A 72,089-nucleotide genomic window follows, 5' to 3' on the forward strand; every position below is an offset into this window, starting at 1 on the left:
GAGGCGAGGGTGGGTTTTTTTTTTTTTTTTTTAAGTCGTACAGATGAAGGTTATTTTAGTATAAGGTAATTAAGTCGGGATTCAATTTTTAATCCGGGGTACGAGGCCGGATTCATTTCTACCGGATTAGCCCATTCTCATTCCGGAATGAAAACGGAATCAGAATGGAATTACGGCGTACCAAACGTCTAGAATCGAAATGGATCATTCCGATTCTGATTCCGGGGTTAATATTTAGCGATCCAAACACGCCCTTAGAGTAATACTTCTATATATATATTTTTTTGGTTACCGTTCATTCACGCCTATTCAACGGCTCAGATTTAGTTTTTTTAAAATTGTGACCTGCAATAGCAGGTCACTTTGGGAGAGGTACCGGTTACCAGGTACCTCAAAAAAGAATATTTTTATCTTTTAATACATGGGCAATTTAGTCATTTTACATCTACTATATTTTCAAAATTTTTATTTTTTCTTTGTTTCCTTTTTCTCTCTCTATCTTTCCTTTCATAATTTGGTATTTCATATAAGGAAAGTTTCAAATGATTTGACAATATGATCATTGAATTTAAATTTTAAATAGTAATATGAAATTCCTCTAATTTAAATTTTACTTTTAAATTTAAAATTTAATATTATATTCAAATTTATATTTTAAAAATTTAAGTTTCATATAAATACTTTGAAATATGGTAAACAGAAATAATTGTTTGAATTCTAGTCTTCTGGTTTAGATTTGTTTTGGGTTTCGCGAAATTGGTCAGTTTGAATTTGGATATGGATTTTTGAAATCCGTGAGTTCGGAAATAAGTTTTGTGATTGTTAGTCAGATTCGAATTCAAATTCCTAACTATTTTTTTATCACCAATAATTCTAATCTTTTAATTTATATGTTTAAAATTATATTTAAAATATTTATTAGCTCTAACAGTTAAATAATCATTTTGTTTAAAATATTATTATCTTTATCAGTTTGGGTTCAAAATAGGTTAAAATCAGATTCTTGAATAGAATAGTAAAATCTGATCAGTCAAATCAATCGCTCAATCTAGTTTTTAAATCATTGAATTTAAACTTTAAATAGTAATATAAAATTTTCTAGAGAAATCTAGTGTAGAAATCTTACTCTCTAAGTTTTTTATGCATTACGTTTTAAAACTGGTGTAAAAACTATATTTTAAATCTTGGTAGAAATTTAGTTTTTAAATAGTAAATATGAAATTCCTCTAATTTAAATTTCACTTTTAAATTTTAAGTATTTAATTTTTTCTAAATTAATGCCTAATAATTGCATAAATTTGGTTAATCAATTAATTTTCTAAAGTAGTGGCTAATTAATGCATAAATTTAGGACCTCAATTAATTAAAAGTTTCTTTAAATATTGTATTATTTAATTACCAAACTAATCTTGAATAAAATAATTCTTTTACTGCTAAATATTAAAAGTTATATTTTTACGCCTATATTAATCAACGGTTAAGATTTTTTTTATTAATTTTTTAAAAAGTACCGAATCATTTCTCATAATCTTATATCTCATTCATTCAATAGCCATCTTCTCCTACTCATTTTACCACGTTTTTTTTTTTTTTTTTAAATTACTTAGCTTTTAAAAAGCCGGTAAATCCTACAAACCTTTTGGGATAGGGATATTATTAAATTTAATTTAATAAGAGGCCCGTAAAAATAATCTATAAAAATATCTAGCTTGTCTAACATCCTTTTATTTAGAGTTATATTTGACCAACTATTTCTATTATTATCAACTCAGTGTCATATTAGACGAGAATAAAAAGATTCACAAATAAAAAAGACTGTGTAGAAATCTGTGAAAAAATTCACAAATGAGAAAAAAAGGATGGTAAAGAAAAGCGGTGAATCATTCCCATTTTTAACTAATTATTGTTGTTTATAGATTCTTTTTGTATTGATTGTGAAGATCTTATCATTTCCAATTTCAAATTATTATTGTTTGTTTATAGATTATTTTGTATTGATTGTGAGGATTTTTGTAATATTGTTTAGATATTTTATATTCGGCGATGAGGATTTTTATAAGGTTGTTAGAACTTAGAAGTGTATGTAGATTATAAAATTTTTATTTGTTTTGATTATTAAGATTGTATAAATATATTTGTTGGGATATTTTAGATAGTTAAGATTGTGCATGATTTATTACATTTTTACATGGATTTAAAATTTTCTAAAAAATTAGAAGAAATAATAAATTATTTAGTTTTTTTTAAAAAATAGTAAATAATTTGTTGTCTTTTAAATTATTATTTATTGTACAGCTGGTCTGATCAAATAAACTTTGTATACGGATCTATTTGAAAAAAAAAAAAAAAAAAAAAATACTGGAGATTAGGATTTCGCAAAAATTAATCGAACAGCTTTCCTCACCCTAGCGCAGTTACCGTTTCATTCGCCCCCTTCCTCTCCGCTTCCCACTCGTCCCCACCTGCTCGTTCTTTTCTTCTCTCGCCTTCTCTCTCCCACCTCCTCTCCGACGAACTCCGCCGCCGCAACCGCAATCGCCGCCGCAGCTGCAGTCGCGTCGGCCTCCGCGGCGTTTAGGAGGAGCAGGGCGAGTGGCCGAAACCCTATTGACGAAATCCCTTCCCTTATTTTCTTCCTATTATAAAGTAACGACTTCTTTCTCTCTTTGGTGGCGTATGTGCTTGTTTATTGCGTACTTTTGTTACATGCGCTTTGTGATCAATTAACCGTATCTCTGGGGCCGTTTGGTTGGATGTTGTAGATACAATGCAGTTGGTAGACGGCAACGCACCCTGCAGTGAAAAAACTATAATCGGGTGGTGAGATTAACCCGGGCTCGTTTTGTTCAAAACAAGAATCAAAATCTGAATAGAAATATAAATGAGCCGAAATAAAAAACGGAATGATGAAAACTTCTAATTTGTTTGGTTCATAATAGGAATCGAAATCAGAATCGAAATCATATTCAAAGTGGAATTCAAAATTCAAAATTTTAGAACTAAATTCAAATATCAAACTTATAATAGATTCAAATTTGAACTTACAGAATTAAAATTAAAATTTAAATCCATAATTTTAAATTAAAATTTAAAATTATAATTTACTCAACAATTAAATATAGATTAATATTTGAATTTAAATAATTGGTAGTGAAAATAAAGATTTCTTTTCTCAATCCCTTCCGGAATCAAAGTCGATTCCTATCTCCACGGTGGAAATCATTTTAGGGGGATTCCATTCCCCGGAATGGAAATCAGAATGTCATTCCATCAAACCAAACACCAATAATAGGAATGGATCATTTCGATTTTCATTTCAAGTCTCAAATATTTTAGACTGAACATGTCTCCAATGTAGAAAAAAATATTTTCTATTTAAAAGTTACTTATGGAGGTACTTTTGTTTTGCTTCAAGTAATTCTCTACTGCAGATATAATTACGGCCAATTTGGCTGTAGTTCTATTACTGTAGTTGAGCCTTTTTGTGTAGTTCGAGCTGTAATTGTTAGATTCAAATGTATCAAACCAAATACTGTATCTTAATCAATATGTAGTTATAACTATAGTGCGGTTGCAACTATATGCAACCACACAGCTCAAATTTTTTGGCCTCTTTTGTTGTTTGCCCTGGCTTTTACCCATTGGAACACAATTTAACTATCCTGATATTGCATGTTGGCCTATGTACTTCTCACTTCAAAACAGTTTAATACCTATCCAAACTTTTGTCAATGTTTTGCTTATGATTATTTTGTTTGGTTGTGAAATGATATTTCTAGCCCTCTTATTTGAAATCAAAGATGTGTCCTTTTGGGGAAGAGAAGAAGATGAGGTTTCTCAGGGTAGGTGAGAGATGGAGTAAAGAGGAAAGAGGAAGAAGCAACGGCTTGTGGAAGAGAAAAAGACCAGGCAGAGGTAGGTAAGAGGATGGAGTAAAGAGGGATCAGAGGACAAATACGATGCAACTTCTTGGGAAAGAGATGTAGTGTACTGAAACTCAGTGTAATATACAGAACATTGACCAAATAGGCAAAGTGAGGATAAAGATCCTGTTAGCTATGATAAGAATGAATTTGGAAGAGCTTTGGATGTATTAGAATTAATTCGGATTGAAATCGGTGTGAAATCAAAGTTTCAGAAGCAAGACTTAGAAAAAGGCATCCATGTGTGAAGTTTCGACTTGTGGAGGAGTAATGGAACTTGTATGTGGAAGAGTAACAGAACTTGTATTTTGAAAGGTGTAAAATCTTTTTATTTTTGAGGAACATATGGAGGAGTAGGAGTATTGGAACTGAGATGGAGTACTATTATTGGAATTTGAGTAGTGGAACTTCCAGCAGCGAAAATAGTGTGGAAAACCTTCTATTTTTGAGGTACTTGTGGAGGAGTACTGAAACTAAGGAGTACTGGTATTTGGTTACGAATATTGGAACCAGTTCTGCTTTGGGTTTAGATTGCACAGTTTTGTAATTTCTCATTTTGAAGGGTTTAGGTGCAATTATGCACCTTCTATAAGTATTCCTCCACAGCCGTAAACTCCTTTCTCCTTTATTTTAACCCCCAAATTCCTCTCTCCCTTTCTTTCTCCTCCAAACCCTAAGAGCATCACTGTTGCTTCTTCTCCCAAGCTTGGAGATTGGCCAAATCACCTAGGAAGGAGTTCCCCAAAGCTATTCCAACCACTCTTGCTAAGCTAGGTTGGATTTAGGTCAAATCTTTAGATATTGAATGGGATTTTTGTAGTTTTGTCAAGTAGAGGGTTTTAAGAGTTCTAACTTGGTTAGAACTTCTCTTTTAGGGTTGATTCAAGGCTTCGACAAGTAAGAAGTACTTTATGACTAGGTTTCACTAGCCACGATAGGTTTCAAGTGCGGGGAATCACCCACGACAATTTTCCCTCACTTGCTCGGACTCCCTGTCCTTGATCATCAAGGACTAGGTAACTACTACCTTCTCCCAAACATGATTTGGTGGTGTTGTAGTGTGATTCTTGGACACTTAGTCCTCTTAGGCTTTGGGAACCCCAAATGAGGGTTTTCTACATTGATCTCTTGTTGAGGGGTCTTTGAGATGTTGAAGCTTAAATGTTAAGTATCCGGATTTTATCTAGGATTGTGGTAAACTTAATGAATTTTTTGAGTACCTTAATCCATAGAAGCAATTAGTGGGGTTGTTTGACCCTAGTATGTGTTGTTTTACTAATTAATCACTCTCCTTAGGTGTTGAGGAGGATTGAGGTGTTGCACGTGAGCTGTGATCCTCGAGAGTATGTATTGAGGTGGGTTATGCCTTCTGGCAGTGGTTGGATCACTTCCTATATCTAAAGAATTTTCTTTCTAGCATTCTAATCCTTGTTTGGCATAGTGTTTTTTATGAACACAATGTTGATTCTTGTACTTGTTTAAGATGCATGAGTAATAGTTGTTGATACCATTTTAGATCTTTGGAAATTCTTATGGTAGCATGCCATGTTGCAATTCTATGATTCTTTCCTTATCATAAGTTAAGCATGATTATAAATAATGGTTATGCCTAATTAGTAGTGGTCGATAGCTGCTATTTGTCCTTTGAAAACCTGGATTTGACTCGTCATATTGGTTGACGCACGCATGGTAAATAAAGGGAAGCTCTTATCTATCTTTGGAGAATGTTCATCTAACATGCCTTGTTAGTTAGTTAATGCCTTCCAATCACCCCCAGTAAGCATGCTAGGATTGTTGAGTGTAATTTGCATGGCCTATGGAAGTCATAAAGTTATGGGCTTTCTACATAATAAGGCATTGTTCTTGAGTAGATTAGTCTTTGGAATCAAAGATTAAAGTGTCGTGACACGGGGGCCTGCCGATTATTTCTTGGCACGACACGGCACGGTTATGCCTTTGTGTCGACACGTGGTACGCTTGTGTACTGATGGATACGCATGACCTTCTAGTAGCACGCTTTGGCACAATCTTATTTTAGCTTTTTGGGCCCCAATTAGTTTTTATAATGTTATTTTATAATATTTAGTATAAAAATTATGAATATTGGCTTTATATTGCTTACTGTAGTCACCAATTAATAAATAAAATTATAAATTTTTTTTTTTCTCAAAATTTATATGAAAATTTGCAAGATCCGTATATTAATTCAACGAGGGATCATATAATAACTAGAACAATCAAAATAGGACCGCAATTACATTGATAATTCCTTTTTATTTTTGATTATTTTAAAAAATAGTTATTAACAATTTGAAGAAAATTTTTTTTTTCAAAATTTGGAGAATTGATTAACTTTTAAAATATTTTTGATTTTATCTTTCTTTTCTCGGAAGCCAGCAAGAAAAAAAAACCCATAAAAAAAAAACAATCAACCATCGGTGCCGGGAGGGGAGGGGAGGGGAGGGGAGGGGCGGCACAGTGGGGATGGAAGAAGAAAATAACTACAAAAAAAAAAAAAAATCCTCGGCATTGTGTCACGATACCAACTTGGGTATCGCACTGTCTCGCGCGATACCCAAGTGGGTATCGCAACACTAGGGGGTTCTGCGAGACCCCCCCGTACCGTGCCCCTACGTTAGTTTCACGATACGTGCTGCCCCGTACGGCACGGGACGACACTTTAAACCTTGCTTGGAATATTATTGTTAGTGAGGAGATAATCCTTGAGTATGGGCTAGATGTTGATAGTTGCCTTATTTTCTTAGAAATCTTTGTAATTGCCTACTAGGGTGGTAAGTTATTTTTCTTTCATTCTCATAGGGTAGGCATACTTGGAAAGGGCACTATATGTATTGATATTGTCGATTCTTGCATTTTGAGAATAGGGAAATGGACTAAATGAGTCTTTGGGACAACCATCATGTCGTATGACGTATTCTTGAGTAGAAGCATGCGATCAAGTTTGTGGGAAACCAAGTGAGAGCTCAATGAGCGTTATTCGTGGAGGTCGCGAGTCCATGAGCTATAGCTCTTCGGAGGTGTATGCAAGTGAGGGGATGGTCTTTTGACTCACCTATGCTATTGTATGCCAATGTGGGCAAGGGTCTAACTTATCCATACAACGGCCTTGCGATGGTCCGATCTTTCGACTCGCATGTGCTGGTAAGTGCCAAAATGGTAGAGGGTTTGATCTTTCGACTCCCCATTAGGCTACCGAAGTAGTGGAAGTTCCGATCTTTCGATTCCCCATAGTGCCGAGATTGGTAAGTTAGGACCGGGCCAAGGTCAGTTGTGTAAATTGGGTGAAATGGCATTTGATGCCATATGCTAGTTTCATTGCTCATGTTGGTAGTGATATCTAGCACTTTCATGGAAAGTCGATGTGTACATTAGTCGTGTTGGACATATTCTTAGAGATATTGTCCTATCATAGGTGTTATTATGAGGACCTGACGCATGTGTGGGCTAAGTTGTTGTATGTGCTAATTGAGTTAGAAATATGGTAGTGATTGGTGGTAGTCTGATAAAAACTTGATGCATATGCCGTTATGTTGGACATATTGACATGTACACCAGTCTGGGATGAGAAGTGCAAAGCTCGATGCTTTGAGCTTGGGCTTCAATCAGGAATCTATACTCGTTGGCACGGGTCATATCCATCGTGCTGTACCCTGCCAATAAGATACTGGCACGATATAGACCTTGTGCCGATGGCACAGCTCAAAACCCTCTATTCTTTAAATTATTAAATAATTTCCTCAATAAAGTTCAAAAGATGTGATAAAAAGACATAATAAATAGTTAGAATATTTTGTTGCTAAAGAAAATAAATATTTCATATTTCATACTATTATGTGTCGGCACACAAGAATTTTTTTGACCGACATGCATCGGCACGGCTTGGCATGCACCGTGCCGTACCATGCCGGCAAGTTTCCGACACGACCTTGTGCCATGGCACTTAAATCCTTGCCTCAATCTACACACATTACGAAAATTTATGGTTTAGGCGCTCTTAGTGGAGCCGGGGGAGACCATGATACGGGAAGAATGAGAAGCCCTTGAGAAGGGTACGGAGGAGAAGTGACTATCGAAAGGCTTGGGTGGCCAATTAAGTTGGAGGAGATCTCCAAAACAATTGTGCTCGAGATGTGTGATTGGTTGCAGGCTCCACTATCCCCAACAATGTCATCAGCGCAAAGAAAAGTGTTATAATTGCGGCTAACCGGGCCATCTAAAGTCTAATTGCCCTGAAGGATTAGCACAACTACTGAGCAGTCGGATGTATGCGAGTCAAGTAGAGGAAGTACCGGCAGCAGACGATGTCATTGTAGGTATAATCCCAATTAATACCATTAGAACCAAAGCATTGTTGGTACGGACACATTACATTTGTTTGTATATCGATTATTCGCGGTTACATATCTGTTGAGGTGTTGTTAATTGATGATAAAAGAAAAATTGCAAACTTTCGTGAGCCTGAAATTGGGGGAGTTTGTCTGTAGTCGAATCCTAGTTGATTCATATTTACAACTAAGTTTATTTCTAAATGAAATAAACGAAGTGGGTTGCGTACTATCTCCCACTCGAACATGACGGGATCGATGCCATCGTAACCACTTCCTCAACATCACACCACTATTAATTCTATTCATACAGGAAAATGAACAGTGCGACCGTCGAGTCAACCTGCATTTTGAGAGCTCTATACTAGAAACCACATCCAGCCAGCATAGAGACATCAACCCTCAGAAAGGAAAAAATATTAGACTCGTGATGCCCTAGACCATTGAATTACATCAGGTTAAGCATCTCTAATCCCTCAAAGAGCCATGCTAACCGCAATTGCGCACATTATGACACTATACTCATGATTGTTTCGCTATACTGAAGCGATACAACCTGTCGACAATGAGTCAAAGTGTCTTAATGTAATTCAACTAGTCTTCCTTGAGCCCTCATGCCACTGAGTTGAGAACTGATTGCTTTCCCAGCAATGCCCCGTAAAGCCGCATCACTCATAGCCGTAGGTAACATGCCAAAGTAGCAACATCAATTCTTTCACTTAATGACATAGTCAAAAGTCACTAAGGGCATCTAACATATATAGGACAGTCTCAAAATAATGTCCGTAAGAACTCACACAATGAGGAAGCAGGGATCCATTCACTCATCTTCTCTATTTAGTCGCTCAGCACATGTAGTATGAAATACATGCTATGACAGAGAATCCCAATAAGCGTATGTCTTTCTCAATATCATACGGATCTTAGCTCAGTCACTCCCGGAGTGTCTAGCCTGAGTTCTCCAATTGCTTGCTATCTCAAGCGCCAAACGGTGAACTCACATCCGGCTCTTAATATACAGGCCATACGAATCGTGGGACTATTCGTATACGGTCTCATTAATGACCTCATCTTGGTGCCAACCAAGAAGGCTTCCATTAATGCCTCAATTTTCGCTCGCTCTCTACAGTGCCGAAAAGAATGATTACCCGTATGAGAGGGCCAATCAGCCTGTGACATACTATCAATCAGTTTAATAACAATGCACGTGTACTAATTTTACCAAATATCTTTTCCAAAATAATAAATTGTAATTAAATAACCAAGAAATTACAAAAAAATAATCGACTGTCTACACAATCAAATCCTATCGAGTCCAAGAGCTTTAACATGAGCCAAAAAAAATTCTCTAATAACAGGCTTTAGTTAGAGAATCTGCAACCACGTGACTCGTAGGTATGTGTTCCAGGATTATTTTCTTCTGCGCCACTGCCTTCGAGTGGTCTAATCCTAGATTGGACGGAAAATGGCTAATCCAGGCCCACGGCATAGCATATATCAGGCCGAGTACACATCATAGCATACATCAGGCTTCCGACCGCATTAGCATATGGGATCCGATTCATCTTATTCTTCTCTTCAGAAGTTTTAGGGCACTGTTTAAGGTTCAAACTCTCACCTTTAGCAATAGGAGTGTCAATGGGTTTGCAATTGTGCATCTGAAATCGTTCTAAAACTTTTCTTAGGTAAGTCTCTTGAGACAGACCTAAAAGTTTCTTTGAACGATCTCGTAAGATCTTAACTCCGAGCACATAATTCGCTTCACCCATGTCCTTCATTTCAAAATTAGAGGACTGCCACGTCTGAGTGGCAACAATCGTCTCCTTATTATTCCTGGCCAATAGGATGTCATCAACATATAAGGAAAGGATTAGAAAAAATCCTTTGGATCGTTTAACATACACACAGTGATCTTCTTCAATCATCGTAAACCCATATTCAGTGATGGCTCGATGAAATCGAATATACCACTGTTTGGAGGACTGCTTCAATCCATAAATGGATCGTCGGAGCTTACAAACTTTATGCTCCTCACCCTTTACAGAGAAGCCAGCAGGCTGATTCATATAGATCTCCTCATCCAGTTCTCCATTGAGAAATGCAGTTTTAACGTCCATTTGGTAAAGTTCCAAATCCAAATATGCGACAATGGCCAAGATCAGACGGATCGAAGCAAACCTTACAACAGGAGAAAAAGTTTCTTCGTAATCAACGCCTTCTCGTTGGGTAAAACCCTTTGCTACTAGGCGAGCCTTGTACCTATCGATAGAACCGTCTGCCTTGTGCTTAATCTTGAGAACCCATTTATTCCCGATTGTTTTGCGCCCTGGTGGCAAGTCAACCAAGTCCTAGACATGATTTGACTTCATCGATTCTATTTCCTCTATTATTGCATTCAACCATTCCTTATGAGTAGGTAATGAGAGCCTCTTGGAAAGATCTAGGCTCATCATCATCATGTGCAGCAACCATGAAGGCCTCCCCCTCAATCTCAAAACGACGACAGGGAACGCCCACACGTGCGCTCCTACGAAGTTGAGGCTCCTTATCTAAAGGCAAGTCGCTCCCACTATCCCCAGGAGGTATCGGAGTCGCCTCCTCTCCCTCGACTGAACGAATAGAAACGCCAATGTCAGAGTCATCCATCTCATGGAACTCAATTTCATTTCGAACCTCACTTCTATAAGGAAAGTCCTTCTCGAGGAATTCAACATTTCGTGACTCAATCTTAGTCAAACTTCCATCTGGCTGCTGTTCGATGAACACGTATCCCTTAGAGTGTTTAAGGTATCTTATAAAGATACACTTCTTTCCTCTAAGATCCAACTTCCCATACTTGTGAGAAGTGTTGTGTACATAAGCTGCCGAACCCCAAAGGCGCAGGTGCTCCAAATTTGGTTTCCTGCCTGTCCATAATTCATAAGGAGTGGAAGATATTGTTTTGGAGGATACACGATTAAGAATGTAGGCAGCAGTTAACAATGCGTCTCCCCAAAAGGAGATAGGCAAATTTGCTTGCGCCATCATTGACCTAACCATGTCAAGCAAGGTGCGATTTCTTCTCTCCGCTACACCATTTTGCTGCGGAGTGCCAGGAATTGTCAGCTGTCTGATTATTCCCTTTTCATCACACAATTCTTTGAATTGTTCAGATAGATACTCGCGGCCTCGATCAGTTCTTAAGCATTTAATTTTCATATTTAACTGATTCTCAACTTCATTTATATAACGTCTAAAACAATCCAATGCTTCAGACTTATGGGAGATCAGATAAACATGACCGAAGCGCGTATGGTCATCTATAAATGTGATGAAGTAAAAAGCACCATGTCTTGCCCTCACACTCATTGGGCCACAAATGTCGGAATGGATCAATTGTAAAGAAAATTCTGCCCTAGAAGCTTTATTAAATGGTTTTCGGGTCGCTTTTCCCGCTAAACAATGTTCTCATGTGGGCAGATCGACTTTAGTGATCGAGCTCAAACACCCGTCTCTAACTAATCTAATCATTCTATCCTGCCCAATATGACTAAGACGTGCATGCCATTTGATTGAAACATTGTGATCATTCTCAACAGAAGATAGCAGGGAAAAAGAATCACTATTATTAATATTATAATCAATGTCCAAAACCATAAAACCATTTGACATAAAACCTAGTTGCAAGATGAATCTCAACTAACATCACTCTCAAAACGAAAAGAAAAGCCTAACTGTAGCATAGCAAGAATAGAAAACAAGTTCCGCCGAATTCCTGGAGCATAGAGTACATCATGTAGGTATAAAGTTCGACCACCTAGCATGATCAACTTGTATGTGCCAACGCCTAACACATCGACACTTGAATCGTTCCCCATGTATACTCTCCTGCTCCCAGCAGGCACACGACGGCACTCGACGAATCCCATCCGATCCCTCGCTACGTGGTCTGTTGCTCCTGAGTCTTCTTCGGCTCAGTGCAATCACAAGCGAAGTGTCCCAGCTGATTACAGTTGAAACAAGTCATCTTTGACTTGTCCTTCTTGCCACCTCGTTTGCTTCTTTTTCTTTTAGTGCTCTTCGCGTTCTTAGGCGCGGATCCGCTACGATTTTAAGCCCCAGTAGTCCTCTTTCGCTTGAACCCAGATGTCCTGCGAAATTTTGACTCAGCAGCATTGGCAATTGGAGTTTTAACAGCCTCAAGGCGCTCCTCCTCCAACTCCAAATGCCGCGCAACATCCTCAAAAGTTTTGATATTATCATTATGGGTCAAATTTACTCGCATATGTTCCCACGAATTGGGAAGAGAGTGAATCGTAGCTTGGATCTGCTGCTCATCAGTCAAGGTGCCGCCTGCCGACTTTAACTCGCGAATCATGTTTGACATGATTCTAATGTGCTGTTTCATAGTCTGATCAGCACGCTTCTTATAACTGTCAAACCTCATAGTCAGACTGCGCAACCTTGTAGCCGAAGTTGCACCAAACTTTGCTTTGAGAGCCTCCCACATGTCATACGCAGTCGGATACTGCTCACATTCGCACAAGAGATCATTCTGCATACTGCTCAGCAACGTGATGCGAGCAATGCGATCCTTTTTAAGCCAATTATTATAGGCTTCCATATCTCGGCGAGCCTGGGCACTGGTGCCCTCTGCGGGTAGGTCTATTTTATTACTCAAGTTTTCCAGGACCTCTTGCTCAGCGAGAACATATTGAATTTTACGGTGCCAAATATCATAATTGTCACCATCCAATTTCTCACCCTTGTTTAAATCCGCAACAATTTGTTTGGAAGCCACTAAATCTCACTTTGCTCATGCAATGCGCAGAAAAGGATATTTTAAAATCAGTACACGATACATATATTCAATTTTGCCGCATCTCTAATTAAATAAATTAAAAAATAGATCATACATGCGTAAAGGAAAATTTTGCTATGCTCGTAATCACATCAGACACCATATGTCATAATTTTTAATTTATTTAATTAAGAGGCACAAAAAATTGGGAGTAAAAAGCATATAATTTCCTTATCAAAGTCAAAAGACTCCCTCTAGATAAGGCATGCATAAAATATATGCCTAAAGTTACATCTATTCATCATAAAAAGGCATTATAAAATTTTAAATGCATGCTATATTTCATTAAAGCATATTTAGCCATCAAAAATGCATATTAAAAATTTATTAAAAAAAATGGTGCAGAAAACCAAAAAAAAAATTAGCAGGTCCGAGCGACTGCGGGCCTGTTCGCGGGTCAACCTGCGCGGTCGGCAAGCGCTGGGCCGCGTGGCCCGCGCAGGGCCTGTTAGCCCGCTCAGTCCGCGCGCGGCCTTGAAGGGCCCTGCGGTCCACAAGCTCGCGGCCTGCGCGCAGCCCGTGTGGCCCGCATGGCTCACGCAGGCTGCGTGAGGCCAGCGTGGCCAGCGCACGGCCCGCGCGCACGTGCAGCCAGCGTGGCCCGCGCGGCGCACGGGCTGCGGGTGGCCCGCGTGCACGCGCGGCCCGCGTGGCCCGCGCTGCGCACGGGCTGCGCGTGGCCAGCGCGCGGCCCGCGCGCATGCGCGGCCTGCGTGGCCCGCGTGGCCAGCGCGCGGCCTGCGCACAAGCGTGGCCTGCGTGGCCCGTGTGGCCAGCGCGCGGCCCGCGCACAAGCGCGGCTTGCGTGGCCCGTGCTGCGACGGGCTGCGCGCGGCCCGCATGGCCCGCGCGGCCTGCGTGGCCCGCACGGCGCACGGGCTGCGCGCGGCCCGCGCACAAGTGCGGCCTGCGTGGTCCGCGCTGCGTCGAGTGCGCGCGGCCTGCATGGCCCGCGCGGCCTGCATGGCCCGCGCGGCCTGCGTGGCCCGCACGGCGCACGGGCTGCGCGTGGCCCGCGTGGCCAGCGCGCGGCCCGCACACAAGTGCGGCCTGCGTGGCCCGCACGACTCGCGGCCTGCGTGCGCCCCGCGTGGGCCGCGCGGCCTGCGTGGCCCACGGCTCGCGGCCTGCCTGGCCAGCGCGGGCAGCGGCCTGCGTGATGTCCGCCTGCGCGCCTACGCACCGGAACAGTATTTTTCAATTTTTTTTTTTATTTTAAAGATAGCTAATCTTTAAAAAATCATAACATGAGATTTAGAAATCCGATTTATGCAAGAAATATGTCGGTAGAAAGCTTGTGACGAGCTCTTTCAAATCATGCAAGTTTCACAATGGGATATGCATCACACATCAAACAAGCCACCCCCAAAGTTCCAANGTTTTCCAGGACTTCTTGCTCAGCGAGAACATATTGAATTTTACGGTGCCAAATATCATAATTGTCACCATCCAATTTCTCACCCTTGTTTAAATCCGCAACAATTTGTTTGGAAGCCACTAAATCTCACTTTGCTCATGCAATGCGCAGAAAAGGATATTTTAAAATCAGTACACGATACATATATTCAATTTTGCCGCATCTCTAATTAAATAAATTAAAAAATAGATCATACATGCGTAAAGGAAAATTTTGCTATGCTCGTAATCACATCAGACACCATATGTCATAATTTTTAATTTATTTAATTAAGAGGCACAAAAAATTGGGAGTAAAAAGCATATAATTTCCTTATCAAAGTCAAAAGACTCCCTCTAGATAAGGCATGCATAAAATATATGCCTAAAGTTACATCTATTCATCATAAAAAGGCATTATAAAATTTTAAATGCATGCTATATTTCATTAAAGCATATTTAGCCATCAAAAATGCATATTAAAAATTTATTAAAAAAAATGGTGCAGAAAACCAAAAAAAAAATTAGCAGGTCCGAGCGACTGCGGGCCTGTTCGCGGGTCAACCTGCGCGGTCGGCAAGCGCTGGGCCGCGTGGCCCGCGCAGGGCCTGTTAGCCCGCTCAGTCCGCGCGCGGCCTTGAAGGGCCCTGCGGTCCACAAGCTCGCGGCCTGCGCGCAGCCCGTGTGGCCCGCATGGCTCACGCAGGCTGCGTGAGGCCAGCGTGGCCAGCGCACGGCCCGCACGCACGCGCAGCCCGTGCATGCGCGGCCCGCGTGGCCTGCGCTCACGCGCGGCCTGCCTGGCCCGCGCTGCGCACGGGCTGCGTGCGGCCCGCGTGGCCCGCGCGGCGGCCTGCGTGCCCGCACGGCTCACGGGCTGCGCGCGGCCTGCGCACAAGTGCGGCCTGCGTGGTGTCCGCGTGCGCGCCAACGCACCGGAACACTATTTTTCAATTTTTTTATTTTTTTATTTATTTTATTTTTTTAAAGATAGCTAATCTTTAAAAAATCATAACATGAGATTTAGAAAACCGATTTAGACAAGAAATATGTCGATAGAAAGCTTGTGACGAGCTCTTGCAAGTTTCACAATGGGATATGCATCACACATCAAATAAGCCACCAAAAGTTCCGATTTAGGGTTTCGTTTTTCTCATAAAATACAAAACCAAATCAAATCGNTTTTTAACTTTTTATGACAAGGCCACGCATCCGCGCGTCCGCCTGTAGTGCGTCCGGCGACGGGCGCGACCGGTCCGTCCGGCGCTCGGCACCCGGTGCGTCCGGCGCGCCGGGTGCGCCCCGCGTGCGTCCGGCGCTCAGCACGCCCGGTGCGTCCGGCGTGAACACACGCCCGGCGCGCGACCGGTGCGCCCGGTGCGCGTCGGGCACGCGGCACGCCCGGTGCGTCCGGCGCGCCCGGTACGTCCGGCGCGCCCGGTACGTCCGGCGCGCGTGAGCTGCGTCGCGCCTGGTGCGTCCGGCGTGAACACGCGCCCGGCGCGCGTCGGGCACGCGGCACGCCCGGTGCGTCCGGCGCGCCCGGTACGCCCGGCGCGCGTCGGGCAGCGTCGTGCCCGGTGCGTTCGGCGCGAACACGCGCCCGGCGCGCGACCGGTGTGCCCGGTGCGTCCGGTGCGAACACGCGTCCGGCGCGCGACCGGTGCGCCCGGTGCGTCCGGCGCGTACGCGCGCCCGGCGCGCGACCGGTGCGCGTCGGGCACGCGTCGCGCCCGTTTTTTATTTTAAAGATAGCTAATCTTTAAAAAATCATAACATGAGATTTAGAAATCCGATTTATGCAAGAAATATGTCGGTAGAAAGCTTGTGACGAGCTCTTTCAAATCATGCAAGTTTCACAATGGGATATGCATCACACATCAAACAAGCCACCCCCAAAGTTCCAATTTAGGGTTTCGTTTTTCTCGTAAAATACAAAACCAAATTAGATCAAACTTTGTAGTTTTAATCTACAACATAGAAGCTTTAAGATGTGAGAAAATCAAGCAAACTTATCCACTTTTGAAAAAACCGCCATAAACGACCTCAAGCATGCAAGAAAAAATCCAAACAATGATAGATTTAATATTATACATGCAATCCCTTTAAAGGATGTAAAAAGACCACGAAATCAACCAAAAAAGGATCTGATACCAATGTAGAACGCAATGGAAGTATTGGTTTGTACCTTTTTTGCGGAAGCGTTTCGCGTTACAACTCGATGAGCCCGGATCGTCGAGGTTGATTCACGTGTCCTTTGATCGTCCTTGATTAAATCTTCTCACGTTCCAAACTCGCGATGGATCGAACTACAAACGAGCACGATCACAAATCCACCGTTCAAGTCCCTCTTAGAATAATAGGTTGATGGAAGATGTGGTTTCTCTCTCTTTCGTTTTCTTATTCTCTTTTATTTTTCCGTTATTTCCGTACTTTCCGTTATGTGGGATCGACCGCATTTTTATAAGGGATTTCAAAATCCTAATAGCGTTAGAGATAAGGCCAAATCGGTTATTAATTGTTATCTTAATATGACTAGGATTTATCTCTAACTAACTTTCCTATTTGAAAGCGAGATTAATTCCAATCCAATTAGATAGCATAACATCCGTCGGATCGAACCCGCTTATGGGCGTACCCGATTCGATTTAACCGAATGCCAACAGACTACGGTAGTACAAGAGCATAGAGTGCATTGAGAACTATTAGAGGAACATTGCGGGGTGAAGAGCTCTTCGGAGCTAGAGTTCATGTGCAAAAATGATTTCCGCAATTGTTTAAGTGATGAAACGTAAGGTGTGACTTTAAGTTCTGTGGTTGAAACTATTTTTAAAGGGAAAATAATGTAGTATATTGAAACTCAGTGTAGTATTCCGAACTTTGACCAAGCAGGCATAGAGGATAAAAATCTAATTAGACATGGTTAGAATGAATTTGGAAGAGTTTTGGATGTATTAGAACAAATTCGAATTGAAAATGGCGTGAAATTAGAGTTTTGGAAGCAAGACTGCAAAGAGGGCAACTGTGTGTAAGGTTTCAGAACTTGTGGAGGAGTGATGGAACTTGCATTATGAGAGGTGTTAAATTTCTGTTTTTGTGAAACTTGTGGAGGAGTACAGGAATTGAGGGTTCGATAAATCCACTGTGATATCTTATGAGTTCGAATCCTCTTTTTTCGAACTTATCTCGTTGCTACTACGAGAAACCCAAACCTCCTCTTTCTTTCTCTTTCTCCCTAGAGTCCTAGTTTGTAACCCTCTTTCCTCAAATCCAGACACCTCTCCATGAATGTCTCCCACGTATCAACGTGGATTTGGGAGGTTTTTACTCTTTAATGTTTTGACAGGTTAGAGCTGGGCTTCGTCTTGATCAAAGCTATGAACTTTGGTTCATGGTTATGGTTATGAGGTGGAATCAAGACCATGAGGAGGTATTCAACGAGTTTTTGTCTTACAAAAGGTGTAATAAAGCGATGACCCTCATGGTCATGAGTTTTGGATTATGGTCATGAGGTGGAGTTAAGNGTTAATGCCTTCCCAATCAGGCAATCACCCTTAGTAAGCATGCTTGGATTGTTGAGTGTACTTTGCATGGTATATAAAATATATTTATACGTCTGATACACAAAATAATTTCGAACCCCCCGATCTCGCCACATATCTCGATGCTCTAACTTATCGCTGCCACATCCCGTCCTGGGAGCACAGAACTTGCCGATCGTGGGATTTGCCTGTTTCCTTTTTCTCTCTTTCTTCTCCTCTTACCGCCTCATGATTTTGAGTTTTGCACTTTTATTCTTATATTTTTACTGTAGGAGTTACTGCTGCTTGATCTTCATTTTCTTTTACTTTTTTTAATTTATTTGCATTATTATAATGATTTTTTTCTAATTTTTTTTCACATATACCCTTAGAAAATAATTTTAATTACTAACAACTCTTATATTTTTCTTATATTCTTTTTCTTCTTCTATTTTTTTAGCCAACTTTGTTTACATTTTTAAAATTTTGTTATTATTTATTTTTATATTTATAGTCCTATAAAATTATCTAAATATTAATTAGTCCTTACAAACTTTTCTTTATAGTTATACATATATGTAGTGTTTTAATATATATATATATATATATATATATATATTTTGGGCATACCTATTGTACTGTAAACCGACTCTAAAATATGCATCAAAGATAAATTTCTGTGGTACAATAAATTATTTAATATTTTATATTACATATATTATATCATATTTTATTTTATAGTAGTAATTATCAAATACTGTATCAATCATCTAATTTTCTGTGCGGTGTATGGAGCATTAGTATGTAGCAGGTATATGAAAATATTTCTCCTCTCTTGAATTATAAGTGCATCCTATTAAACATTCTCTGCATGGCGGGTGTATATGTGTGCATACACCACATGCTTAAAATATTTTAATAGAGATTTTAAAATTAATTCATTAAACATAATTTAAATTGTCAGACTTTGTAGATCAGATATACTAATTAAATTTTGATATTTAAGCATTAGCCATCTAATATAAGTTACAATGTATAGAGTATTAATATACCACCACGTGCATGTAATAATTTTTTTTTTTTGCCAATCAATTTTAATAAGATAAAGACACCCTCACCTATTCTTCAATTTGAAATAACTCATCCAACTTTTTAACTTAGTTAAAAAAAATTATTTATAGAATAGTTATCAAAAAACTATTAAGTTTAATTGAATTTTTAAATAAAGTTAGTAGAATAATTTAACTCTAAAAATATTGAAAGTTACAAAAATAATAATAAAAAGTTATTTTTTATAATGTACGGAAGACTACTTTATACATTTTTTTTCTTTTTTTTTTTTTTTTTGCAATTTCTTTAGCTATATTTTTTCAATCTTAAAATTTTAATATATATATATATATAGAGTTGAGCTAGAATGCTCTCAAAAGTACCAAGGGGTTGGTGCTTTTGAGTTTTTAGTCATTGGATGAAGAGATGTAGGGTTGAAATGATGGTGGTAGGTGGAATAGTGTTTGATCAAAAGGTTATTAGTAATCAAGGAGTACATCCAAGGGCTAGAAACTCAAAAGCACCAAGGGGTTGGTGCTTTTGAGAGTATTCTAGCTCAATTATATATATATATATATATATATATTTTAATTGGCTAAAATATTACCTACCCGCCGCGAAGCGTGGGCTCTACATTAGTTTCTCATGGTATCAGAGTAGGAAGTCCTGAGTTGGAGTCCCGCCAGTTCCCTAGTCATTTAATTTCTTCCATTTAATTTTAGTCCACGCCTTCGGCTTATCAAAAAGTATCGAGCCCAAACATGAGGATATAAATATTAAAAACACCATTCTTTACCAGCTTAAGCTTAAGCTTTTTGAGAACAATAGTTGTTTCATTTAATTTAGCAGTAGTGGTATTTAGCACTTTCATGGAAAGTCGATGCATATATTAGTATTGTTGGACATATTGCTAGAGATATTGGTCCTATCATGGGTGTTATGGTAAGGACTTGGCGCGTGTGTTGGCTAAGTTATTACATATGCTAATTGGGTTAGAAGTATAGTAGTGAATGGTGGTAGTCTCATAGAAACTTAATGCATATGCCATTATGTCCAACATAATGACATGTACACCTTGTTCCATGTAGAGGTATATTAGTTATGTTATCATTTGGTCGCTTATTACCTTTGCCCTATTTATTGCTTATTGTCATTACTTGCCACTATTATGTCTCTTTTAGACATAGTGAGGGCAGATCGCCGCTTTCGGCGGTTGTACCAACTAGAAGCTTATTTTTATTTTCACACCCTCTTTGCTGATGTTTTTTTTAGAGAGCTTTCTATCGTTCAGAAGGCATGTAATTGCGAGAATGGCATCACGAACTAGTCAGACAACTGCTCTCGTTGGTCGTTAGTGTGGAACCACTTTGTAAGAGTGAATTATGTATTTAGTAACATTTTGGGAGATGAAAAATGTATACCGTAATTTTGGTAGTGATACAATGCCAAGAAGGTGGATCAATTGTGTTAAGTTTAAACTAGCAAACTAGTTTCACTCTTATGCTATATTGTACATGATCTTGTATGGGATGTACAGATTGTTGTATGCTATCGCTTCGTGCGGGTAGGAGAAACTCTGTCCGTTCATTGAGTCTGACACACACGCCCGGGTACCCCTTCGGGGTCGGTATTGGGATGTGACAAGAGATGAAGAGAGGGTTGGTAGGATAGAGTAAAGCGGCATAGTGAACTAGACAATGGGAAAAAAAAGTATTTCTAATCCCTTGCCTCTGGGGTACACTGGGAACGAACCCTATTCCAAGGTGGGAGAGAATTAACCTTAACGAGTTATTCGAGGATAAACTAGAATAACAGCTTTGATTGAGATAAACAATTCTTGTCAAATTTTCTTTTGTTAGGCAGAATAACTGGGATAAAATGTTTTATCCCTTATCCCATTAGCAAACAAAGCCTTACGGAATAATGCAACAAAGGAATAATTGAAGCATTTTCTTTACTTAAGAAGTTTGCATAGAATAATGGAATGTTAAGATATAAACTTAATGGATCTTTCTTCAGGATGGAACTATACATAAAGCTATGGGATTATGTAAAGAATCATGTAACTTATGAACACTTTGGATTGGAGGAACTATGTGATTACAAAATGTCAGTTTCATAGCTTAGTTTACTTGTCAATAATATCATAGATCTATGAATTTCAGTCATCACAATTCATACTGTCACGTCCGGGTATCAGCGGAAGCATACCCGATACATGCACAGACCCGCCATATACCTGCAGTATACAAGGCATCTATCAAAACCATGCTAGAAAAGTAACAATCAACCACCAAAGTCTAACACGGTATCAGAGCATAGAATGAACAAAGTGTACTAAAAGTACTACCAGCTAGAATATAACCAATACAACTCCACTAAAGTAAACAGGAAGCAAGGGTATAAAATTATAAATACAACTCTCTAACCATCACCAAAAGACAACTACATCACCAAAAGACAACTACATGTACAAGTGGTAGTCTCTCTATACACGGGTACACATCACCTTCGTCTACAACTCAAACACAGCGAGGTGATCACCTAGCAGTACTCCAAGCTACGCCTAGCTAGACGCGACTCCCTTGCCGCGATCCCTAGCCTCTTCCGCAGTGGATGACTCTGTAAATAAACAACAACATAGGGAGCGTGAGAACTATTAATCAATAGTTCCCAGTGGGTAAGCCGCCGACCTCAGCGAATTATACCACTAGGTTCATGATGAATAAAAGAAAGTATGTGCATCTATAACATGATAGGAATAACAATGATAATAAGAAATTATCATGCAACTATATTTCCAATGCAACAAGTAACTACTTTACACAAGTAACATGTCATATCATCTTGTAAATGCATACGATTTACTAGTGACCATTATATCAACACGATTTAGCTTCTTGGTTCAATTCATAAGGACCTACACAAGATAGTCCGGCTTGCGCCGCGCCTAATGGCCCCGTGGTAGTATACACTCCCCACGGTAATCCACTTCGGCACCCAATCCCGCACAGGCGAGCAATTTGTCGCGTAGGCCAACTCCGGAGTGCTGGCTTGTGGGGAGCGACCCTCACAAGCATGTGCGAATGAGCACAATGGCAAGCAAGCATGATCCATAGTATCAAGTCCTCAGTCGTCCTGTCTCAAACACGGAATGTCCTTTACCGACCTATAGGTCGGAATTTAAGTACAATATTAAATGCTAGTTATCCACTAGAACAAAGCTAGTAACATGGAGTACATGCTAGTTTCATGAATAAGATGCCAAGTATAACTTGTCTACACAAGTATATTAATCATGTTCTAATACCTGTTTCATATGTCCTATGCATCTACCACAACCATTAGGTTATAAAAAAACACCATGTCAGTCATGCTAGTCTAAGCATAGTACGTTCATTCGCCACTTGCCTACACAAACGTATGTGTTATCCTGCAAGGAATTTAACCTTTNGGGCTGAAAAACCACAGCAAAAACCTCTTTTACAGCTGCTACAACCTCCCTCACATCAGCTGGTCATCAAAAGTCAAGAACACACTCAACTTTATTACTATAGCATCAAACTATGCAGAGATTAGATAGTATACCTTTCTACAGCTCCCCCTCAACAAATCCCTGTTTTAGGGTTGAAGAAATACTGCCAAGACACCTCCTTCCATGTTTCAAGGGCTACTCCAAGCCTTCCAACCAGCAAGCATCAAGAAAGAAGTAGAAACAAGCTCAAATCACTACTTCAACTTCACAATAGCTCCAAAACTCTAGAGAGAGAGAGAGGTATGCAAACCTATTTCTTTGAGCTCCAGCAACCCTCAAGCAGCTGCAGGGGTCGTGCTGGGCTTTTAGAGATAAGCATTGGGTGTAAAATGACCAAGACAGTCTCACTGCTACGCAGCTGCTGTGCTGGGTACCGGTACCCAAGCATGCTGGTACCGGTACTCAATGCAGAGTGCAGAAATTGCAGTTTGCAATGTACTGCACTTCCGGCCATTTGATCGCTCCAATAACTTGCCGAAAACCTCTCGACAACCCTTCAAAAGATGTGGAATAGTTCCAATGGCCATTCTCACACTCGAACTTCGCAATTTGCCAAAGTTCAGTGTACTACACATCAAGGTTTAAAGTGCCGTGGCACGGGGGTGTGCCACTGTCTACCTGGCATGATACGGCACTGGCACGCTTCCGTGTCGACACATAGTACGCTTGCGTGCCGATGGATACGAACGACTTTGTACTGACACGCTTTGGCACGGAGTTATTTCAGTTTTTTTGGTTCCAATTAGCTCTTATAATGTTATTTTGAAATATTTAATCAAATAATTATGAATATTTACTATGTATAGCTTACTATACTCATCAATTAATATATTTGTAAGTTTTTTTGTATGTAAAGTACAATTATACCTGATGCAGAATAGAAATTTTTACAAATTAGAATTTTTAAAATGTAAAGACATCTTTTTTTCTTTTGACCATATTATAGTCTTTCTTTTATAAAATACAAAAAAATAATTTAAAAAATTATTTTAAAAAAATATTTTAAAAAGTATTTGAAAAAAATTATTTTTTTAATTAATTTTTTCAAAAAATTAGTATATCTATCAAAAAATTAAGCAATAAATTATATGACAAATAAATTAAACAAATTTAAGTATCAATTGATTTAATTTAGCTTTTAATTTTATCAGTATTTTCAATCTTCTAGCGCAAAAATAAAATTTTTTGTTTGATGTGGCTCAAAATTTGTTATTGAGTTCGATTTTGTTTCCTTAATTCACCAAAAATTTCGCGGTGCGATAAATTTTGATAAAATAATTTGTGAAGAAAAAATAGATATCTATGGTGGAAGCGGAGAGCTTGGACAAATCTTTTGTCCGTATATTGATAAACAAAAAAATTAAATTATAATTTTTTTGACTTACCTAATAAGTAAATTTTCGATTTGCAATATCTTTGGAGGGGCGTTGGGTACCCAAAATGCTTTGGATACCCCAAAGAACAAAACAAAAAGAAAAAAAAACGAAAAGCGAAAAATCAAAAAAAAAAAAAAAAAGCACAGTGCTGTGCCGGCACTGTGCCGTGGCACGCTATGCCGTGCCGCTCTGTCTCGTGCAGCACGGCGTTGCGTGCCGCGGCACGGAGGGGGGTCCGAGACCCCCCCTGTACGGTGCCACCTTCTTGGTGGCACGTACGTGCCGCCCCGTGCCATATGGCATGGGGCGGCACTTTAAACCTTGCTACACATGCTCTCCATAATTGGAGTATGTTTTCGTGTTGATGCTGGTTCATAGGTTGAGACGTTGGATCCTCTGCAAAATTGATGCTCATTTTTTTCTTTTGCCATTGCTCTGGAAGCATTCTCTTGGTGGGGATTTGTGATGAGTTGTATGCTTATGGGTTGGAGCACATGCGTAATTGATTGAAGCTAAGAAATAAAATGAAGATGGGTCTGACAAGTTCATTAGGAAAGGAAAATATACGAATGTGAACTCTCTTTTTTCTCAAATTGAAATTCATGATTATAAAAGTGTTCCTTATTTAAATTGTCTTGCTCAATTTCGTCTCATCTTTCTATAGTTCTTTGAAGTAGGAAGGTAATTCTTTCTCATCTCCCTTGTTATGTTACTGTTTCAGTTGGGGATTTTGGGAGGAATAATCAGGAGTGAGGATGCGGGCTTTTTTAGTTTGCTTTAGTTTGTAAATATGGACAATTCCATGTTTAAAGGTAAAAATTATTGTTAAGATTGAGCATTGCATATTGTTCTTTTCCTTGTAAATCACTGATGTTTATGATTATCATTTATCAATCATAGGTGCGGCTCGTTTGCATCCCTTGGGAAGGAAAGGAAAAGAAAAGAACCATGAGGATCTATGAATTCAAGGCGATGCTATAAATGACTTGAGATACCCACCAATTGGTGCTGATGACCAACACGGCCATCCAATTTTACCGACTTTGTGGCAGTGCCCGTTGACAACCAGTCTATTGATTATGTAACAACTGGTAGAGGGGTCTCCTCACTATTTTGACTCTACACACCTCCCACAGATCCTCCCCGCCAGCACTTCTTTCTGAAATGAACGATTCCATAAAGCCTTCATTAAGTTCTACCAAGTCGACTAGGAGACAATGCTACCAAGTGGACTTTAACTCCTCTCAAGGTCTTATGACTTAATTGGTTCAGTTAACATTTGCACGTGCCTTTCTTCGTTTGCCTTTTGGTTAAAGAATAAGAAAGAATTTCAGTGCTACTCCATTCAGAAAGGTTCTGCAAACTAGCCACTCGACAAAATGCCCCTGTGAAGAAGCTTAGTCTGCAGGTCTGTCATCATTAACTCTTTAACTCAATTGGCCCATTTTTTTGAAAATTTTTTTAAAAAATGCATCAGAAGATCACATCAGCACTTGTGTACCACAGAAAATTCCTGTTGACAAGCCCTAGGCATTTCAGGGCTGCAGTTGATCATCATACAGAAGAAATCCTAGATGTACTGCCACCAGAATGGTATAGAGCAGGCTATGCCCGGTTGTTCAGACTGACCCAGAAGTTGAGAAATGTAGAGCTGATTGATGGAAGATTAATGAACACCTGTGATGGTTCAATCATCACAGATGATCATATCATGACCCAAATGAATGCCTTCAATTCACTTGCTAAGGCCTTCTTCAGATCTCCTCCTTCGAGGCATCACTCCAACAAGAATGGTACTGCTTGCTTTCAAAAGCCATGTAAAAGGGACTCGGTGACAATCAACTCTCTTACCAAAGTTTGTGATTTGCTTAACATCTCAGCTCAGCAGAGGAGTACTGTGAGAGTAACATTGTGCCCACAAGTCACACAGCACCATATATGGAGGGGAGCACTTGAGCAGGTACTTAAAGATCTCAAATACGAAATGGATTCTCGCAACATCAAGAGTCCAACATTTCAGATGGGCGCGCAGATTGTTTCCACATGCATCCAGTTTTTTGACGGTACAAACGATGTTTCAGCCTCAGACTCTCCTTTATGGATGCGGCCAGCACCCATGAAGAAAGTGGAGAAGCTGCAGCCATCCCGTAAGTGGGAAGAAGTAGTAGAGATGTTTGTGGACCTCTCCAAGTGCTTAGCCAAAGAGGAGAGGTTGGCATATCATGTATCAAAGATAGAAGCAATGAAGGAAGGATTGTACCAGATTAAGGATATCTTGACTGAGAAAGATATAACTTATAAGGAGGCCCGAAGACAAGACTGTCTAGTGCAGAAGAAGCTGTCCAAGAGCTTGGGCCACTCATCAAAGTGTTTGTTTACTTTGCTTCTTTACTATCTCTATGGGTCTGTCCGGGATATTGAAGTGGAGGTTTGTGGACCATTACGGGGTGGCGGTGATAAGTTTAGTATGTGTGTTGGGAAGACGTTGACTTGGGATGATGAGCGGATTGTGTTGAATGGAGTTAGGCAGCTGAGCAGAGCTCTTGGAGTGCTTAAATTTGTGTGGGAAACAGCACGTGTGAATGCAGCATTGGAGCTACATGGGCATTTGTGGTGTCTGGATGCGAGAGAAAGGACTATTACATACAGAGGACATGTATACAATGTTCATGGTCTATGGCTTTGATATATCCATACAGCTTGAATTTTGGTATGTATCTCTGCATTCAGACCTTGATTAGTTGGCAAATTTTAACATAATGCTGATGACTTAATTTATACTGCTTGCAAAAGCCTTTTTGTTGCTAAAGATGAAGTAGTGCTATGCAGTAGATAAACATACTAAGTCTGAGAGAGAGACGTCTAAATTTATGCATTCTTGGGACACTTCACTTATATAGTCCGAGACTTTGAGTTGGTGTTACTAAACTAAATTTTCTTGACATCCTATGGGTTTATCTTAAGAATGCTTGGAAAGGGTCAAATGTAGTGCTACATGTAACTGGAATCTCTGTAGCTGTTGTAGCACCATACTAATTTGTCCCTAGAACATTCATGAGTTTTCTTCAACAATGAATTCAATTTATCACCCTAAAAAATGAAGATATGGGGATTTTAATATGAAAAGCGCATTTGGTGAAATCCTCTTAAATTGCAACAAACATGTCGACAAAACAAAGTAGAACTTTCACACTGACGATGACAGCCCTGAATTACATATCCAGGTCAAAGACATTTTGACTGACAAAGAACAACAAAGGACGAATCTGAGAGGCAGAGAATTTCAAAATCCAGGGACTCTTCACCCATCGCGTTCTCTTGTTTACCTCATTGGATGTTTGCCGAAAAAATATTTTCCTAACATACCAAACTTCGGCACAATTGAAAGGACTCCCTTGAAAACATTTTTAGATCAACTTAACCTAGTGGGCTTGCATACTTATTAACATGTATAGTTCAACGAAGAAGAATTCGCTAGATATTGAAGTTGCATCTCATTCTGAATGAGAATGCTCAACCTACAGGACAAACTAATATGCAATGATTGCTTGTCACGTTCTATTCAGCAGTTGATGCTTTAATTCCATAAATTGGTCTTTCGACAATTCTCTGCAGCCATTGAAATATGTTTATTGTTAAAGAAGGAAATTAAACGATAGGATGATTACAAATATTGTGAGGAGCTTTAGGGACTGTCATTATTAATAAGATGTGGTTACCTTGAGAAAGTATGCGTAGTAATCATATATCGAGGAATTAACTCTTTGATTAACTTGCAGTAGCTATGAAAGTTTGTCTCTATGACATGACATGTACACCTAAATGCTTTGGCTGATATGTTATATTTTCGATCGTAAAACACATTGGATACCACAAATGGTCCCTTATGTATTGTTGATGTGTTAGCATACTCTTGTGGCACCTTGCCTACATGCATCAACCAAGTAGAAGTCTCATCATGTGTGCCAGCATATCAAAAACAAATAAGCACAACAATTACGGACCTGTAGTAATACTCTTTGCAATAAATGCTAGTTTGAGCCACATTCTACTTTCTGCTACAATAATATATTTTCTAGGTTCGGATATAATAAAGTTACTTTATTTCTGGTGGAAATAGAACGGGATGGCAAGCAATTTGCGTGCTTCCCTTTGGGGTACTTACAGAGCACTTTGGTGATTCACTTAACAAGCTGGGGAAGGTATTACTTTTTTATATGCATACATGGCAAATGCTCAGAGTTTCTTTATTAATAACAGATAATTTCTACTTGTAACTTAATCTTACTCTATGACAACTAATAGAATGACTCAAATTATACAAGACATATTTGGAAAATAGAAGTTTGAGGGCTAGGCATGGTTTTTAAGCTGGTTGCATGGGGTCATGCCGAGAACTTGTTAGCACAGTGCCGCACAGTGTGTGTCGTGCTGTGCTGATGTGTGTCGGTCATAAAAATATCAGATGAAATACTATGGGATGCAATATTTATTTTCTTTGATACCAATATATCAAATTGCTTATTGCATTTCTTTATCAAATCTTTTGCACTTTATTGGGATAATTATTTGATAAAGAGGGTTTTGAGCCGTCCCATTGGTACGGGAATTGTTTCGTACTAATATCTTGTTATATCCTACATTTCAAAAGGGAAAGAGAAAAGAAGAAAAAGAAGAGCGAGAGAAGGGAGAAACTCATCAAGAGTTTCACCTGAAATGTCAGGTTTCGGATCCCAGATGTTAGGTTTCGGAACCTTGGCAATAGAACAGGGTGGAAGTGTTTCGGGTTCTGCAGAACCACAAAGTTGGTTTCGGAACCTTAGTAGTTTCCAGAACCAATTATTTATAACTAGAGCTATTTGTTGTTACAAAGTAACTTATTGCTATCTACATCCAACCATTTAACATTTAACAATCTAAACCTGGTAATTCTATGGATGGTACTTCGTGTATGGAAAATCGTAAACTAAAAATCAGATGGTAACCTGGAGACATGCAAATGATTGGTAGGATTTATGCTTCCATAGGGTCTAAAATTTAAAAACTGTCGGGTCTCCTTATTGGTTGGTTCTATCAATTCCAAAACCAAGTTGAAGTAGCTCATAAGTACGTCACTGCATGTTGTTTTTGTTGTTTCACATTTACATAAAATGTTGCTTGATGCTAGTGTTTTTGTATGTTCGTTAATCCTTGTTGAGCAACATGTAGCTAATGCAGTCATAAGCATGCTCTTGGTAGGACCATAACTGTTACAGGGGATAAGAGTGGTGTAAGAAGGGTGGAGAGGGGAGATCAGAGAGGGGAGATCAATTGTTTGTTGAGGAAGAAGCTGTTACACACTTGTTGGTTGAATGCGGGAATCCAAGCGGAAAATAAAATTTGTAAGGCGCACCTCACAGGTGAGATGGGTATAATTGCCATCCCTGTTGGTTTATGATTTGAACCAATGGGCTAATCAAGTACAATGATCCTCATGTTGCAAGGGTTTATGGGATCCCTGATATACCTACAGCATTTGTGATTATGCTGTCCAAAAGTCCAGCTAGTGAGAGGAAAACTTGGAATGGGAGAATTAAAATCAATTCGTAATCAAATTGTGGATTACTTACGCTCAGCCAATCTTTGGATGATTTATGTTATGCTTTTCTTGGATGTCTTATTCTGCCTATCTCTGTGTACACCCAGGAAAACTCAAATTAAGTGGACAGAGGCAGAGACGCTCTCCGATCAAAGGGATGAGTAGAGCAGGCCATGGAAAACATCAAGTTTTAATTTTTATGGTGTTTTGGAGTTTTTGCTAGTTGCTCTATATATTTTGTGCATGGTGGGGTTGAGTCGTGGATTTGGTTGTAGAGTTTGCATTGTTTTGGGTTAGCCATTTTAAATTCCCAATCCCCTGCTTCTTTATAAAGGGATTGATGATTTGAGATGTCCACCAGTCCAGGTAGGGGTTAGAAATAATTATTTCTTACAAAAAAATACAAAGGGGGAGGTCCTTTTTTCATTTTTGGGAAAGTATTTGAGTGTTGGATATTTCTGAAGGTACTGAGCATTACATGTTAGCTTACGCTCAAAAGCAGCATGGACTGCGATCCATGTACCAGCATCTCATAAACTCAAATCTAGCGGTTGTGAACTGTTACGTATGATTTAGAAAGCTTATTTCCTTAGCTATCAACTAGTCGCAAAAATCAACGGTACTAAAAAAAATAATTGTTGCTTACGTGAGAAAATTGGATATTAAAATTATGATTTTTAATGTATAGGTCCTTTAAATCTTCTACATTTCATTTTTGGGGTAAATTTTTAAGGCTTTTTAAGTTTGAGGTTTTTTTGCTACGGTGTTTTATTGGCCATAGTCCATGCAATGATTTCTTTTTCGTGAGGCACAACAAATCAAAGTGAATCATTTCTTTGCATTCTTTGCTAAGAAAATAATGTACAATGAACAATTGATCACTTGTATGTCTTGCGTATGCTTCAGTGTAAATTAAACTATTAAAATAAAATTGATCAAATGGAATTCAGCTTGGAATAATTAAGGGTTGACGGGTTTTTTCTTGTAGGGCCGAGCTCCAATGTAGTTGCCCGGCGGATAGTACTCGCAAACAACAAAAGTGTCGCCTGTCGCGCACGTGATCTTGGCGCATCCGAGCTGCTCGGTCGTCCGCCAAACAACTTGGGTGTAGTGGCTGCAGTCGGGGCCAGAGCAGGAATTGTTGTCATAGTGGTACCATTGATTCTCTGCCACCCACGCGCCCACCGCCTCTGCCGCGGTCCACCGGTGGCCTTGCCCCCAGAAGATGTTCTCTCCGTAGGTGTATCCGGGCGAGTGCACCAGTTGGCAATCTCCACGCCGCTGCACTGCATACGCCTTGGCGTACCTGGCCAACCGGACATTCCACGTTAGTGGCGGAACCCCCACCTGCTGCCGTGCCGCGTTGTGGGTCGACAGGAATTCTGCGTTGGTGGTTGATGCCCTGCCGATGCTGTCCGGTTTGGTGTTGTCTGTGGTGTCCGTGTTAAGGCATAAGGTGGTGGCGGCGGCAGAGACGGAGAGGATAGCTAAAACTAGCTTGCAGTAGGGAGAGATCGAGAGAGCCATATTTTGTGGTTTGTACTTTGGAGGCGGATAAATGTGGTGACTAATGATGTCGAGGATGCTATTGATAATTGAGGGGGCTACTGTTATATAGAACTACTACTGATGAGTTTCTTCAGAAGTAAGGTTTCTCCGTAGGTGGAGTGTTTGGATATGTTGATTTCTTCGGAATGTATGTTTGATTTTTAGGGGGATTTGCTTCTTTTCTCAATGTGTGTTGATTAGAGTGCACACTAGACGGCGGATGATTATTTTAGCTGTGGCTGTAGTTGTCCACCATTGTTTTGGGTTCAAGTTATCTAATATTCGAATCTGAGCTCGATCCGCAAATGTGACCCGGCATCCAGACCCGAAACGAAGTCGGACCAGTAATCCAAGTTTCGGTACAATGATGTTTGGTTTCGTGTGCTATTGTCGAAAATGATATGAGTTTTTTTTTTTTTTTTTTCAAGAAAAAAAATTGTTTATTAATAAATGATTCGACAGAAAATGAAAATTATTTTTAGAGAGTATTTGTTTTGTTTGGTTTGGTTTATAATTCATTGTGGTTGTTTTAATTTTCAATTTTATGGTCGGCTCCCAATTATCAAACCACTGTATCGAACAGTAGCTAGTACAGAAGGATTAGGGGCAATTTTATCCATCACCAACTAATAGGGGCCTGCGTAATTTTTTTTTTTTTTTTTTTTCTAATTTGCTTTGGATCCCAGTGAATCATGACAAAGTGGTAATACAAAATTGACATATGCCTGGGAAAGGAAAAAAAAAAAGAATTTGGAGTAAAATTAATTCAAGTAAATGAAACAGGGAGGTCTATGTTTGTAAAATAAATTTTACAAAACATTTGTAGATTTCGTGCATAAGAGATTGGCCTCGAATACGTAGCAAAACTTGGAGAGCAAGGCCTGGATTGGACGGTCCTGATTGCAGGAGTACTAAGGGGGAGAGGGAAGCGCGTTGTGCGGTAAAGCTTCCCGCCTTTTTCTCGGCCTAGTATTGCTTCGTTGATCAACGCGCACGAATATTTGTCCCTTTTTTTACTGTTTATTTGGAAATAAATATGCAGATGTTACCCGTCCCGCTACTATACTCTTATAAGTACAATCGCCCTCGTACTTATAAGTTGTTTTCGATGATAGAGCTTCCGAATCGATGATCCATACCGTTAAATATTATCTAAAGTATTTAAAACTTCTAGAAATCAAATTTCATAATTTTTCGACATTATTTACTACGATCAAAAGCTCACAAAATTGACAATTTTAACGGCCGGTATGTGATACTTGCTAGTTTAACGGTGTAAAAGAATTGGAATAGGTTGAATTTTTGATAGAAAATTCTATTCACTATCTAGATAAAGATCAATAACTCCGATCTTAAATTGAAGGATCCGATCATTCATTTTTAGGACGTCGTTCAATTTTAACCGTTCATGTTATGCCCGTTTGATGGACTTTATTATGATTTCGAAAAATTACGAAATTTATTTTTTAGAAGTTTCAAATACTCTAGATCATATTTAACGGAGTGGATCGTCGATTCGGAAGCCCCATCATCGAAAACAACTTATCAGTATGAAGAGCCCAATACTCATAAGAGTATAGTACCTCTACTCCAGATGTTACATAAATTATAGTGAGATAGAATTTTAACTGTTGGATTAGGTGAAATTTGGTTTCTAGATATTTCAAGTAGTATAGATTATATTCAATGGTGCCAATCGTCGATTTAGAGGCTTCATCTTCGAAAATAAATGAGTGACAATAGAGCTCATTTGTTACTGATAATATTTCAGCTCAACTATCTATATATATAGAGAGAGAGAGAGTGAGTGAGCTAGTATGCTTCTAGAAGCACAGAGCCTTCCGTGCTTCCAAGTCGTTTTCGATGTTGGGACTTTCGAATTGACGATCGGTTCCATTAAACTTGATCTAGAGTATTTGAAGTACCGAAAAAATAAATTTTGTGATTTTTCGATATCAATTGCCTAGTGATCGAAGGAGCTCAAAATTAATAATTTTAATGACCGTGGTGAGCCGTTTGCAAGTTTAACGGTGTAGAAATATTCAAATCACGTGAAATTTTGATAGAAAATTCTTTATACTATATAAAACAAGATCAATATTTTTGATCTAAAATTTTAATGTCATATAATCATATTTTGTAAGATTTTTACTTTCAGCTGTTAGTTTTGAGCCACTTCGATCACTAGGCAAATGATATCAAAAAATCGCAAAATTTATTTTCTAGATACTTAAAATACTCTAGATCAAGTCTAATGGAACTGATCGTCAATTCGAAAGTCCCAACATCGAAAACGACTTGGAAGCACGGAGCGCTCCGTGCTTCCAGAAGCATACCAGCCGCACTATATATATAGAGTCCGGCTGGGATACTATCGATAGTACCAAGGATTTGGTGCTATTGAGTTTTCCACTGTTAGATTTAACCCTCTGATTATTTTTATCCATTAGATTATACTATTCAACCAACCACTCACTCAACCCTAGGGGGCCCACATCATCCTAACCACCCATTTCTCAATCTAAGGGCTAAAAAATCAATAGCACCAATAGCTTGGTGCTATTAATAGTATTCCGGCCTAGTTCTATATAGAGTCCGGCTGGTATACTATCGGTAGCACGGAGACATCCGTGCTACCAAGTTGTTTTCATTGATATGGCTTCTAAATCGACGATCGGCTCCGTCAGGCTTGATCTACACTATTGAAAGTATTTGGAAACTAAATTTCATAATTTTTTGACACCATTTGGCTAGTGATTAAAATGTCTCAAAATTGACAATTTTAATTGTCGATGTGATACATTTGTGAATTTAACAGTATAAAACAATCCAAATTTGATGAATATTTTGTAGAAAATTTTTTTCACTATTTTGAGTAAGATCAGTACATCTAATCTTAAATTCAAGTCTTGTATCATCATTTTTTATGAAATTTTTATTTCCAGTCGTTCATTTTTAGACTACTCGTTTGATAGATAAATGATACCGAAAAATTATGAAATTTAGTTTTCAAATACTATCAATAGTGTAGATCAAGCCTAACGGAGCCGATCGTCAATTTGGAAGCCGCATCATTGAAAATAACTTGGTAGCACGGAGGTCTTCGTGCTACCGATAGTATACCAGCCTAGCTCTATATATATATATGATAGATCTTCACCTCAATTTGATAATCGTGGAATTGGGTTCTCTTGAAGTTACACATGCATCCGGCCTCTATAGGAATCTACATGAGGTTGTTGATTTGATCGATGCCCTCACCGGGGTGCTAGCTCTCTTACAAAGGACCTCTTTTTTGCTAGAAGATGGAAGAGAGAGAAGAATAGAGATGACGGCTAGGGTTTTCTAAAAACTCCCTTATATTATATAGAGAAATATAATTCTCTTTTTAATAATATAATAATAACCATTAAGGATAAGTACAAATCTAAATTTAAATTTATCATTTTCTTAATTGGTTAGATCGATCAAATTCTAATTTGATTCGACTTGAACTTTATCGATTATATATATATATATATATATATATATATATATATNATATATATATATATATATATATATATATATATATAGCTAGGCTTGTATACTATTGGTAGCACGGAGACCTTTGTGCTACCAAGTTGTTTTTAATAATGCGGCTTCCAAATCGACGATCGGCTCCGTTACACTTGATCTACACTATTGATAGTATTTGAAAACTAAATTTCATAATTTTTCGGTATCATTTATCTATCAAACGAGTAGTCTAAAAATGAACGACTAGAAATAAAAAACTAAGCGCTTGGTGCTATTAGGTTATCAGTCCTTGGATGAAAAAGGTGTACGGTTACGATGATGTGGCCCCCTAGGATTGAGTGAGTTATTGGTTGAATAGTATAATCTAACGGGTTAAAATAGTCAAAGGGTTAAATCTAATGGCAGAAAACTCAGTAGTACCAAGCGCTTGGTGCTATCGATAGTATCCCAGCCGGACACACACACACACACACACACACACTCTCTCTCTCTCTCTCTCTCTCTCTCTATATATATATATATATGCAAAGAGAACACCATATTGATAATATATATACAATACTATTTATAGTACTGAAGTTTCGATACTATAGCCTCATTTTCAAGCTTAGAATGTTCAACTCAACGATCCGCACTGTTTATATGATTTAGGGTATATGAATAGGAATAAAATTTTAATTTTTTTGACATTGTTTACTTAATAATTAAATCATGCCAAAATGAACAGTAAATATTAAATAATCTTTAAAATTTGAGGATAAAACTTTTGAATTCAAGAGTAAGGATGTAGACCTTGATCTAAATAGTTTAAAAAATTTAGGCTAAATTACATAAAACCCCCTTGTCGAAACCTGATTTTTTACTTTTCCCCCCTGTCATTTAAAAACCTATACTTTGCCCCCTTGTAAAATGAAAAATGTTCACTTTGCACGCCCCCTGCCGTTAGTAATCCGTTAGGGTTCCGTTTATAAAATATTATTATATTTTTTTTTATGCCAAAAATGCCCTCAGCTTTCTCTCCTGTGAACATAGTGAGGGGCAAAATGGTCATTTTATCATCACAGTTCACACCGTACCCCCCTGTGAACATTTTTCATTTTATAAAATGTAGGTTTTTAAATGACATGGGGGGAAAGTGAAAAATCGAATTTTGACAGGAGGGTTTTCTGTAATTTAGCCAAAAGTTTACTTACAAAATTTGAATAAATCTAGATTCTTTCACACCACTAAACTACAAACTCGCCATAGTAGTCATTGAAAATTGACAATTTTGAAATGCTTTGATCATAAAGTAAGTTATATCGAAAAATTATAAAATGTTATATCTAAAAACTTCAAGTACCCTAAATCAGTTTTAATAGTGTTACTGGTTGATTTTAACATTCTAAGATTGAAAACAATACTATAATACTGGAGCTCCAGCATCGTAGATATTATAAGAGTCTCGCTCTCTCTATATTGAGACTTCCTTTGAGGTGTGCTTGGGTCACAAATCCCATCGACTTGGCATTCACGATCAAGCAGCCATAGACCACCAAGGCGGAGAGTGAAATGGCAAAGGCATAATGGTTCTTGAAGGGCATTCAGAAAGTGTATAGCGAGGTGGAGCGACAACTGCAAAAATCTCCGTAGAAATATAAAGAATGATATGATTGGCATCGAGTAAAAGGTGACTTCCTAGAGAGTGATCTCGTTTGGCTCCATGTCTCAGCGAAGAGCACTTGAAAGGCGAAGGTAAGAAACATAAACCATTCGCTATGGATCTTTCAAGATCGTATGCAAAATTGGTGACAATGCTTATCAATTGAAGCTGCTCGACTATATGAAGATGTATTCGGTCGTCAATATTGAAAACCTCAAGTCCTTCGAGCTATCAATGCTAGACGATGAGCATGAATAAATACTGCCATCCGTATAAGATCTTGTGGTAGAACGTGAAGAGCAACTAGCTGAAGATATTATTCCGGAACGCAAGGTCACAACGACACGCAAAGGTGAATGTGAATCCTTCCGTGTTGGACGGAAATGTTAAAAACCAAGTGCCGCTAAGGGGGCATTTGGATTGACGAATCTGTAGATCCAACATAACTCAAGTGCAGTGGTGTTTGAGCTTTCCTGAAGTGTAATTATTTTTCTGTTGTTGGTTTTGACTTAACTCATATAGTTTGAAAGTTAAATTCAATTATTTCTTCTGTTTGTTTTGATGTAACTTGGTATTGGTGAAATTAATTTTTCAGTTTCATTGTTTATTTTGATGTAAGTAAGTGAATTTCGTTATCTCCTAAATATAGTGGTAAACTTATTGCTATAAAATTTAACCTATTATATAATTAAATTTTTTATTATTATTCAAAGGTAATCCTAATTTGTTATAAATAAGGTAATTCTAACCCATTATAAAGGAAGTAGAGTTTAGGTTTTACTATTTAATAAATTTTTTAGAGAAGGTTGAGTGTGACGGAAGTCGAGTTTGGCACTTTAGAGGAGGAAGTCGAGAGTAGATGAAGTGGAGATCTAACATAACTTGAGTTACATTATATTTTTGACTTACACCAAAACAAATAACGGAAGTGATGGAACTTGAGTTCCATCCCTCTACTTACACCCAAACAGACGGACTCAAGTGGTTCATGAGGGAATTAAGCTAGGAAAACTCGGTTCCCTCACTTGCCGTTCTAGATCTAGTAGGTGTTGGTTATTTCTCTCAAAATTAGAAAGCCATGATCTTGGATGGTCAAAATTCCAGATAAGTTTCAACCGTTGCGGATAAGGTGGAGGCGGTTTCAACTATTTCAATTGGGATAGAGATCAAGATGCTTTCGGCGAATCAGAAGAAGGATCAAATTGTTAAATTAATTTAGATAAGGATAAAATGATAGGTGATTTTTTTTTTTTCAAATATTTTGTCCTTATTTCATTGTAAGCTTGAAAGGCTATAAATAGGGACTCTATTTGCTCTTATAAAGGCTGACATAATAAATATACAAAATTTTTCCACTCACTGCTCCTTGTATTTTTCTTTTCTAATTGATCCGATTTCAGATATCCATCGGGGAGGCGCCGCGACATTACTTCCTCCTCCGGCGGATTGGCTGCAAACTGGGAGTAACATATACTCTAATTTAATTATGGGCGTATTTTTAGTCCATCCGAACAGCAATATAGTAAAAAAAAATTCTATTCTGTGGTGTAATGTCACTATACCCTATTTTAAAGACTATCCAAACAGACCCAAGAGGTAAGCATATTTCTACGTCAATAATCAGATCCTTGGCCGGTAACCCATAAGAGTTGGCTCTGTATGTTCCTATGTCATGCTTTTGCAAACAAATCTCGCAAAATGATGTGTCTTAAACTAAGATCTTTCCTTAATCTCATCTTGAATTACTTAATTGTCCGATTTGACCGAAACCTACACAGGCGGCCGGGTTCATCACGATTCCTGGTTTGTGATAATATATTTATTTTATTTTATTTAATTTTACATTATATTAATTTATTTATTTACTTTTATAAAATTTTGTTCCAATTGTAATTCGTAATAATTAGATAATTAGCCTTTAAATGTATTTTTATAAAATAAAACAAATAATCAGTCATTACAACATGAGCTCGTGGAACTCGCTGGATATCACGATGATGGAGGGGGGGGGGCAATATTAGAGATCATTTGATTAGATGTAATTAATTATAAGGGGTCGTTTGGTTTGATGTAATATTAAATACAGTATAGTTGGAGATACATGAATTGAAAAATACAGCAGTTGCAACTTCATGTCATTTCGTTCGTTGTAATAAAAAGCATTGCAACTATAAATAATTTATTTGGCTGCATGTATTTAAAAATAATTTTTAGAATTTATTTTTAATATATTATATATATATTATTATATATTATATTATTATATATATATAATATATATTATAGATATATATATATATGATGGTGAGATTATCTCTAATATAAAAAATAAAAAAATTTTGTTTAAAAAATAATTAAAGAGGTAAGCATACATTTTGTTTAAAAGTTACTCTTTCTAACTATTCCAGTTGAAACTGCGGCTAATTTGGGCGTAGTTCCAATTATTGTAGTCGGGCCTCCTCCTATAGTTCATATTGCAGCAATTGAAGTTAAATACGTCAAAGCAAACATCGAATTTGTATTTGAATTGCAGTTGTAGTTGTAACTGCACGCTACCAAACAGCCCCTAAATGTAATGCCGTTAGTGGTGCATATGTTTGAGAATACATCATTTACAATTAATAAAAAGCATTGTAACTACAAACATTTGCATTCAATTAAGAATTTGCATTTACAAATTTTATCACTTTATATAGTATGGTAAAATTACCTTAAAAGATGATTAAGGAAATAAGATTATTTTTTGTTAATAATTATTTTTTCCAATTCTAACAATTGAGTGTCCATATATAGTTCTCAAATTCAAATAAACTAAACCAAGTACCAAAGTCTTTGGTACTATTGAGTTTTTGGCCGTTGGATGAATAGATGTGCGGTTAGGATGATAGTGGTCCCCGGTTAAATTGATAGTGGTCCTCTAGGGTTGAGTGGGTGGTTGGTTTAATAATATAATCTAACGGGTGGAAATGATAAAAGGGTAGATCTAACGGTAGAAAACTCAATAGTATCAAGGGCTTGATACTATCGATAGTATAGTAGCCGGACTATATATATATATATATATATATATAACTAGGCTACTATACTATCGGTAGCACAGAGCGCTTCGTGCTACCAAGTTGTTTTTGATGATGCGGCTTCTAAATCGACGATCGACTCCGTTAGACTTGATCTACACTATTGAAAGTATTTAAAAACTAAATTTCATAATTTTTCGATATTATTTATCTATCAAACAAGTAGTCTAAAATTGAACGGCTGAAAATAAAAATCTCATGAAAAATGATGATAAAAGATTTAAATTCAATATCAGATATACTTATCTTACACTAAATAGTAAAAAAAAAATTTCTATAAAATTTTCATCGCATTTGGATTGTTTTACATTGTTAAACTCACAAACACACCACATCGGCCATTAAAATTGTTAAACTTTGAGATTTTTGATCACTAGTCAAATGATGTCGAAAAAATCTAAAATTTAGTTTCCAAATACTTTCAATAGTGTAGATCAAATCTAACGGAGCCGATCGTCGATTTGGAAGCCGCATTATCGAAAACAACTTGGTAACACGGAGCACTCCGTGCTACCGATAGCATAGTAGCCGCACTCTATATATATATATATATATATATAGAGAGAGAGAGAGAGAGAGAGAGAGAGAGAGAGAGAGAGAGAGAGTTGGCCTAGAATACTATTAATAGTATTTGCCTCATTTTGTTAGTCTTTGAATTTATTTTTTTTTATCATTTCTAATAATATTATAACTCAGTGGGACCACTCAACCCTAGGGGGACCACTTAATCCTAAGGGACTAGTATCATGCTAACCATACAATTTCTCATCGGTTAAAAACTTGATAGCAAACGAGAGCAAATACTATCAATAGTATTCCAGCCCAACTCTCTCTCTCTCTCTCCCTCTCTCTCTCTCTCTCTCTCTCTCTATATATATATATATAGAGAGAGAGAGAGAGAGAGAAGGTCTTGTGTGCTATTAGGAACACGGAGGCCTCCGTGCTCCTAAGCCATTTTCGACAATGGAGCTTACGAATCAACGATCAGCTCCGTTAGACTTGATCTAGTATATTTGAAGTATCTAGTATACAAATTTTGTGATTTTTCGATATCATTTACCTAGTGATCAAAAGGGCTCAAAATCAACAATTTTTAATGGTTGATGTATATCGTTTGCAAGTTTAACGATGTAGAGGTATTCAAATAAGATGAAATTTTGATCGAAAATTCTTTATGCTATTTACTGTAAGATCAATATCTCTGATTGAAAATTTTAGTGCTATATCACCACTTTTTGTGACATTTTTATTTTCAGCCGTTGATTTTGAACTCTTTCGATTGCAAGGTCAATGATATCGAAAAATCTCAAAATTTATTTTCTAAATACTTCAAATATACGAAATCAAGTCTAACGGAGCCGATCGTCGATTCGCAAACTCCATCGTCGAAAATGGCTTAGAAGCACGGAGGCCACTGTGCTCCTAATAGCACACAAGACCTTCTCTCTCTCTCTCTCTATATATATATAGTTATATAGTTATAACTACAATACATTTAACTATATATAATCAAATAATCCCTTGAAGGTTCCATAATATACGGTAAGTTGGTCAGCGACTTCTGAACTACGAGAGGTGTTTTGAAATATCGAACTTTTTATAGTTTCTTATGCTTAAATAGATTGGCCTTACAGTTCATCCCAAATTAAACAAACATTCCCTAGTTAAAGTCTTTCATTGATTAGTTTTTAGTAGATAGTTAATTCTGTGTCTATGTCATTGACTTAACCTCCAAGAGTTTAAGTTGGTTCACTCATCAACACGCTACTATAAAAAGTCAAAACCACAATGGATTTATTCAGTTTCGACAATAATGCGGATAAAACTTCGACTGACTGTTGATAAAACTTGAACAAATAAATTAATAAAATAGGTAAAAGGGACGTATAGCCCTCACATGCACCCAAGCGCGTAATGCGAGAAGCACCTGTGTGAACATTAAGGCAGCGGCGCTTGGTAGCGTTGCAATTTTTAATTTATTTTCTAAATATGAATTTTAAGTAATAGAATGTGTGCGCAGAACATTAGGAGTGCTTACATTAGCAATAAAAAGGATAAAAAATTAGTACAAACAATGACGATAAGGGTGCGTTTGGTTTGCACTATGAAAGATTACTAACAATAAAAAGATGTCCGAAAATCTTATTCTTATTCATCCTATTACTAAGAATATGACATTCCTGTGTTTGGTTTGCACGGTCATATTATTTAGTCATATTATTTAAGTTTACAAAAAAATACAATTAATTAATTTATTTTTTAATTAATTTTAAATAGTGCTACTAAAAATTTCAACATTTTTTTAGAAAAAAGGAAGAGAGATGTCATGCCCCGGGGTCCCTTTTAGTTTAAACCATAGCGGAAAGACGTCTGAAAATTTTTTTTTTTTTTTTTAAAAGCCTGACCCCAGAGTATGCCAGATCCGCCACAAATTCAGGGAATCCACTGTTCACACGGACAGAGTCTCCCCTGTATTTGCACGGCGTCACACAAGTACAAGAAGTAACCCAGGTACAACCACAACCAAATGAACATACAAATAACCAACAATTATATGTTCATACACCATTCACATCACAGGTTCACATTTATATATTCGATATTTGAACATAAATCCACATCTATCAGTTAAAATGTTTCCAACCACAGAAACAGGTTTTGAAATACTAAGAGTAATAACTATACCGAAATAACCTGGGTCGGAAGCTCTATCGTCCGCTACACACGTACCTCACGTCTCGTCCCACTGTACATCGCCCGCGATACCTGAAAATGTGGGGGAGGTTGAGAACATGTATAACATGCTCTCCCCCTCCAGTGGAGTACCGCAAGCCCGAAGAAGGCGAGGAGTACTCACCGGATCAGGAAAACTACTACAACGACACGGCATCGTCAGTGGAGAAAATAGGTTAACGAGCAGATATTCATTGACGATAAATGAGGGAAGTAAGAACATATACTGAATAAACGGCTACCGCTACTGTGAAATAGAACAGAAAGCATACATGAATATCTTATAGTACCATGACACTATAAAGTAGATCTCTGTAAGTATGCATGCAACGACTGCTCTATAAAACATATGCATCAATGGACAATCAGTCAAAGCTACCCAATCTGGAACCAATGCTCTCTTCGGTCAGCACCCCCAGACCTCAAGCCAATGCCCGCGAGGTCCGCACCGAACACCTGCCGGACAGTACCACTGCCGCTCTAACAGACATATAACCCTTGGGCTCACGTGGTTTGTCCACCATTCAACCACTTTTCCGGAAAGGACACTCCTATGCGGGATGGATCAGACCGCCGGTGTTCGTTGAAAATGCAACGAGTATCGGTGCGATCAATGCAATATTGGTCAATGATCAACGGTCTGGCAACAGCCGACAATCCTGCCCCCCAGGGCCTTATTCGCGTATAGGTCATCAACTGTAAAGAAGCACAAGAACCGACCACTCAGGTCAACTAGGATGGGACAACATCGACATCCTCTCAAACATATGCAAATACTGACTAATCAAGTCAACTGGGATGGCACAACTCAACATCCTACCCACAGTATGTAGATACTGATCAATGAGTCAACTACTGTATATATGCAAGAATCGGTCAACAAGTCATCTGAGTATATGATCTAGAACTACCGTCGGCCACTAGTCGACAATCCTACCCCTCAGGGTACACCGACCTCAAAGGTCATCAAACAACAAGAGTCAAGGAACAAACCGACTATATACCGATATAAGATACAAGAACGAATCAACTAGGTTACTGATTTTACATAAAATCACGAAACCGCTCTACTCTAAACATGATACAGGATATGCAGAATAGCTAAGTAGAGCAATAAAGAAATATGGTGTAACTACTCTACTCCTACTCATGGTATAAAGAGAACAACCGAGTAGAGTGTAACTAAACAACATGGTGCTAGGCTCAACACTATATATCAAGATATATATATGCTAAATAATAACGAAAGAGCAAAGGTAAGAAACCATCACCGAGCGTGCACCACTGTACCGACGTCGGATCGAAGTACCCACCTGTACAACTGTCGCGCCTGTCTCCTGACTGCAAAAGAACGTCAACAGGACCTAAGGGGGGTCCACTGGGTTAGTGTCTAACCCACAACTAAGAAACCCTAAAAGCATAACCCACAAACAATCCCACGGAGATCGGTTTCCCAATACCGATTACCGTAACTCGCCGGAAGTCCCGAAACCACACCGGGACGCCGTCGGGACCCACTAAGTGTCCCGAAACTCACCGACTCGTGTCACGAGTCACCTACTGCCCCAAAACACTCCAATTTGGATGTTTTGGTAGTAAATACAAGATAACACCCCTACACAATTGTCGCCGGATAATTGTGCGAATTCGGGTTCCCGAAAGTGTCTATTTCGACACCGGAACCCACCGTCGCTCACCCATCATCACTGAACCCACAATGTGATGATGGTGACCGGCCAACAAGGCTTAGCGACTACTCACAGAGCAACCCAACAACGTCGGAAGAAATCCGAACCGAAACCGCGTTCTTTCGGCGAATTTCGTCGAAAAACGTGCCGGAATCGACTTTTCGATTTCCGTGAAAGCTACAGGATCATGGACAATCAGTCCAGAGGTCAAACACACTCATACACACTGCCCACAGTAGCCACAAGGTGCACAATTGCACAAAAGCCCGTATATTTACATAAAATCCCAACATTTTATGTAAATCGGACGATAACATGGCTCGTTCACGCAAACCGAGGACTTCCAAGGTCTACAGAGACACGTACTGACAGGTCTCGACGTACTGGAGGCCGTGCTCACGATCTGGAGCACAATGGCTCACTGTGGGAAGCGCGGGAGCAACCCGAAGTTCTGCGAACAGCGCGCAGTCGGGGAAGATCGCGCCAAACAGGGCTAACCGGACACTGTTGATCCAAAGTGAGGTGAGCACTGTGATCAGTACTGACCAACGATCACCGTGCTCACCTCCGGAGGCATCAGGACAGCCTCAGATCGCCGGATAAGCGTGCGCAACCCCAAAACAACAGCCAAACAGGCTCGATAGGGTCGACAATGCCGAAACAGCTGAACGGAGTCTCCCCGACAGAATCTAAGGTGAGCACGATGATCAGCAATTTGCTACGATCATCGTGCTCCCTTCCGCAGAGATCGGGGAGGCTCGAGAAGCTCGGAACAGTAAACCATCCTAACTAAGCCCTATTTCGGGCTCGGCCGGAGCAAGGTTGCTCCGGCCGGCTTCCGGCGGCACGGCGGCGCGCGCGGGAGCCTGGGATGGGTGCGGGGGAGGTGAGGAACACGGTGCTCACCTCATTTGGCGGCGGGGAGCGGCGGCAGTGACGGCGGAGAGTCTTGAGCCCGCACGAGCTCGGGCTCGGGCTCCAACGAAGCTACGGCCACGGCGGTGGCCGGGGCTCCTCGGGGACGACGGCGGCAGGTCCACAGAGGCCGGAGGAGGAGGAGGAAGGCGGCGGGCGACAGCGGCGGCGGCCCGCGGCTCGGGCGTTGCCGCTCGAGCCAGGCTCGGTCTGCAGACCTGGGCGGCGGCGCCCAAGGTTCAGGGCGGCGGCGGCGATCCGAAGGGCTGCGGCGACCGACCGGGAAGGTCGGTGGGACACAGGAGAAGGCCGCGGGAGTGGACCAAGGCGGCTGCGACGCGGGGGTGGAGTTACCAAGTCTGCTCGGTCCGAGCAGACCTGGGATGGCTGCAGGGTGGCCGCGGCGGCGGCGGCGGCTCGCAGGAGCGCCGGCGACCCGCCGGGGTGGTCGCCGAGGGTCCGGGGACGGCGGCCGAAGCGGGTGCAGGCGGTGGCTGCGCGCGGGGAGGCCGCGAGTCATCCTCGACCTAAGCTCGGCTTAGGCAGCAGCCGGGTGCATCAGCGGCCGCGGCGGCGCTTGGCGACGGCGGCGGTCGGCGGGGATGCTCGCCGGAGCACGGGGCGACACCGGCGGAGGGTCTGGAGGTGGCGGCAGTCTCGGGCTTCCTCACAACCCGAGATAAGAGAGAAGGAGAGAGAGGATTATGGTGCGGCTGCGGCGGCTGGCCGGCCGGACCCGGTCGGCGGCGGCCGGGAGGCGCGCGGCCAGGTCAGAGGGAGGCAAGAACGTGGCTGGGGTGCAGTTATGGCTAGGGTTAGGGTTAGGGAATCAAAAACCCTAGGTACACTATATATACATAAGGTGCAAATTGCAAGTAAGTCCTCCAAAACTCAGAATTTCATAACGAGTCCTCCACAGCGCGTGTAAAACGCGAGAATACCCCTCCACGTGCGATCCCACGCAAAACGGTACATAAAATGTCGCATCTTTTGCGAAATTACAATTTGCCAACACCGACCTCTCCTCGATCAACGTGCGATCTCCGCAGATCCGTCCGTCAGATTTGCGAACGGATTGTACCAGTGCGATCAGCACCTCGGAGACAACAAAGCTACGATTTTGTTTCACCACGATCGACCACGGATTCACGACAAAATCCAAACTTTCTTTCCAATAGAAGGAATAACACATAAATACATATAAAACATGTATTTTCGGATTTTCTCGAAATTCGTGCATCAAACTCAAAATCCGTCAGCGCCAGAAGTTCCAGAATAGCTGAACCGGTCGAAACGAGCTATTGGACTGATATGAACGGAGTCCGATACGCACCAGAGCCAACTCTACTCCGTGGCTTCTCCGGAAAACCGGAGTTACTATTCACTTAAGTGAAAACTAAAAATCGCGTATCTTCTCCATTTTAGCTCAGTTTCTCCTGTAACTTGACGAGTGCTTATGTAATTAGATTACACATATAAACATCATCAACCGAGAGTTTAGTTGCACAGTCAAAAATCTCAGTCCTTACAAGAGAACACAGGTTAGAGAGAGAGCATAATTAAAGAAATAGAAAGAGAAATAGAGTCGAGATTATAGGGAGTGGGAGAGTTGAGATTATAGAAAAAGAGGGGGAGAGAGAGCTTAGTTTAGAGAGAGAAAAAAAATAAAAGTTTAGAGACAAAAAGATAAGTTTAGAGAGAGATTCGAGATTAGAGTGTAAAGAAAAATAATACCAACTAGCCGGCGGGTAGGAAGAAAGAAAGAGATTGGACATATTATGATTACCCTAATCCATTAATATGAAAATATCCATCCTCCCTCAAGGGAATGAGATTGTACTTTGGGATGAATCTCTTTCCCAAGTAAATCCAATATTACCAACTAGATTACTTAGTGCGTTTAGTCAAACACCGTCATATTTTTTTTATTTCTATTGGATTATTAGAAATTTTAAAAAGATAGCGCGAACCAAACGCACCCTAATAAGAGTAAAGAAGTTTATCCGCTCTCTCTCTCTCTCTATATATATATATAAGTTGAGATAGAATATATATAGAGAGCAGGACTACTATACTCTTATGAATATAGATTCATTCGTACTCATAAGTTGTTTAGATTATGGAGCTTCTGAATTGACAATCCATATTGTTAAATATGATCTATAGTATTTGAAACTATTAGAAAATAAATTTCATAATTTATTGAAATTATATTGAAGTTCATCAAGCGAGCATAAAATGAATGGTTAAACTTGAACGACCTCATAAAAATAGAGGATCGGATGCTTCAATTTAAGATCGGAGTTATCGATCTTTATTCATATAGTGAATAGAATTTTCTATAAAAAATTCAACCTATTTTGAGTCTATTACACCGTTAAATTAGTAAGTAACTCATACCGGCCATTAAAAATTATCAATTTTAAGATCTTCTGGTCTTAAAGTAAATAATGTCGAAAAATTATGAAATTAGATTTTTAGAAGTTTTAAATACTCCAAATTATGTTTAATATTATGGATCGTCGATTTGAAAGCTATCATCGAAAGCGACCTATAAGTATGAAGACGATCGTACTTATAAGAGTATAGTAGTATATATATATAGAGAGAGAGAGAGAGAGAGTCCATCTACTATCCTATTAATAGGATTGAGGACATTAATTGTCTTATCAAGTCGTTTTGAATGATCGGAGCTTAAAATTCATAATCGGTACTGTTGAAATTGATCTACACAATTAGAAATGTTTAGAAACCAAATTTTATAATATTTAAAAATCATTATCAAGTTTGTCGAAGAGTTTGAAAAATGAACGGTCATAAATGAATAACCTTCTTAAAATAGAGGTTAGACTTTCTCAATTCATAACCAGAGTTATCAAACATTATCTAAATAGTATAAAAAACTTTCTATCAAAAATTCAAGCAATTTGGATTGCTCGACACCATTAAACGAGCAAACGGCTCATATAAGCCGTCAAAAATTGTCGATTTTACGACACTTTGATCACCATGTAAATAATTTTTAAAATTTATGAAATTTAGTTTCTAGATATTTCAAATACTCTAGATCAACTTCAATGGCTCTGATCATCGATTCGGAATCTCTATCATCAAGAACAACTTGATAGGACAAGTGCTACTATCCTCTTAAGCCCTAGCCTATATATATATATATATATATATATATATATATATTATATAGTTGAGCTAGGGATACTTTTTACAAGTATCACCTATGGTGCTTAAGTTTTACCATTGGATCTTATCGTCTTGATACTAATTATTCCTTGGATCAAGACACGTATTTCAATCTACCACACCTTCTCAACCTCACATCTCTCCATCTAAGGGCTAAAAACACTAAAGCACCACCCCCATGGTACTTGTAAAAGTATTCTAGCTCCACTCTCTCTCTCTCTCTCTCTCTCTCTCTCTATATATATATATATATATATATATATATAACGACATAAATAAAAAATAGAATCACAATATCATCAAAGAAAGAGCACAAAATCCATCACGGTATCATCGGAAAAAAAAGAACACAAAATCCGTCACTAAACTAACTGAAAATGTCACCATCATTTCATTATTTAACAGATAAAAAAGTTGAACCAAAATGTGAATTTTTAATCATTACTTAAACAAAATTCTGTCTCTCTCCCACCAGTCATTGCTTATATGCAAAATACACTTAAAGTAAGAAAAATAATAAAATAAACATTAGTAAATCATCGGAATTGATAAAGTTAGTAAAAAATAAAAATTTAATAAGAATTCACATAAATAAAAATTTTTACCTTAGTTTTATTTCTTAAGTTTCTGGAATAGGTAAATTGAGCATAATTTTACTCGCAAAACTCATTGCTAAATAAATTTAAAATACTATAGAAAGAATAAAATATTAAAAAGTATATTTACCCTAATTATTGATGATAACATCACTGCTATTAATACAACAACTGAATTGTTTGCAATAGCATCTCTTCATATACTAATGTGTGTTAGGACCATCTTATCCTAGAGGATCAATCTACTACGATTCATGCTTCAAATGCATCCAAAAATTAATTATTAATATTTTTTTTCATGTGATATGATAAAAGTGGAAACACTTTAATATTTATCCATTATGATAATTTCACTTTTAGGATGATTAACACCATGACTTCATACAAATTGATGGTGATTGACTTGAATAACTATTCCTACAGTATATGAGAAAACTGAAGTAGTATAGAAGGCGGCAAAGGCGACAATATGTCGGCGCCGATAATGATGATGACGATGAGGAGGACGATGACCATGTGTCGGTTTGAGGATGGAAAGTAGGGTTCTGTTGCAGCTTTATGTCCATCATAGACCACAGAGACAGCCATAAGTTGCTTAAGAAACGGCTATCACGGTCAGACACATGCAATCGAGTTTGGCAAACCAAATATGTCCACACGTGTTGGAAGAATAGCCACGCAGCTTCCTCGCTGTTGATTGTCTCCTTGCACAGCACAAGTACTATCATTTTGGAGAATCAATCGACCATCATGTAAAGATAGTCTTGACCCCACTGGGTCCTCGGGACGTCTTCTAAAGTCCATGGAGACACTTTTTCCAAAGACGAGCCGATACTGGAAGAGGGGTATAGAGGCCCAGTTTGCGATTAGTGGGCTTGGATGTACAGCACAGGATGCATCCCTTCACAAGTTGTGTCACATCGTTTTGCATGTGAGGCCAAAAGACGTAGCGTTGCAGATTTTGTATGGTTTTATTAACCCTAATGTGACCTCCCACCTTTGAGGTATGGATTTCTTGGATCCATAGCACTCGATCAGTCTCTTTAGGCACACATAGCAATGCACCCTCATATAGTAGCCCACCTTGGAAGGCAAACTTATTAGGTCATCCGGCTTCGATGTAGCTAGCGCCAAAATTAAAAATCTGAGCCTTCTGCATACAAGCTGGCATACTCATGAAAGCTTCACTGAACTTGCATAAATACTGATAAGCAAAGTGCTGTCACTAATCGTTGTGATAGCATATTATCCAGTTCATTGTGGACGCCTTTCTTGTATTTGATCACCAGATTGAACTGCTGCAAGTACGTCATCCATTTCATGTGATTGTTATTTTAATTGCATTTGGAGGTACTAAAGCGCGTGGTGGTCTGTGTGCACCACTATCTCCTTGCCTAGGAGGTAGACCCGCCAATGCTTCACTGCTTGGTGTAGTGCCAAGAGTTCCTTGTTATAGGTCGAGTAGTTCTTTTGAGCTCCTTGGAATATCTCGGAGTAGTACGCCGCAGGCCAGCCGTCTTGCATCAAGACAACCTCTATTACATATACACGACGCATCCACCTCCAATTCAAAGGGTCATTGTAGATTCGACAAGGCAAGTATAGAGGCCTTGCATATCTTTTGTTGTAAAAGTCGGAACGTGTCCTCATATTTTGAACTCCATTTAAACCTTTTGTTGGTCTTCGTAAGTGCATGTAATGGGGAACAAGGAGAAAAAAGTGCTAGATAAACTTTCAAATGTATTGACAAGCGCTTGTGAAGCTCTGCACCTTCATCACATTTTTGGGCTAAGGCCACTCTTTGATGGCCCTTTCCTTGTCAGGGTCAATCTGAAGCTCACCACCGCCCACCATGAACTTGATGTACGCCAGGCTTTGCTTGCCAAACTCACACTTTTTACGGTTCAAGCGGCGTTGGTGTTCCTCGAGCAGCATGAAAACCTTCTTGGCCTTCTTGACATGCATCAGGTGCTTCTCTCACGATCGATTGTAGATGAGAATGTCGTTGATGTAGAGGATCACGAAGTTATCAAGGAAGGAGTGCAAAACGTTGTTTATCAATTGCATAAAAGTGGCTGGTGCATTACAAAAACTGAATGGCATGACGAGCCACTAAAACAGGCCATGCTGTGTCTTGAATGTGGTCTTCGAGGTGTCATCCTCTCGAATCCGCATGTGATGATAGCCGAACTTTAGGTTCAGCTTGGTGAAATAGCGAGCATGTTTTAGCTGGTCCAGAAGATCGTCGATTCGCGGCAAGGGGTATCGATTCTTGATGGTAATTTTGTTGAGGATGCAGTAGTCACTGCACATTCGCCACCCACCATCTTTGTTTGGAACCAACACATTTAGGGAGCCATAGGGGGAGTTGCTCGATTTGATAGCACCACTCTCGAGCAACTGAGTCTCCTGTCGTTTTATCTCCTCATTTTTCATTACCAAGTTTTGATACATGCTAAGATTCGGTAACGGAGTATGTGATCAACTGGATCTCATGTTCCATGGCTCGCTTTGGTGGCAACTCCTGGACTTCCTGGAATAGATCCTGGTGCTCGCCAATCAGCTTGGCGACATCGTCAACAACTTTCCTACAAGCAAGAGAAACTCAATACCTTGCTACTTGTCTCTTTAGGTTCAACTAGCCAAATGACCAGCAAGGTAAACTTTTGGCAGGTATTGATCCTCCTCTTTGCTTGGCAAATGGTCACCATACCTACAGTTGTTGTCAATGTCTTTGTAGTGAACATAAATTTCAATCCATCTTTAACAAATTGTTACGATGGGGATGACAGAAGAAGATGGCGTCGCAGTCCCACAGGTAGGGACTTCCGAAGATGAAGTTGCAAATATTCAGTGGCACAACCTCGCACACTAATTCATCGATGTTGATACCAGTCATCGCAAACTTCACCTTGCTGGAGATCAATCTTTATCTCAATGTTGTTATTTATCCACCCCAATAGTTATGGGTGTGGCTATGGTGTAGTCGACAAACCTAGCTTTTGAACTAGGTTATCCAAGATCAAGTTCTTTTCGCTGCCAGGATTGACAGTGGCATCAATCATCTCATTTTTGACTTGAACTCGAAAAGTGAATAACTTCGTTCTTTTATCAGTTGAATTTGATGGGCACAGTCCTTTGGCATAGCCATCAAAGAAAAGTTAGAGTCCGCCTTATCAATTTGTTTGATTAAGGTAAGAGCATCACTTGTCGATGCTGCCATTGTCGTTGTTGTCGTCGTTGTGCGTTTGCCACGGTCATTCTTCTTCTTCGATTTTAGCTCTAGATGGAGCTTCCAACATCGATCCTTGACATATCCTGTGACTGTGCAATGATCACAGTACAAATCAAGATCAAAGGGCCCTTTCTTTTTTAGAGCTCTTTTTTATCGACTTTTTGGGGCCCTCAACAAATTCCCTCGATGGCTTCTCCGTGCGAGACAGCGTGTTCTTCCGTTCAATTGCCATGGCTATTTGGCTCGCTGAGGCGATATCGCGAACACAAAAGAGACGAAGCTCATCATTGATGCACTCCTGCAGTCCGGCTGTGTATTTATGAAAAATTAAGATCGTCAAGGGAGATGCCAAGCACCAAGGCTTGGCACTGGAAGTTGGTGGTGTAATCCTGCATGTTTGGTAGCGTCTTTGGCCCATGACATGCCAGCGCTTCCATCGTTTCTCTTCACACCTCATAGAGTAGAATTTCTTGCGGATCAGTCACTTGAACTGATTCTAGGTGAAATTCTCTTTGGCAGAAGTTTGAAGAGTGACCTTCCACTAGGTCAATGCATGACCCACTAGCTTTAGTTTTGCAAAAATTACCTTTTTCGCATTGCTATAGTTGCAGAGGTTGAAGTATGTCTCTAGTTGGTCAAGCTACGCATCGAGTTTTTCAACGTCGATAGCGTCGTCGTAGTTGGGGATCTCGACCTTGACCTCAATCTTGAACGGTTGCGACCTCACTCCTACAAGCGATGGAGCCATGCACCCGTCATTGTTGGTGTCGTTACCGTCTCACGCACCTGAGGAATCTCGCAGCACCCTTCGTTGGCGTCACGCACGCCTTTGGAGAAGTGTTCTTGAGATTCGACTACTCTTCTCAACCGGCATTGCCGATGGTGCTGCAAATTGGGCCTTGATCCAATCTAAGACAGTCTTCATGTCGTTCGACAGTGCGGTGACCTTGGCGGTAAGATTGGATGGTGTCAATGTCTGCTTATCTACCGACATGTTAAGCGTGCTCTTCGTTTTCCTCGTAGATGGCCTGCAAAAGATGTCAAGGACGAAAAGTTGTTTGTCGATAACTTTGTAGACGTTTTTGATTTGCACCATGCACAAGGATCGTACGCTTTGATACTACTTAATTTGTCGTCGTCAGAGGAAGCAATGTCGCGGCGCCTCCTCAATGGATACCTGAAACCACATTAGAAAAGATAAATACAATGAGCACTTGGTGAAAAAACTTTGTATATTTGCTATCTAACTGGAATGTCGTTACAAGGGCCAATAGAACCCCTATTTATAGCAGGCTTATAAGAAGATAGGAATAAAATACTTGAAAAATATGCTACCTCATATTCTTATCCTTATCCAAAGTGATTTAACAATTTGATCCTTCGTCTGATCCGCTAAAACCATCTTGATCCTTATCCTAACCGAAGTAATTGTAACTGCCTCTGCCTTATCTGTAATGATTGAAACTTATCCTGTATTTCGATTGTCCTAAATCAATAGTGGAACACGGGCTCGCCAACAGATTCGCTACATATACGAAAAGCCCCATGCATGTGAACCGTTTAAACATGCAAAGAAAATAAAATCTACTATAGCTATATATATTAGAACTAGAAAATAAAACTAAAACAAATCTATAGCCACACTATACATATACCAACTCCCAAAATAGTATATTAACCACATCTCTGAATAGAAAATAAAATATACAAGTAAGCTGGCCTTGCTAGTCCTAATATGTACAATATGCTAACCCCCAAAAATCGGCCTCTATTGGGTGCTCCACTAACGCTATTAGCTCAGTTAGGGAAGCTACTAGCTTGTGACTCCCTTACCTCGATCAGATGCTGCAGTAGGAGCGGAGGGTTCTGATAAAAAAAAAGAGCAACAACAAAGAGCGTAAGAACTACTGTAAAAGTAGTCTCCAGTGGGCACCGTCACCGACGACAACGACCTATCCACTAGGTCTACTAGAAGCATAAGTATAGATGATCTATTGTATAGCAAGAACAAATAAAAGCTGTTATAGAAACTCTATAGCTACTATGCCTCTAAACTATAGATACTAAAGATAAATCTACTAGATGTAAATATATGCATCAACTAACTATCAGGTACTTACAAAAATAATGCAATCCTACTGACCGACTTGAGGGTCCGATTAAGCTTGCGCCTACCCTGCGTGGCACTACTTTTGTAGGTGGCTTGTTAATATGTAGATCATCTACCAAGGTTGCTCCAACATCAACACTATAGTCAGACTGCAGAGTGGCACTTGAGGGGTGCGACCCTATTGACTAAATGACATAATCTGTCGAGCTCAAAGTCAATGCAGATGATCTACCATATCATAACTAATGCCATCCACATGCCCCTGGAACAATTCGGAGTGTAATTCAATGATCTAAAACCACCATATCACTATACGATACAGTAAATACTAACCACTCTATCAACTATTGTACTAACTGTCTCAGCCATCAACACAGGTATAAAATCATTCTACACTATTCTGAATCATCCTTACCCACTAATTTGGGTGAAAAGTAGGTAAAAATAGGTGTTGACGACAAATAGAAACGATAGGATATCCAGACGTAGTATAGGTTTTATCTAACTATAGTCTAGTTCTTCACTATAATAAAATCTGCCACATGTAAGTTTAACATGATCAATACTAGAAACTCAGTATACCATATGAATTTCCATGATTCCTTATTTAAACATTCAGGTTCAGCAATTAAACATAAAGCATATAGGAACTAAACTAGGCATAAAAATAATTCATCGTTTTCAATAAATTAAACCCACCTCAGCTATAAAATCCAACAGTGAAAAAGGTATAACTAGCTTCTACACGTCTCCCTCACTGCTCTAGAATCAACAGGAACTTAGCAAAATTCAAAAAATTCGGCAAGAACATTGCTAGGATAACTGAAGTCTGAAATTCAATAAGAAAAACCACTTCAACTCAAGAAATCTATATTTACATCAACAATTAACTCAACCTACCACTAAACCCAACTAGGAGTAGCTCCAAATCAACTGGAAGTGTCAAAAAAAAAAAGAAAAAAAAAAACAAAAAGCCAGCAATAGCTCTGCTAGAAGAATCAGACTAAAAAAACTAATGAAAAGCCATTTTGAGCTCAAAGCATTAATTAAACTCCAAACTCAGCCCTACTAACCTGAAATTCAGCTGCAAGGAATGATCCAAAAGCTCCCTTCCTTTAGCTAAACCATGAGCAAGACCCAATTCAAAAACTAGAAGCTCCAATGAAACCAAAATCCCAAGCTTCAGCTACTGCAACTACTACCGTTGCTGTTTCCTAGCCCGCAAATGAGGAAAAAGTAGAAGGAGAAGGAGATGGGAATTAAGGTCTCTAGGATATAGGGATTCGAAAAGAAGTAAAGGACCAGCCCACTGGTCAATTTATAGGTGAAAAGAATGAGTAAAATAAGCCCTCTGATCAAACGAAATAAATCTGTTTCAGCAGAAATCCCATATTTCGGGCGCCCGGAGCCACCTTCGGGCATCCAAAAAGCCTCACATCAGCATCCAGAATGCAAAATAGGTGCCCGCAGTTAGGGTTCGAATCACCTACCTATGCTCAAATCTGAAACAATCATTGTGCATGTGTCAACAGGCTTCAATATGCTTGAAGAGTTCGCCAACTCACTTTCGGGTTGCTATAGTGTTTTCAGGACATTCGGAAAGAGAGCCCGAAATGACTTTAGTAACTCCTGCAGCATTGCACTACACATCTGGGTGCCCAGTTCATCATTCGAGCGTCAGAAAGTGGCCAGAATTTCAATTCTAGCTGATTTCCATACTCCAGATCCGTTTTCGCATCCATTTCGCACCAAAACGACTCCGACTCAACTGACACTCTACAGATGTGTCTGTTGGGATCAAAAAAATTTTAAAATTCAAATTGAGAATATAGAAGGAATGAAATAAATAAATTGAGGTGATTAATACTTGCCTTAGATGACCAACCATAAAAGAGGAAAGAAAATAAGATTATATGGTTGCCTTATTTCCAAATTCTTTTGAATTATTTCCCTAAATGAAGAGATCCTAGAACCACTATAAATTGGATCATGAGATTCAAAGAAAAAAAAATTTGGGAGGTTTCAAAAAAAAAAAGAAAAAAAGAAGAGAGGGCGCGTCAGGAGGAGGGCGCCTGTCTCTCCCTCTCTCTCTGGTTCGTACATAGAGAGAGAGAGAGGAAGTTGGGTGCCCTCTCTCAGGCCAACAAAAAAAAAAAGAAAGAATGAAAGAAAAAAAGAGAAAAAGAAACTAAAAAAACAGAGTTGAAGCACGATCACGCTGGCGACGGCTGCGACAACGACGATGACGATCATGGCGACTTCCACAACGATAAAGGGTAATGCATACATCCAAATGGTATAAGTACGAATTTTTTTTTTCGGTTTGATCAACATGACCATCTTCGTGAGAGGCTCGAACCGATCAAATTCGATATTAAATTGTTACTTTTACCATGTGTATGCATTGCTAATCCTTATACCGAGTGGCCATCTTCGTGATAGGCTCGACACAGTCAAAGGGTTGATCGAGCAGCCATCTTCATAATAGGCTTAGCACGATCAAACCTGCATATGCATCACTAATCCATATATCGATCGAGCGGCCACATGATAGGTTCAACACGGTCAAAGGATTGATTGAGCGGCCATCTTCATAATAGGCTCGACATGATCAAACCCACGTATTTGAATAAATTATATATATATATATATATATATAGAGTGAGGCTACTATGCTATCGGAAGCACGGAGCCTTTCGTGTTTCCAGCTCGTTTTCAATGTTGTGAGTTTCGAATCGTCGATCGGCTCCGTTAAATTTGATCTAGAGTATTTGAAGTACCTGAAAAATAAATTTTATGATTTTACGATATCATTTGCCTATTCTGTGAACGAATATGGGTTGCTCAAATCAAACGCGGCTGAAAATAAAATCTTACAAAATGTAATATATGACATTAATTTTAAATCAAAGATATTGATCTTGTTTTATATAGTATAAAGAATTTTCTATCAAAATTTACGTGATTTAGATATTTTTACACGTTAACTTGCAAACGGCTCACTACGGCCATTGAAATTTGTTTGATTTTGAGCCATTCGATCACTAGGCAAATGGTATCGAAATAATAAAATTTATTTTCTAGGTACTCCAAATACTCTAGATCAAGTTTAACGGAGCCGATCGCGATTCGAAAGTCGCAAAATCGAAAAACGAGCTGGAAGCACGGAAGGCTCCGTGCTTCCGATAGCATAGTAGCTTCACTCTATATATATAATTATACTATATAATAATATATATATATATAGAGAGAGAGAGAGAGAGAGACTACTATGCTCTTATGAGTATAGAGCCTCTTGTACTCATAAATTTTTGACCATTAGATCTACCCATTAATCATTTTCACCCGTTAGATTATACTATTCAATAAACCACCCACTCAACCCTAGGGGGCCCACTATCACACTAACCGTAACTACTCTCATCCTAACCCATATTTTTTCATCCGAACGGTATCAAACTTATGAGTACAAAGGGCTCTATACTCATATGAGTATAGTAGCCCTAGCCTATATATATATATATATATATATATATATATATATGATGAGCATATTTTGATTGTTCAAATCATTCGTCATTTTCGTGATAGGCACGATTCGACTTGATCAACTCACCATCTTCGTGATAGGCACATATTTGATCAAATTGTCATTTTCGTGATAGATGTAGCTTGACTTAATCGAACCCGTGTTTGAAACGGGTTATCTTAGCAACACCCCACAAGTGCCAAAAAAAAAAAGAAAAAAAAAGAAGATGATTCATGAATTTGGGATTGATTTTTAAATCGGATCAAATTAATTTCGTTTGAATCAAACCTGACAAACAAAAAGAGAAAGGGAACGGTTTGGAGTTATTAATTTGAAAGGAGCCCAATCTACAATTTACTTATGGGCCTAATGAAAAAGATCTCATATGCAGTCCACCAAAAAAAAAAAAGCCAAACCTGAATCCAGCCTATATGATATTGTAGGCCCAGTGATATACGAGCCTTGAATCTAGCCTGCATGCAAATGCAACCCAGTCTACTCGCAGGACCTGAATCCAGCACGTATATAGATGTAGCCCAGTCTACTCACGGGCCCTGAATCCAGCCCGTATGTAGATGCAGTCCAGTCTACTCGTGGGCCCTAAATCCAGCCCGTATATAATGCAGTCAAGTCTACTCAAAGGACCCAAAATCTAGCCCGTGTAGGTTGAAAGCCCACTCCACATATGGGCTTCAAATTCAGTCCACATACAAAACCCAAAACCCAAAGTTGACAAATAAAACTCAAATCCAAAGTCCATAAATAAATCCTAAAATCCAAAATCCACAAACAAAACCCATAAGACCCAAAGTCCATAAATAAAAACCCAAAGCCCAAAGTCCACAAATAAAACCCCAAAATCCAAAGTCCACAAATAAATCAAAAATCAAAGTCCACAAATAAAACCCGAAACCCAAAATTCACAAATAAAATCCAAAACCCAAAGTCCACAAATAAAAAAACCAAAAACCAAAGTCCACAAATAAAACCGAAAACTCAAAGTCCACAGATAAAATTGAAAACCCAAAATCCACAAGTAAAACCAAAACCCAAAGCCCACAAATAAAATCCAAAACCCAAAGCCCAAAAATAAAATCCAAAGCCCAAAATATACAGACAAACCCATGAGACCCAAAATCCACAAATAAAAACCCAAAATCTAAAGTCCACAAATAAAATCCCAAAATTCAAAGTCCACAAATAAACCCAAAACCCGAAAGTCCAAAAACAAAAACCAACCCGGTCTATTTCATAAATAAAACCACCAAAGCCCAAGAGCACAAAGCCCAAAACTACTAACCCTATATCATCCAAATGCCTCCAACCAAAACTAAATTTAGCCACATAATTTCATGGGCCTCTCATGAACCAATTTCATGAAATAAAATGGGCTTCTCATGAGCCAACTTCATGAAATAAAAATAGGCTTCTCATGAACCAATTCATTGGCTTCCCTATGAATTAGTTTCATGAACCAAAATGGAATTTCCAAATGGGTCTCTATCATGAATTAATTTCATGAACCAATTTCATGGGATTCAACTTTAGCCGACCGCCATGTTGTTAAACTAAGCACTACAACCTCAACCCAAGCTGATCGCCACATCGTTAAACTGAGCACCTGTCAGGCCCCGAGGTCCTTTTTAGTTCCATAACACAGTGGAAAGGTCTAGAATTTTTTTTTTTTTGAAAACCTGACTCTTAGGGTATGCCAGATCCGCCACAAATATCGGGAGTCCACTGTTCACACGGACTGAGTCTCCCCTGAATTTGCACGGCGTCGCACAAGTACAAAAGTACAAACAGGATACAACCACTCCCACTGAACATACAAATAACCATACATTCATATATCCATACACCATTCACCATAGGTTCATATACGGAGATTTGCACATAAATCCACAACTATCAGTTGAAATGTCTCCTACCCGGAAACATGTTTTGAAAAACTAAGTTATGAAAGCAACGAGAAAACTTTTTCAAAACCGTTTCCCACATGGAAACCCTTTTTATTAAAACACGCTACCACGAGGGGTAGAAAACCATTTCCAGTTTACAAAATCATAAATCTTTTATTACGAAATCCCGATTATTCAAATGTAATAACAAAACTGAACCAATAACTATCTAAGTCAAATACTCAGAAATAACAAAAGTAGCAACTAAACTAAACAAACCGGATCGGAAGCTCTATCGACCGCTATGAATGTGTCTCACGTATCGTCTCAACCCCCACCGCCCGCCATACCTGAAAAAATGGTGGGGGAGGTGAGAACATGTAAACATGTCTCCCCTCCCAGTGGGCACAGCAAGCCGACGAAGGCGAGTAGTACTCACCGGATCGGGAAGAGATAAATAGTAGTATGGGTAAGTGAAATACAGTAGCAACAATAATGAACGACTAAGATATGTATATATGAAAGAATAACTACCACTACTGTAACGAAGAACTGAAAGCATACAAGGACATCAAAACTATAGTAGCAAGACAACTGTAAGAAAGAACTATAAATATGCATGAAACTACCGCTACTATAGTCATATGTGTCAATCGGACGTGTATATCAAATATACCCAATCTGGAATAGCCATATTAGTCCGCAACACCTCAGGCCTATGCCACAACTGCTCAACCATACGTGACCCTCGCATAAAGCACCTGGGTTCAGAAAGGTATATGACCCTCGCATAAAGCACCCGGGTGAAAAAGCATATAACCCTCGCATAAAGCACCCGAGTCTCACGTGCTGGCACTCCCAACCACTTCTCAAAAAAAGAACACCCTCTTATCAGACCGCTGGTGTTCTTGAAATGCGTACAAGCAATGGTGATCAATGCTGAATGCTCAATAGCCAACTGTCGACAACCAGTCGACAATCCTGCCCACTCGGGGCACACTGACCGTATAGGTCATCATAGGGTCCAACCAACCAACAAAGTCACTAATACGAAGTACGAGAACCGACCAACTAGGTCACTGATGGGAAGTACGAGAACCGACCAACTAGGACACTGATACGAAGTATGAGAACCGACCAACCAGGTCACTGTATCATATGTAGATCAACTGCTCTACTCCTACTCATGCCACTATACATGCAAACAACTGAGTAGAGTATAATGAAATAACGTGGATGCAAAGCTCAACGTATACTATGCAATAGTAACAACAGGAGAACAGGGTAGAAGGATATCACCGGGCGTGCACCACTGTACCGACTTCGGATTGAAGTACCCATCTGTAAGAATGTCACGCCTGTCTCCTGGCTGCGAAAGAACGTCAACCAGACCTAAGGAGGGTCCACCGGGTTAGTATCTAACCCACAACTAATAATCACTTAATCCACAACCCCACAAACAATCTCACGAAGATCGGTTTCCCAAACCGACTACCGTAACTCGCCGGAAGTCCCAAAAATCGTACCAGGACTCCGCCGGGACCCACGAACTGTCCCGAAATGCACCGACTCATACCACGAGTCAGCCGCTGCCACTAAACACATATTTTCGTGTCACTTGGCAGCTAGAACACTAACTCGCTCCGAAACGATTATCATCGGGTAATCGTTCCGATCCGGGTTCCCGGAAGTGTTTAATTCGACACCGGAACCCACCGTTGCTCACCCGTCGTTTTCGGACCCTCGAAACGATGCGGGTGACCAGCCAATAAAGCTTAGTGACATCACAAATCATCATGAAGCACTGTCGGAAGAATTTCGAACCGAAAACGCGTTCCGTCGGCGGATTTCGCTGAAAAACGCACCGAAAATCACATTTCGATTCCCGTACAGGCCTGAGGCCTTGGACAATCAGTCCAGAGGTTATCCTCTGCCCACACATGCTGCCAACACCGACTATAATACCTATAATTGCATAAAAGCCCTCCCAAATGCATAAAATCACATTATTTTATGTGATTTCTGGGCTTTTATGCTCCGTCTACACAAAACAGAGGTCAATCAGCCAAACCGAGACACCCGCTGACAGGTCTCGACGTGGCGGAGGCCGTGCTCATCTTTCAGAGCACTGTCGGCCACTGTGGCACGCGCATGAGCGATGCAAAAATCAGCGAAACAACGCGCACAGCGCTAAGATCGCATCTAATTCGCTAACCAGGGCATTGTTGACCCTGTCGGAGGTGAGCACGATGTTCAACACGAACTCCAAACTACAGTGCTGTCAACAAAATTACAGCCTTACCTAGGTAGTGGAGCTAGGGTTGGTCGCCGGCGGTCGGGCGGNCGCGCATGAGCGATGCAAAAATCAGCGAAACAACGCGCACAGCGCTAAGATCGCATCTAATTCGCTAACCAGGGCATTGTTGACCCTGTCGGAGGTGAGCACGATGTTCAACACGAACTCCAAACTACAGTGCTGTCAACAAAATTACAGCCTTACCTAGGTAGTGGAGCTAGGGTTGGTCGCCGGCGGTCGGGCGGCGGGCGACCCGGCCGGGGAAGGGTGCGACCAGTCGAAGAGGTCCGGGGCAGGTGCTGGCCGGCGGCGGGCGGTGGCCCGTGGCACGACGGAGGAGATCAAGCCGCGACTTGCTCTCGGGTTCAAGTGGTCCGCGGCGGCGGCGGCTGGAGGAGCTCCGGACGACGGCGATCTGTTGCCGGAGGCCGTTGGAAGGGTGGTGCTCCTCGCTCTCGGCGGCGGCGACGCGCGGATAGGAGGGAAGCCCAGCCTCGGCCCGCACCAAGTCTGGGTGGCCGTAGGGAGGTCGGACGGCGGCCGACGGCACGTGGGGACAGCTGGGGCGCGCACGGAGGATGCCAGCAGCCAAACGACGACGGGACAGCCAAGCTTGGGCTTCCACTACTCGCTAGTCCCGAGCCTAGGTCAACTCGGCCCGAGTTGGCTCGGTTTGGCCGCAGCTTGCACAGGGGCTCCGGNCGGCGGCGCGCGGGGACGGCGGGGGTGCGCGCGGGAGGACGCCGGCAGCCAGACGACGACGGGATACCCGAGCTTGGGCTTCCAATGCTAGCGAGTCCCGAGCCTGGGTCGGCGGGGACGGCGCCGGAGATGGGCCTCGGCCAGAGGATGAAGACTCCACGGGTTAGGGTGACATCCAGAGGCCGACAGCCACAGTAGTGGGAACAAATGGAGAGAAGAGTTGAGGGGGTGGTTCTTCCGGCGGCCGAAGCAGCTTGCGGGGGGCCAGGGCGCGAGCACGACAAGGGCAGGGAAGGGCTGAGGTCAGCTTGGGTTAGTTGGGAGGTGATGGGTCGGCTAGGGCTAGGGTTTGTGCATGAAAACCCGAGCTGCCCATATATATACTATAGACAATTTGCAGAAAACCCCTCCCAAAGATAAGTATTTATGGTCCAGCCTTGACAGCACGTGCACTTTGCACGCACGCACCTCGATGTTTGAAATCGCACCAAACGGTACATAAAATATTGGACGTTTTGCGAAATTCCATTTTTGCCAATTCGACCCCTCAGCAAATATCTCGCGATTTCCGAAGATCCGTCCGTCGGATTTCCGAACGGATCACACCAGCATGTTCAGCATGACTGGGGCATCGAACCTAGCATTTCGTTTGATCCAATTTGGTCGTCGATTTGCAACGAAACCCACCATCAATGTTTCCACTATAAAACACATATATATACACATATATATATAAATCCAATCAAACCCCTTTTTCTCAAAAACCGTGCATCAGATCTGAGATCCGTCAGCGCCATTGGTTCTAGAATAGCTGAACTGTTCAAAACGAGCTATTGGATCAGTATAATCGAAGTCCAATATGTGCCAGAAGCCATCTTCACTCATTGGCTTCTCCGAAAAATCGGAGTTACTATTCACTTAAGTTAAAACTAAAAATCGCGTAGCTTCTCCATCATAACTCATTTTCTCCTGAAACTTGACGAGTGCTTATGTAATTACATTACACACAAAAACATCGTCAATAGAGAGTTTAGCTACACTGTCAAAATCTTAGTCCTTACATCATCCCCCCCTCCCTTAAAAGAAGTTTCGTCCCCGAAACTTGACCATGTACCCACCGTAATCAAAATCAGACATTGCTCCACCAATGCGGTAACACCTATGAGTATTGGTTAGTCACAATTCCTTGAATTTGGACAAATCAATCTCTGAAGAAAGGAAGAATAGGACTGCGGTTCCACTAGAACAAGACGAGGGAAAATATACCAACCCAAAATCTATGGACCAAAACCCACCGGGATCAACACCATCCTATAACTTGCGGACAAAAATAGTCCCGCGACCAGGATTATCCAATCCCAAATTTGCCAATTCTGAGATAATAATTCACCACTCAGAAACTCTGGGTCTACTCAACCTTGGTCCGCGTAGCAATAACCAACTCGACTACGAAGAAAGTTCACGGAACAACCCCACAAGTCTGGAATATATTGTCATAGGCCGAAAAGACACACTCCGACTAGCAACAACGTCAACCTGCTGACCACGAGCAAAAACGAAACGTTGTTCTAAAGCCTGAATCAAAGACAATCACCTCGGAGACCACAGTCTCTCACCAGTCAGATATGCAAAGAGTCGAAAACAAACCACTATCATCGATAAGCCATCTGCGACATTTGACGTCACTAGGTCCAAGACCTCACTTTCCACTTGACCAGAAGGTCTGAGGCTTATACTACCAATTGAGCTCGACAATTTTGTCTCCTCAATAATTTAATGAAACCAACACAATATCCATGCAAGTCCATCACTTGATGCACAGGATTGCCAATCGCAATATGCGATACTAACCATCGGTGATGCCGAACACCTGTCTCTACGAAACCCTGTCGTTGCCATCCTACAAGGGACCCTAGCGATCGATGTTCCCAGCAACACCAAATACCTGTCTTATTGAGACCCAGGCACACCTGTCACCAATTAACCGGACAAGCATACCATTCGAAGGTTTGCGCGACAAACCGAGTCGCAAACCTTATACGCTATCACCAACCGTGACAATCAAAGCGAACAACCAGGCTCAAGTCATTCAACAACTGTGATTCAGAACCTTCCGGCAAAAGATCGAGACTACTAACCAAACAAACTTTTTAGCTATGGAAGGCACAACTAAAGAGCTACGAACACCCAGACTCGAGCCAGAGTCAAAACCATCTGCAGTGATGATAAATCAACTGCGCAAAACCTGCCAGAAAATAATCCAAGGCTCGCTACGTGGTCAGAAGTGACTAACACTCTAGCTTGCCCACCAGACAATCTAGAGAAACATACCGACCCAATCCATGGGTCCCAAATGGAAATAGGGTATTTCGTCCCAACTTTCGACAGTACATTGTCTGCAGCCAATGTACTTATCAAAAGAAGAGCAAAATATCCGAAGATCCACTACCAACAACAGGTTGAAAGCGCGACACGTCGAAGTATCAAACCCTCTGATACCCCATCACTGAACCAAAAGTTCACAACCAAAATCGTCGAAACATCGACTTTGCAAGTCGACATTCGAAATTAGATCGAACCGACTCACTGGGAGTCCCATAGCTATCAACATTCGAAAGCTGCTAGCGAGGAACCGCACAAACTGAGGCTTTAGGAAACGGTTTCTCTAACCAATTCCCACACCACAACCAACTATTCCCAAAGCTCCGAGAACTTCGACCATATCTTGGAGTAACTCGAGTCAAGACGAATTCTAACACCAACCACAGACTAACCCACAACACACCAACGTTGCAGTAGCCTAGACAGCCGCTAACAGAACCCTGGGATGCACCCTAGCAGGCCCACAGAAGCAATGACCATAACAGGTCTTAGTGCGGTCTCCGTAGAGACACTCGCAACAGCTCTCGTGCCCTAAGTAGGGAGAATGGTCTGGGTGTCGGTAGTGAAGACACTCGCCTAGGCCCAAAAATCCCTGGCCCTTCGAGGCCCCATCTGACAGGAGCGGTAACACCTGGTGAATCGTCACCTCGCCACTCGATATCCGTATAAGTACACCACCACTACTCCCAACTGAGACACCAGCTTGTGCGAAAATCGTAGCACAAACGAAAATAACCGTACACTCTGAGTTTACCAAACTCGAATGTACACCGGGACACAAGCCCAAACCCTGCACTCACGTGCCTATATACTGTAGGTCTTCCTATGGGTCAACTTAACCAATGGTTCAGTTTCTTTTATTTTTCAAAACAACCTATGAATAGTGTTGTGGTTGTAAATTGACTCTGATACCACTTTAATCTGTCACGCCCCGGGGTTCTTTTTAGTTCCAAAACACAGCGGAAAGGTCTAAAATTTTTTTTTTTTTGAAAACTGACCCCCATGGTATGCAAGATCCGCCACAAATACAGAGAGTCCACTGTTCACACGGACAGAGTCTCCCCTGTATTTGCACGGTATCGCACAAGTACAAGAGTACAAACAGAATACAACTATTACCACTGAACATACAAATAACCATACATTCATATATCCATACACCATTCACCACATGTTCATATACGGAGATTTGCACATAAATTCACAACTATCAGTTGAAATGTTTTCTACCCGGAAACTTGTTTTGAAATACTAAGTTATGAAAGCAACGAGAAAACCTTTTCAAAACCGTTTCCCACACGGAAACCTTTTTTTATTAAAACACGCTACCACGAGGGGTAGAAAATCATTTCCAGTTTACAAAATCATAAATCTTTTAGTACGAAATCTCGATTATTCAAATGTAATAACAAAACTGAACCAATAACTGTCTAAGTCAAATACTCAGAAATAACAAAAGTAGCAACTAAACTAAACAAACCGGGTCGGAAGCTCTATCGACCGCTATGAACGTGTCTCACGTCTCGTCTCAACCCCCACTGCCCGCCATACTTGAAAAAATGGTGGGGGAGGTGAGAACATGTAAAAATGTCTCCCCTCCCAGTGGGTACCGCAAGCCAACGAAGGCGAATAGTACTCACCGGATCAGGAAGAGATAAACAGCAGTATGGGTAAGTGAAATACAGTAGCAATAATAATGAATGAATAAGATATGTATATATGAAAGAACAACTACCACTACTGTAACGAAGAAGTGAAAGAATACAAGGACATCAAAACTATAGTAGCAAGACAACTGTAAGAAAGAACTATAAATATACATGAAACTACAGCTACAATAGTCATATGCGTCAACCGGACGTGTATATCAAATATACCTAATCTGGAACAGCCATATTGGTCCACAACACCTCAGGCCTATGCCACAACTGCTCAACCATACGTGACCCTCGCATAAAGCACCCGGGTTCGAAAGGTATATGACCTTCGCATAAAGCACCCGGGTTTTAAAGTACATGACCCTCGTATAAAGCACCCGGGTCAGAAAGCATATAACCCTCGCATAAAGCACCCGGCTCTCACGGGCTGGCACTCCCAACTACTTCTCCGGAAAAGAACACCCTCTTTGCGGTGGATCAGACCGCTGGTGTTCGTAAAATGCGTACAAGCAGTGGCGATCAATGCTGAATGCTCAATAGCCAACCGTCGACAACCAGCCGACAATCCTGCCCACTCGAGGCACACTGACCGTATAGGTCATCATAGGGTCCAACCGACCAACAAGGTCACTGATACAAAGTACGAGAACCGACCAACTAGGTCACTGTATCACATGTAGATCAACTGCTCTACTCCTACTCATGCCACTATACATACAAACAACTAAGTAGAGTATAATGAAATAACGTGGATGCAAGTTCAACGTATATTATGCAATAGTAACAACAGGAGAACAGGGTAGGATATCACCGAGTGTGCACCACTGTACCGACTTCGGATCGAAGTATCCACCTGTAAGAATGTCACGCCTGTCTCCTGGCTGCGAAAGAACGTCAACCGGACCTAAGGAGGGTCCACCGGGTTAGTATCTAACCCACAACTAATAACCACTAAATCTACAACGCCACAAACAATCCCACGGAGATCGGTTTCCCAAACCGACTACCGTAACTCGCCGGAAGTCCCAAAAATCATACCGGGACTCCGCCGGGACCCACGAACTGTCCCGAAATGCACCGACTCATACCACGAGTCAGCCGCTGCCACTAAACACATATTTTCGTGTCACTTGGCAGCTAGAACACTAACTCGCTCCGAAACGATTATCATCGGGTAATCGTTCCGATCCGGGTTCCCGGAAGTGTTTAATTCGACACCGGAACCCACCGTTGCTCACCCGTCGTTTTCGGACCCTCGAAACGATGCGGGTGACCAGCCAATAAAGCTTAGTGACATCACAAATCATCATGAAGCACTGTCGGAAGAATTTCGAACCGAAAACGCGTTCCGTCTGCGGATTTCGCTGAAAAACGCACCGAAAATCACATTTCGATTCCCGTACAGGCCTGAGGCCTTGGACAATCAGTCCAGAGGTTACCCTTTGCCCACACATGCTGCCAACAGCGACTACAATACCTATAATTGCATAAAAGCCCTCCCAAATGCATAAAATCACATTATTTTATGTGATTTCTGGGCTTTTATGCTCCGTCTACACAAAACAGAGGTCAATCAGCCAAACCGAGACACCCGCTGACAGGTCTCGACGTGGCGCAGGATGTGCTCATCTTTCAGAGCACTGTCGGCCACTGTGGCACGCGCATGAGCGATGCGAAAATCAGCGAAACAACGCGCACAGCGCTAAGATCGCATCTAATTCGCTAACCAGGGCATTGTTGACCCTGTCGGAGGTGAGCACGATGTTCAACACGAATCCAAGATTATCGTGCTCACTTCTCGTGGTGTTAAAGTGTCCTCGGATCACCGGAAAGGTGACCGGAACTCCAAACTACAGTGCTGTCAACAAAATTACATCCTTACCTAGGTAGTGGAGCTAGGGTTTGTCGCCGGCGGCCAGGCGGCGGGCGATCCAACCGGGGAAGGGTGCGTCCGGTCGAAGAGGTCCGGGGCAGGTGCTGGCCGGCGGTGGGCGGCGGCCGGTGGCGCGGCGGAGGAGATCAAGCCGCGGCGTGCTCTCGGGTTCAAGTGGTCCGTGGCGGCCCGGTGGCAATCGGAAGAGCTCGGGGCGACGGCGATCCGTCGCCGGAGGCCGTGGGAAGGGTGGTGCCCCCTGCTGTGGGCGGCGGTGACGTGAGGATAGGAGGGAAGCCCAGCCTCGGCCCGCACCAAGTCTGGGCGGCCGCAGGGAGCTCGGACGACGGCCGGCGGCGCGCGGGGACTGCGGGGGGGCGCGCGAGAGGACGCCGGCAGCCAGACGACGACGGGACAGCCGAGCTTGGGCTTCCACTACTCGCGAGTCCCGAGCCTAGGTCAACTTGGCCTGAGTTGGCTCGGTTTGGGCATAGCTTGCACAGGGGCTCCTGCGGCGCCCCGAGACAGCAGAGGCAGGCGGGGACGGCGCCGGAGATGGGCCGCGCCAGAGGATGAAGACTCCACGGGTTATGGTGACATCCAGAGGCCGACAGCCACAGTGGTAGGAACAAATGGAGAGAGGAGTTGAGAGGGAGGTTCTTCCAGCGGCCGGAGCAGCTTGCCGGCGGCCGGGGCGCGAGCACGACGAGGGCAGGGAAGGGCTGAGGTCAGCTTGGGTTAGCTGGGAGGTGATGGGTCGGCTAGGGCTAGGGTTTGTGCATGAAAACCTGAGCTGCCCATATATATACTATGGACAATTTGCAGAAAACCCCTCCCAAAGATAAGTATTTATGGTCCAGCCTTGACAGCACGTGCACTTTGCACACCGGCACTCGACCTTCGAAATCGCACCAAACGGTACATAAAATATTGGACCTTTCGCAAAATTCCATTTTTGCCAATTCGACCCCTCAGCGAATATCTCGCGATTCCCCAAGATCCGTTGGTATGATTTTCGAATGGATCACACCAGCGCGTTCAGCACGACTGGGGCATCGAACCTAGCATTTCGTTTGATCCAATTTGGTCGTCGATTTGCGACGAAACCCACCATCAATGTTTCCACTATAAAACACATATATATACACATATATATATAAATCCAATCAAACTCCTTTTTTGCGAAAACCGTGCATCAGATCTGAAATCCGTCAGCGCCATTGGTTCCAAAATAGCTGAACCGTTCAAAACGAGCTATTGGATCAGTATAATCGGAGTCCAATATGCGCTAGAAGCCATCTTCACTCATTGGCTTCTCCGAAAAATCGGAGTTAGTATTCACTTAAGTTAAAACTAAAAATCGCGTAGCTTCTCCATCATGACTCATTTTCTCCTGAAACTTGACGAGTGCTTATGTAATTACATTACACACAAAAATATCGTCAACACAGAGTTTAGCTACACTGCCAAAATCTCAGTCCTTATAGCACCTCAACCTTAAGCTGACCGACATGTTGCTAAATTGAGCATCTCAACTTCAAACTGATCGCCATGTCGTTAAATTGAGTTCCTCAACTTCAACCTTAACCTCAAGCCAACTGCTATGTTGTTAAACTGAGCACCTCAACCCTACGTCATTAAATTGAGTTACTCAAATCAAGCCAACTGCACAACTCAAATCAAGTCGACCGCCACGTCGTTAAATTGAGTTACTCAAATCAAGCCAACTGCCATACCGCTAAATTGAGCATCTCAAATTGACCGCCAAGTGCTAAACTGAGCAAATCAAGTTCAGATATGACCGTCAAGTCATTAAACTGAACAAATGACTATCAAGTGGTTAAATTGAACATATAACCGTCAAGTTATTAAACTGAACAGATGACAGTAAAGTCGTTAAACTGAACATTTGACCGTCAAGTCGTTAAACTGAACATTTCACCACCAAGTCGTTAAACTGAGCAAACCAAGTTCAAATTCAAATGACTGTCAAGTTGTTAAACTGAACAAATGACCGCAAGTCGTTAAACTAAACGTTTGACCGTTATGTCGTTAAATTGAACATTTGATCGTCAAGTCATTAAACTGAGCAAATGAAGTTCAAATTCAATATGACAGTCAAATCGTTAAACTGAACAAAATGACCACTAAGTTGTTAAACTGAGCAAATCAAAACTAAACTCTTTTTGACCGCTAAGTCGTTAAACTGAACAAATCAAATAAAGCTCAATTCAATATAACCGTCAAGTCGTTAAACTGAATAAATGACTATCAAGTCATTAAACTGAACATTTGACTGCCAAGTCGTTAAACTGAGCAAACCAAGTTCAAACTCAACTTGACCGTGAAGTCGTTAAACTGAACAAATGACCGTCAAGTCGTTAAACTGAACAAATAATTGTCGAGTCATTAAACTGAACATTTGACCGTCAAGTTGTTAAACTGAACATTTGACAGTAAAGTTATTAAACTGAACATTTGACTGCCAAGTCATTAAATTGAACATTTGACTGCTAAGTAGTTAAACTGAGCAAATCAGTTCAAACTCTTTTTGACCGTCAATTTGTTAAACTGAGCAGATCATTTCAAAATCAATTTGACCGCCAAATCATTAAACTGAGCAAATCATTTCAAACTCTTTCTGACCGCCAAGTCATTAAACTGAGCAAATTAAATTTAATTTCAACTTTAACTCTTTAGACCGCTAAGTCATCAAACTGAGCAAATTATATCAAACTCTTTTGACCGCCAAGTCATTAAACTGAGCAAATTATACCAAACTTTTTTTGACTGCCAAGTCGTTAAACTGAGCAAATCATATCAAACTCTTTTTGACCGCCAAGTCGTTAAACTGAGTAAATCATATCAAACTCTTTTTGACTGCCAAGTCGTTAAACTGAGCAAACCAATTTCAAACTCAATTTGACCGCCAAGTCGTTAAGTTGAGCGAATCATATCAAAACTAATTTGACCGCCAAGTCGCTAAACTGAGCAAATTTGATCGCCAAGTCGTTAAACTGAGCAACGTAATTCTGAATGACCGCCAAGTCCATAAACTGAGCATTTCACCATTGTATAGTGGGGGGAATGCCCCTGTTTAAGCCATGTACTTGAAAATGATATAAATACAAGTTTATCTTTATACTATGGTCTCTTTCTATCGTCAGCATTTATATTTGGTCTTTTAATCGAGGGTTCCTTAACACTAAACGTGTGGGATAATTAACAACAGATTCTTGAGTCTGTTGGAAGCCCAGAACCAATAATCCTGATTTCAAAATAAAACTTAAGTAGACTTAATCTTTGCCATGAATTACTACTTGTCGGAGAAAAGCCTGCGGCAGGGCCGATTCATTCGTGGCGGCAGACAGTGTCTGTAAGGTACCGGACTTCTAAAACTATGAAGTTACGGTATACATTTAAATGGTTCCGGTGAGATTGTGGTGGAATGTAATATACCGAATTTTTAAGTATAAAGGTAAAAATAAATAAAAATAGTATGAGATACTATTTTATTGAGTTTAGAGAAGTGAAATATAGATTGGAAATGACCTGTGCTGAAATCGGAGCGAAAGCGGAAGATTTAGAATTTTCTGTGAGAAATGGGGCAGATAAATTAGCAGAAAATGCACAGTGTCAGAAAATTATGAAAACTGGAGGATATGTCAGAAATATTTTTATGAGACTAGATTTAAAGTTTCATACCATTCTGACACCCGTAGAGTGAGAAATAAAATCCGACAATTATCTAATTAAGATTACAGTTCAGCACAGTTTTCGGTGACCAAACGGGGTCGAAACTGAGAACTTAGGATATATTCTTACTCAGTACGTTAAACTGAGCCTGCCTGTCAAATTTGAGCGCAAACGGACGTTCAAAAAGGCTCCAACGACTCTGAACTGCTAAACTGCTGCACGGAGAT

General features: G+C 40.5%; 2 protein-coding genes across 8 annotated transcripts; one reads left to right on the plus strand and one right to left on the minus strand.

Annotated features, from left to right (window-relative positions):
* Positions 2,370 to 31,413, plus strand: LOC109725739. Of its 7 annotated transcripts, none has more exons than XM_020255065.1 (5): positions 2,372 to 2,646; positions 5,220 to 5,278; positions 24,708 to 24,798; positions 24,887 to 26,696; positions 30,553 to 31,413. In XM_020255065.1, the coding sequence occupies exon 4, from the start codon at positions 25,455 to 25,457 to the stop codon at positions 26,670 to 26,672; it is 1,218 nt and encodes a 405-aa protein (XP_020110654.1). In that variant the 5' UTR covers positions 2,372 to 2,646; positions 5,220 to 5,278; positions 24,708 to 24,798; positions 24,887 to 25,454; the 3' UTR covers positions 26,673 to 26,696; positions 30,553 to 31,413. The 7 variants fall into 7 exon arrangements, with proteins under 7 accessions (XP_020110657.1, XP_020110658.1, XP_020110654.1 ...); XM_020255070.1 differs by lacking the exon at positions 5,220 to 5,278 and having other exon boundaries at positions 2,373 to 2,646; positions 24,887 to 25,394; positions 25,493 to 26,696; XM_020255068.1 differs by lacking the exons at positions 5,220 to 5,278; positions 30,553 to 31,413 and adding an exon at positions 29,672 to 29,990 and having other exon boundaries at positions 2,370 to 2,646.
* LOC109726084 (pathogenesis-related protein PRMS-like) lies at positions 30,525 to 31,091 on the minus strand. The gene has a single exon (XM_020255513.1). It carries the CDS (start codon positions 31,089 to 31,091, stop codon positions 30,525 to 30,527), a length of 567 nt encoding a protein of 188 aa, XP_020111102.1.

Source organism: Ananas comosus, linkage group 20 (genome assembly GCF_001540865.1).
Source record: "Ananas comosus cultivar F153 linkage group 20, ASM154086v1, whole genome shotgun sequence".
Taxonomy (NCBI): Eukaryota; Viridiplantae; Streptophyta; class Magnoliopsida; order Poales; family Bromeliaceae; genus Ananas; species Ananas comosus.

Bases quoted from the DNA above. Each gene is read 5' to 3' on its own strand.
- LOC109725739 (XM_020255068.1), top strand. From the start codon at position 25,455: ATGCATCAGAAGATCACATCAGCACTTGTGTACCACAGAAAATTCCTG.
- LOC109726084 (XM_020255513.1), bottom strand. From the start codon at position 31,091: ATGGCTCTCTCGATCTCTCCCTACTGCAAGCTAGTTTTAGCTATCCTC.